The sequence below is a fragment of the Triturus cristatus genome, chromosome 4_1 (genome assembly GCF_964204655.1).
Source record: "Triturus cristatus chromosome 4_1, aTriCri1.1, whole genome shotgun sequence".
NCBI lineage: Eukaryota > Metazoa > Chordata > Amphibia > Caudata > Salamandridae > Triturus > Triturus cristatus.
In genome coordinates, this window is record NC_140585.1 from 403,526,844 (window position 1) to 403,598,932 (window position 72,089).

The following is a 72,089-nucleotide window of genomic DNA, read 5'->3' on the forward strand; positions in this document are numbered from 1 at the left end:
AGTGGGTACTGGATCAGAGGGGTAGAGGTAACACCGGTACACCCAGGGAGGGGCCCCCATCAAGCGGATCAGATGTCAACAAGCCTATCGCCACACGACCCCGAGATGGGGGGGGGGCGCTAGGGTTCAGTGGGATGTGGTCACTGGCATGGCATATCCCAGTAGAAGTTAAAGAGTGTGTGGAAGAGAGAATTCATAGATATTTTCACTTTACTAGAGCATAGATACAGGGGCGTGGATACAATCAAGGGTGCTGAACAAGGCAAGGAGAGCAAAGATAGAAAGAGGGTTAGGCCAGAGGAGAATATTGTGAACTAGTTTGATGCATTTGCTTTGTTAGCAGCCATAATTGTAGAAAAATACCCTGATCAAGGTCCGTTGGAAAGTGGGTTATTGGTAGGGGCAAATGTGGGTCTGCCACTGGCAATAAGGCCACTAACACATGATAGGACCCAGCATAGGTCTTAGAAAATTATTCCGATGCTCAACCCTTGGTAACGTGGCTGCGAGCAGACAGGCTTAACTTCAAAGACAGGTATGTAAAGCATTTAAAAACACCATTTCAGTAAATAATTAAGACACAACACAAAATTCAAACACCAATTTATAAAAATAGGTAATATTTTTTTATCTTTTAAATGACACAAAAACGAAAAAAATCCACTGTAGGGAACCAGAGATATGAATTTTTAAAGATTAGTCACTTTCTAGGGCTTAGAAACCAGCAGTGCCCCTTTTAGTCATTTCGTTTTCTCTGACAAAGACGCACCTTTAGAAACTGTTCTCGAGAATATCTCATCACTGTGTTGTGCCGCCTTCTCCAGCAGGCGGGTCCAGTTAGAAATCCTTCCTGAAGTTCTGCTTGCGGGTCCCAAAGTATCCAACACACAGTCCAAGGTTCTGGAATCTCCAAGAGGGTCCTTGAAAGTGTGAAACTTCAATTCCGCAATCCACTTGAACAAAACCCTTACAAATCCACTGGTACTCCAGGCTGGGAATTCTTTGTGGGGCTGTCCAGGTGAGCTCTGTTAACCTGTAGCTTGCAGGGAGTTCCACTCTTGAGTCCGTTGGCAGCAAGGTAATCCACAGGGCTGCAGTTTCACTTGGTGCAGTCTTCAGAGGTCAGGCCTTAGAGTTCCTTGCACAGCAAAATCTTTTCAGCAGGTCACTTCTAGCTTCATTCAGTTTCAAGCAGCAGATTTGGAGGGCTCTGCCCCTCTCAGATACTTATTCAAAATTCTCTGGGTCAAGCACCAGGTTACTTCTGACCATTGAGAGCAGGGCAACTCCTCATAGTTATGACCACATCCTGTACAGTGTGGCATTATCCCAGCTTGCATCATTCTTCCAAATCCATAATGGCTGATTTTCCAGCAAGGAGGGAAGAGCTGGCTAAACACACCCCCTGGGATGGCTTATTTCCATGGACTCTTCCCCCCTACCATCTGCACATACCTTCCTTAAGCCTAGCCCTGACTCTGGGTCAAGAGTGTAAGAGTGAAACTGAAACCCAGGCCTCCCACCTGCCTTTGATGAGCATGGTTTACAACTCCACCCCCTGGCCTGGCATTCCTATAGACCAGCACACTGCCCTCCCAGCAAAGTGGTTCTTAATCACCTCTTCAAAGCAGCCTGGCTAATCCACTTAACTCTGACCAATCAGGGCTGACCACTGGAAGGCTGAATTTGGACTTACAAACAAGAAAGTCTTATAACTTCTTGTATGTACACTTTAGGAGAAATTTAACAATATAATATTGTTGGATTTACTACTACCATTCTGGGAAGTCTTTGAATGGTCTGGCTAGTCCTCTCCTATCAATATTTATTAATCAATAACTTCCTACCATGTTAACCTATGGGCCATGGGGTTTGCAATGGGGAAAAGGACTTGGGCCAGTTTTCTAGCACTGAGGCTTATAAAAACATATTTTATAAGTATTTCCCTAAAATCTACAGGACCCCCACCCCCTGTGCAACTAAGGGAGACATTAGGGGTTCTGATTCTGCAGAAATATTGCAGATCCTCCTTACCCAGTTCTTCTAGCATCATAGTCGAATTTGAGCAGCTCTTTAATACAATGTGGGGAGTGAAATGTAAGATTTCACTTTACCCAGGCATAAAAAAAACTCATTTTATAAGGGCGTACCTTATAGATAACTGACCCCACACCCCTGGGAAACTGAGGGGTGACCCTGGGGGTCCCTAATATGCAAAAACATTGTAGGCTTTTCATTCTTAAGTGCCCCTGCCCCCAAAGTAGAGTGTGGGCACAATTTAAGGTTTAAAAGCAGTCCTGGCAACCAGTGCTGCTTTTAAACTGACCTCAGGCTTCAGCACTGCACACATGCTGGTGCAGAAAATCTGCTGGCCTCTAAACTGCCATGCCCCAGGATACTGGGGACTTCTAGGTAGTTTCAATCCCCTGCCCTATTATATACTAGGGGCTTATGGGGTAGGTCATGCCAATTACAGGGGTACCCCACCATACCATAGTCTACCCTAGTGTATGCTGGGTGTCTTAACTGTATTCTAATGTGTTCCTTTTAGCTTGGCACTGGGCCTGGTTAAACAGAGGCAAAAACAACAATTGATGGACAGAATGCAGAACAATGTCATACATTCACCCCAGTACAGAGATCTGGGCCTAAATCCATCGTTTTTTTGCTCACCATGCCATTCCAGTTTGAACCCAGCCATATGCAAATCAGTCTTGACCCTGTGCCTCATGGGAACAGTCCAGCCCGAACTGCCAAGCCAGGTCCTCCCTGGACTGGAAACAAGCATCCTAGGACCGGTTTCGGGGTTTCACCCCTCTTCAGCCAGGATAGCTTGATTCCAGTGGCATTGAGAGCACGGGACTCACGTCTGAGCATACCCGTCCCACTCGGGGTGACAAATGCAAAAACAACAATTGATGGACAGAATGCAGAACAATGTCATACATTCACCCCAGTACAGAGATCTGGGCCTAAATCCATCGTTTTGTTGCTCACCATGCCATTCCAGTTTGAACCCAGCCATATGCAAATCAGTCTTGACCCTGTGCCTCATGGGAACAGTCCAGCCCGAACTGCCAAGCCAGGTCCTCCCTGGACTGGAAACAAGCATCCTAGGACCAGTTTCGGGGTTTCACCCCTCTTCAGCCAGGACAGCTTGATTCCAGTGGCATGGAGAGCACGGGACTCGCGTCTGAGCATACCCGTCTCACTCGGGGTGACAAATGCAAAAACAACAATTGATGGACAGAATGCAGAACAATGTCATACATTCACCCCAGTACAGAGATCTGGGCCTAAATCCATCGTTTTTTTGCTCACCATGCCATTCCAGTTTGAACCCAGCCATATGCAAATCAGTCTTGACCCTGTGCCTCATGGGAACAGTCCAGCCCGAACTGCCAAGCCAGGTCCTCCCTGGACTGGAAACAAGCATCCTAGGACCGGTTTCGGTGTTTCACCCCTCTTCAGCCAGGATAGCTTGATTCCAGTGGCATGGAGAGCACGGGACTCACGTCTGAGCATACCCGTCCCACTCGGGGTGACAAATGCAAAAACAACAATTGATGGACAGAATGCAGAACAATGTCATACATTCACCCCAGTACAGAGATCTGGGCCTAAATCCATCGTTTTTTTGCTCACCATGCCATTCCAGTTTGAACCCAGCCATATGCAAATCAGTCTTGACCCTGTGCCTCATGGGAACAGTCCGGCCCGAACTGCCAAGCCGGGTCCTCCCTGGACTGGAAACAAGCATCCTAGGACCGGTTTCGGGGTTTCACCCCTCTTCAGCCAGGATAGCTTGATTCCAGTGGCATGGAGAGCACGGGACTCACGTCTGAGCATACCCAGATCTGTTGACTGGGTGTGAGTGTTTAATTGGTTCTGATGCTCCGTCCATCACCACTTCCTTTTGTACTGCTTGGTTCGCCATAAGTTGGCAGGGTATGCTCAGACGTGAGTCCCTTGCTCACTTTGCCACTGGATTCAAGCAAGCCTGGCTGAAGACGGCTGAAATGCCAGAAACCGGTCCTCGGAAGCTTGTTTCCAGTCCAGGGAAGGCATGGCTTGGCAGTTCGGGCTGGACTGTTCCCATGAGGCACAGGGTCAGACTGATTTGCATATGGCCATGTCTGAACTGGGGTGGCAGAGTGGGCTAAAGAACGGTGATGGATCAAACCCAGATCTGTTGACTGGGTGTGAGTGTTTGATTGGTTCTGATGCTCCGTCCATCACCACTTCCTTTTGTACTGCCTGGTTAAACAGAGCCCAGGGTCAGTCAGTGTCAGTTACCACCAGTACCAGTCAGCAAAAAGTTGGGGGGTGCACAGGATGACTTTGCAACAAGGTCTACCTTTATTTAGGTACAACCAGGCTATTCAATAAAGGTTCAGACGTTTTGGGGAAATGAGTTGGCTGCTATATGATTTAGCCTTCCGCCAACGCATGGAGGAAATACCAGGCGGGTCTTGGGATCAGAGAGAGGCTGATGGATGGATGGAGCATATGGGGTTTGGTGCAGAATATGGATTAGGCTTATCTGGGACAGAACTTGGATTACAGCAGTGGCCCACACCACTATGTTGGCATGCATTGCACATAAAAAGCACGCCGGCGCAGTCTCTGGCAAACATGCAGCCAGGATTGGCCCAACAACTACTGTCTGGAATCCAGCAATCACAGCTGGGGCAGGTTCAAACTCAACCTGCCATCTCCTGGCCATCCACTCAGCAGATGAGGGGTTCTCAGTATAAAGGACCTGGGATTAATAAAAGTTATCAGTCTTCTTCAGTGGGTCAGGGGCACCATCCTGCTTGGGTGGGTTTAGCTCAGCAGTGTACTTTTAGAGGGCAGGCCCAGTGACAACAGTTAAGAATGGCAGGACGTCAGCTGGTGATGGGGGTGACCAGCCAACAGCTAGGTGATGTTTTCCAAATTGTTGCCCTGCAGGATTGGGGACAGTTACCCCCCGTCATCAATGGCCAGCTGAGTCCACAGTCCAGCTGGGGTACGGACTGTTGGCAGGGGTGGGACTGCCTGCAGGCTTAATGCAGGCACCAGCAATGGCGCATAGGAATCAACATCACTGCCAGCTACCTGAGGCTCAGTTACAAGCCATGGACAGCTAATTGGGGGTCCCTTGCAGCCACCTCAGGGGCAAGTGCAGTCATTTCAGACATCAAAGGGGGCAGGCAGGTTTAAGCCGAGACTTCAGCGGAAACCACAGGACAATACCTGCCACCTCTTCAATGCAGGCAACTGCACCTGGAGTGTGGCATGCAGATTCCAGCATGAATGCTCACGGTACAGGGGTGGCCATCCGTTATGTTTCTTGCAAATCCCAGGCCAGGTCTACACTGGGCTCCATATTCAACAAGCATTTACAATGCAATGGTCTCGGCATTGTTAAAGTTAGAGCTATTGGCATTGCTCATGCCATTATTTTGTTTACCATCCACAAGAGGAGAAAGACATCTGGAACATGTCAGACACTCCCCTTAGATTTCAGACAGATCAGAGAGCATCTGGAAGCTGGAACACATCCCCCCCTTAGTACCCTGGCTCATCTGAAAGCACCTAGAAACTGGAAGAACCTGCACTTAAAACTTACTATAGAGCTGAAATAAATGTTAGCTCTCTTGTGCAGTTGTTATAAGTTATACTTATGATTCCAACTTCTAATCTCAAACCCGGATTTATCAGCAGTTGTAAGTAAAGTCCTGGTGATGCTAGGCAGGCACCTGCTGACACCACACCTCCCACATGGCACCTTTTCGTTCATGTCACTGCTTGAGAACAGGCCAGATGTGATTGTTTATTCAGATTCGGGTAACTGTAATCATGTGAATAGGGCATCTGAAGTTCAGCTGATGAAAGGTTGGAAGTATTGATCCCACTTTAAAAAGTAACTTATTCAAAGATTAGAACAATATTGTTTTTGAAACAATATGCTGCACAAAAAGCCCTCAGTCAATAAAAGGGCTTAAGATAGCGCTGTGTGTCCATCGGCGGCCCTCGGCCATGGTACATCAATCACACGACATACATTATGATGCACAGGCTACAGAGAAATGTGTTTCAAGGTCTAGAGCATAACTTCAGGCTCACCATAAAGGTCAAATAATTGCAGTACCTGAACTGCACTTCCTAGAGGATAAAAGTCAAGTACTCACAACACACCACATAGAACAACAATTAGAGACAACAAAACCTTCTTAGCACATCAACAACTAGAGATCAGAAATCACCACAATCAGATAACCACAGTACTGAAACTGACAATCATAGGGGCTTCAACCATGTCAACAAGATTACCCACAGAGCCCCAGAGTTACCAGGTATGAGCCATGAAGACTGTGGATGTAAGAACACCTTAAAAAAAAAAAAAAGAAAATTGTACATAAATGGACAAGCCATGTTTCTTTTTGCGCTTTAAACATCTGTGTACGTGCCCATGCTCTAAATCATGACTCATACACAAAAGCATCAGCAACTGCACAGGATTAAAGCCTTAAGATGCCAAAACTCAGAAGTCGCCATGATCTGGTAATAGAACCTCAGGTACTGCAGGCACATCTCAACACTAAACATAGACACCTACGCATACCACAAAACACACACAAAATCACCATCGCCCAAAACCAGCATCACACTGTACTTACTACATAAATCTCAGACTATTCACTTCATAAGTAACTCAATCACAAGGCTGGTCGTGTAACTCTGAATAGTTTGGGGTCCGGTGCATGGGTCTCCAGAGGGGGGCTAGGGGAGTACAGCGCTTGGAATTTAGAGGGGGCCAAGAGCCCTAAAATACCCTCGTTCCACCAGAGATTAGAAGTGAGGGCACGAAATTTATTTCTCCATCGGCTGCCAGTCACCAGTCTTGAGGGGTGCCGAAGGATATCATTTCAAGGGGACGAGAAAGGTCAAAAATTATGATGCGCTCTCTGGGCGTGATACATCACATGAGAATAGCAGAGGCGGGCCATCTGGAGCTGGCTTTATTCCAATACAAAAACCTATTCGGAATGTCGGCGTGGAGATGAGAAGCAGTGAGCGTCGCGTGCACGCGCCATTTTGTGGTAAAGAAATGTCTCGAGTGCACAGCGCGAGTGTTGGAAACAGCCCCACTCCCACTCCGCAGGGTGGTGGTGGACCTTCCCAACACAATGGGGTAGCTTGGCTCGAGTGGTCAGGAAACAGGCACAGTGCTAAGCATACAATATACCCATACAATAACCATGCGTGCATCCGTTCCAAAAACGACTCTACACCGTAAAAATTATGAAAATATTCTTTCTTTATCTTTCTTCTCTTAGTTGCTGATTGGGAAAATAAATAACAATCACAATATACAAATTCTTAAATAGAGCAGGTCAAATAAATATTTGCTGTTTGATGAAATAAATAGGGGTGATCATAAATAACAGGGCATAAATACAAGTGCAATATATACAGACAATTAAATACTTTGAGGCAATAAATACTGTATCAATAAATATTGTACACCAACCAGTCCTGTGGACCTATAAATATAGTGCAGCAATAAATAGGTAAAAACTCAATAAATACAGTGCCCCCAATAAATAATTAAAAGTATACAGCAACACTCATGTAATCAGACGACTTTTCAACTCCTAAGGGCTGATTTGGCCCAGGCACAGCTTGTAGGGTTGTGGAAGGCTTGAGGGGGGGCTACTCCCTGGCTGGGACAAGGCTGAGGCCTAAACTGAGGTAGATCAAAGGGGGGAATACCAGTGCCCTGGCTTTCCTTCTCCACACAACCTCTCTAGGTTAGTCCCAGTTCACCCCAGGCACAGTCAGGTGGGTTTCAGCACCTCCCTAGCCCCTTAGAGCAGTCTCTCAGGTCTCCACAGGGCCTTAGGCGCCCTCTACTCCACTTACTGCCCTTTTTCTGATGTTCCGACGCCGCTGGAGTCGTGTCGACGCCGTGAGGCGGTTCCGGTTCGGTCTCGGCGGCCTCGGCACAATGTCAGTTCTTTGACGACGCCGATAGGCGGTTCCGGTCCGATGTCGGTGGCCTCGGTTCGATCTCGATCTCGACCTCCGATTCGACGGCGTCGGGCAGTCTCTTCACGATGTCGACTTCGGGCGGCTCCGGTCCGATGGCGCTCTCGGCTCCGATGACGTCGGCCGGCCTGGCCTCGATGTCGACTTCCGGCGACTCCGGGGTGCGATCCTCACCCCGACCTCCGGTGCTCCTCCTCACAGGCTCCGGGCGACTCCGGAGTGCGATCCTCACTCCCGACCTCCGGTGCTCCTCGACCTCGGTCTCCGACGACTCCGGAGGGCGGACTTCACTCCTCCGATGACGCCGCTCGCTCGACCTCGGTTCACTTCCTCCTCGACCTCTGGTATTCCTCACGACCTCCGTCGGCGCCCTCTCACGACCTCTGGCGGCTCCGGGGACGACGTCTGCTACTTCAGTCAGCGCCGCTTCTCCACCTCGGGCTCCAGGTCTCAGGCTACTCGACGCCGGACTCCAGGGAAACCAGTTTCCAGGTCAGGATCTTGCTGCTTTCTGCTTCTAAGGCCTGTTCCTGCTGTTCAGGTCCTTAGGATGAGTTTTTCTGTCTTCTTCCCACACAGGGCTATAGGCTGGGATCCATCAGTAGGGACAAGTATCAAGGGTGGGTTTATGGACCCCACTCCAGGCACAAGTTTCCACCCCTGCTGCTTCACTCCTTCCTCCTTCACTGTAGTGCTCCTCTCTCTTCACCAGTCAGGTGCCAACTGCCAGCTCCAACTGCCAACTGCCTCTCTTATCCTCCCAACATTCTAAACCGCCTCCAACGGTCACAGGGTTCTGGAAGCTCCTGGAATGTTCTGGAAGGTGCTGGTAGGTTCCAGTGGATGCTGGTGATGTCACAGGTGGCCACCATTTTGTGCTCCAGGCCCTCAGACAGAAGTTTCAGGGGTAGCTAAAATGGCTCCCTGAATCTGTAGCAACACGAAAAAGTCTGGTGGTTCCCAAAAAGGAAAAATTCAAACAGGGTTTGAGGCAAAAGTGGGACAAAATAAATAATGATGAGGAGGGACCACCCAAAGGGCTGACAGGTCTAACACGCGTCCCCCCCCAGCTGAAAGTGGGGAGAGCTACCCAACCCCTTGGGAGTTCTCATCACTAAGGCGGAAGTACCTTGAGAGACCGTCTGCATTGGCGTGGTCCACTCCAGGCCGATGTTCCACCTGAAAGTCCATCCCCTGTAGGGAAATAGACCACCTCAACAACTTGGGATTCTCCCCCTTCATTTGCATCAGCCAACGAAGGGGTCGGTGGTCGGTCTGAACTAGGAAGTGCGAGCCAAACAGGTATGGCCGCAACTTCTTCAGAGCCCATACCACTGCAAAGGCTTCACGCTCTATTGCACTCCACTTCTGTTCCCTGGGAAGTAGTCTCCTGGATAGGAAGACCACGGGTTGATCCAGGCCCTCTTCGTTGAGTTGCGATAACACTGCCCCAATGCCATGTTCTGATGCATCTGTCTGGACAATGAACTTCTTGGAAAAGTCTGGGGCCCTTAAGACCGGGGCCTCGCACATGGCTTTCTTCAATTTCTCAAAGGCTTGCTGACAAGCCTCCGTCCAGACTACCCGTCGAGGTTGTTTCTTGGACGTGAGCTCCGTGAGAGGGGCTACGATGGTACCGTACCCCTTCACGAAGCGGCGGTAGTATCCCGTGAGGCCCAAAAATGCTCGGACCTCAGTCTGTGTCTTGGGGGGTTCCCAGGCCATGATGGCCTCGATCTTCGCCTGGAGGGGTTGCACCGTTCCCCTACCCACCAAGTGTCCAAGGTACACTACCGACCCCTGCCCGATCTGGCACTTGCTGGCCTTGATCGTCAATCCAGCTTGTCTCAGGGCCTGGAGAACAGCTTGCAGGTGACGCAAGTGATCCTCCCAGCTGTTACTGAAGACGGCTATGTCATCCAGATACGCAGCAGAGAAACTCTCCATTCCGGTGAGGATCTGGTTTACCAGGCGCTGAAACGTGGCAGGTGCGTTCTTGAGCCCAAAGGGCATCACACAGAACTGGTAGTGGCCATTGGGCGTGGAGAAGGCTGACCTTTCCCTTGCTCCATCAGTCAAAGAGATCTGCCAGTACCCCGAAGTAAGGTCAAAGGTACTTAGATATTGGGCAGCTCCCAGCCGGTCAATCAATTCATCCGCCCTAGGGATCGGATGAGCATCAGTTTTTGTCACTGAATTCAGTCCCCGGTAGTCCACACAGAACCTCAGTTCTGGTTGGGCACCCGGTGGTGCAGCTTTTGGTACTAACACCACCGGACTGGACCAGGGGCTGCTAGAAGGTTCAATCACTCCTAGCTCCAGCATCTTAGTGACTTCACTATGAATGCTGGCCTTCACCTTGTCTGACATCCGGTAGATCTTGGACTTCACAGGTGGGCTGTCTCCTGTGTCCACGTCATGGACGCACAGGTGAGTCCTACCTGGGACAAGGGAGAACAACGAAGAGTACTGCCCCAAGACCTGGCGACAGTCCTCCTGCTGTTCAGGAGTTAGAGATGGGGAGAGAATCACTCCCTCCACCGACCCATCCTTTTCTTGAGACGCAAACAGATCAGGGAGAGGCTCGCTTTCCACGTCCTCTCCTCCGTCAGTCACCATCATCAAGATGACTTCGGGCCTCTCGTGGTGGGGTTTGAGGCGGTTGGCATGCAGCACCCGCAGGGGCTGACGAGGGGTCTTCAGGTCCACCAAGTAGGTAGCCTTACCCTTCTTCTCCAACACCTCAAAGGGTCCTGACCAGCGATCCTGGAGGGCACTAAGCTCTCCTGGTTCGATCACCCACACCTTCTGGCCAGGCTCCAACTCCACCGGGTGAGCGTTGTGGTCATACCACGCCTTCATCACTGCTTGGCTGGCTTCCAAGTTGTCAGAAGCTTGCTTCCACAACTTAGCCATTTGGCTCCGGAAGGCCAGCATGTAGCTCACCACATCCTGGGGGAGCTTTCTGGGAGTTCTTTCCCATCCGTCTCTCACCAGGTTAAGAGGTCCACGTACAGGGTGCCCATACAGAAGCTCGAAGGGGCTGAAGCCCACTCCCTTCTGTGGCACTTCCCTGTAGGAAAAAAGTAAACAGGGTAGGAGGACGTCCCATTTCCTCCGCAGGCTTTCAGGCAGACTTCTGATCATGCCTTTTAAGGTTTTGTTAAACCTTTCCACTAGACCATTGGTCTGGGGGTGGTAAGGAGTTGTGAACCGGTAGGTCACTCCACACTCCTTCCACATTGCCCGCATATATGCTGACATGAAGTTGGTCCCCCTGTCGGACACAACTTCCTTGGGAAAACCCACTCGGGTAAAGATTCCCATCAGGGCCCTAGCCACAACAGGTGCTGTTATGGTCCTCAGAGGTATTGCCTCTGGGTACCGTGTGGCATGATCCACCAGAACCAGGATAAACCTGTGACCAGCTGTAGTTGGTGGATCTAATGGACCCACAATGTCGATGCCCACCCTTTCAAAGGGGGTGCTAACGACAGGAAGTGGTTCCAGGGGAGCTTTCAGCTTCACCCCTGTTTTCCCACTGGCTTGGCAAGACACACATGTCCGGCAGTAGGTATCGGACGACACTTTCATCTGAGGCCAATAAAAGTGTGGGACAAGACGGGCGAAGGTCTTGTCTTGCCCCAGGTGTCCTGCCAATGGTATCTCGTGAGCCAACTCCAGAAGGAAGGCTCGATAACGTTGAGGAACTACCAAGGCTCGTGACGATCCATGTAGGGGTGCCTTGGGTTCACTGTAGAGGAGGCCATCCTCCCAGTAAACACTGTAGTTCCCTTCAACGTTCCCTGCTGCCTGGGCTTCGGCCTGTCGCCTCAGCCCCTCAAGGGTAGGGCACTCCCTCTGGCCCTGGCAGAACTCCTCCCTGGACGGGCCTCCCTCCACGTGCCACTCGGCCGGGATGGGTAGGTCCTCCAGGTTGGTAACGTCCCCCTCCGCAGACTCCTGGTCCACCACCTCCGGTGGCCTATCCGTCCTACGGGGTGGAGACGCCGAGGCAGGCTCCTCCTGTCCTCGGTTCTTCCCTTGACTGGCAGCTGGCTGGGCCTTTGTTCCAGGCTCCAGCCGGAATGAACTCCCTCTTCGGGTAGTCGCGGACCTTGTGCTAACACAGGCCCAGTCAGGTGTACCCAGCATCTCGGTGTGAGTCCGGTATTCCACCTCCTTCCAAGCGTTGTGCTCCATGTCATTGCCCAGCAGACAATCGACTGGCACGGCAGGGCTTACGGCAACTCGAAGTGAACCTGCAACCCCCCCCCATTCAAAGGGAACCTCGGCCACGGGATAGTGACCTGTTCTGCCGTCAGCCATCGCGGCTGGGTGGAGTACATCGGGAATTACCTGCTCTGGAGACACCAGCTGGCTACGCACCATAGTCATACTGGCTCCTGTGTCTCTCAGAGCCTCCCCTCTTTGGCCGTTGATGGTGATCCACTGCCCATACTTTGCGGTATTTGCGGGCACCTGGATCTTAGGAACCATCTCCCGTTCTCCCAGGGACACTAGAGTGACACCCGCCCACTCCCTTCCCTTAGTTAAGGGCATCTCCTCCCCGAGCACTACACTAGCTACTCCGGGGGGCTTTCCTCCAGTGGGAGGGGGTGATCGTTTCTGACACTTCGGATCTCCTTTATAGTGTCCAACGCCACCGCACTCGTAGCAATGGACAACCCTTGGCTGCTGACTCTGGCCAGGATTAGGGTTTCTGGGTGGGTTAGCCTTAGAGGTGAATCCTGTTCCCTTCCCTTGGAAGTTATTTTGGGGGCCTTTGGAGAACTCCTTTTTCTTTTCCCCTCCCTCTTTCTTCTGGGGGGCGCCCTGTCCGGCCTTTTGAGTATCCCCTCCAGTCCCCCTTGTGGACACCCGGGTACTGGCCCAAATGTCCGCCTCCTCAGCAAGCTTCCGGGGGCTGGTCAGCTTGCTATCCACCAGGTGTTGCCGCAGTTCAGGGAAACATTTCTCGAGTAGGTGTTCCTTCAGTACTAGGTCAAACAGCTCCTCGTAGTTCCTTACTTCACTGCCCTGAATCCAACCTTCCAGTGCCTTCTTTGCATAGTCCAGGAAGTCCACCCAATTCTGTGTGCCCAGTTTGTGACTACCCCTGAACTTCTGTCTGTACTTTTCAGGTGTTAGTCCAAACTTTCTGAGGAGCGCCAGTTTCATGGTGGGGTAGTGGGTCTGCTCATCCTCTTCGAGGGCCAATAAAGCATCCCTACCAGCTGGAGGCATGTACTTATACAATCCCCCTCCCCAGTACTTCACTGGAACCCCATGGGCCCTCAACGAGACCTCATAGGCTGCTAGCCACTTGGCGATGTCGTCACCCGCCCCATAGCTAGCTACTATGTCCTTTGGCAGGTAAGGTTTGGGTTCCCTGGTGGACTCTTGGATTTGGCTGCCACCATTAGGAACAGTTGGTGCTCCAATTCTTAGGATCTGAAGCTCTATCTCTTTCAGTCTTATCTCATGAGCCATCCTCTCTTTCTCCGTCTCATGAGCCAACCTCTGTTCCTCCTTCTCCTTCTCCAGCTTTGCTAAATCCCATGTGAGCTGTCTTTTCTCTCTCCGATCTGCTAACTCCACGCTGGATAAGCCCCCGCTAGAGACAGTGCTGCCCTTCCTAGAAAGTGTCCTGGGCCCTGCTGACAGGTTCCCCACCTCCGGTTGGTACATCTCAGCCCCCTCGGGGTTAGGCTCTCCATCCCTGTCTTCCTCCTCAGCCTTGCTTTCTCGGCGTGCCTCCCCCCAAGCCCTTAAGCTGGTTTGGAGTGCACCCTTCTTGGCTCCTGGGGGACAGTACACCCCCTCCCGCTGGCAAAACTCCCTGAGTTGGGCCACAGTGTACGTGTCTAAATCTTCCAGTACAAACTCCATCTTGCCCACTCAGGTTAGAGGACAGGTTTTGTGCAGTAACAATGCAGGGGGGTACCTTTAGTAATACCTCCTCCCACCACCAGAGTAAATTTGGAAAAAACAAAAACCCACAATTAGGAAGGCCGCTTTGAGAAAACTCCCGGTGTAGGCCTATGGACTACCCACAGTTATTGTTGAGTATATGTAGGCACAGCTCTATCCCACCACTGAACACCAATTTATGTTGGAAACAGCCCCACTCCCACTCCGCAGGGTGGTGGTGGACCTTCCCAACACAATGGGGTAGCTTGGCTCGAGTGGTCAGGAAACAGGCACAGTGCTAAGCATACAATATACCCATACAATAACCATGCGTGCATCCGTTCCAAAAACGACTCTACACCGTAAAAATTATGAAAATATTCTTTCTTTATCTTTCTTCTCTTAGTTGCTGATTGGGAAAATAAATAACAATCACAATATACAAATTCTTAAATAGAGCAGGTCAAATAAATATTTGCTGTTTGATGAAATAAATAGGGGTGATCATAAATAACAGGGCATAAATACAAGTGCAATATATACAGACAATTAAATACTTTGAGGCAATAAATACTGTATCAATAAATATTGTACACCAACCAGTCCTGTGGACCTATAAATATAGTGCAGCAATAAATAGGTAAAAACTCAATAAATACAGTGCCCCCAATAAATAATTAAAAGTATACAGCAACACTCATGTAATCAGACGACTTTTCAACTCCTAAGGGCTGATTTGGCCCAGGCACAGCTTGTAGGGTTGTGGAAGGCTTGAGGGGGGGCTACTCCCTGGCTGGGACAAGGCTGAGGCCTAAACTGAGGTAGATCAAAGGGGGGAATACCAGTGCCCTGGCTTTCCTTCTCCACACAACCTCTCTAGGTTAGTCCCAGTTCACCCCAGGCACAGTCAGGTGGGTTTCAGCACCTCCCTAGCCCCTTAGAGCAGTCTCTCAGGTCTCCACAGGGCCTTAGGCGCCCTCTACTCCACTTACTGCCCTTTTTCTGATGTTCCGACGCCGCTGGAGTCGTGTCGACGCCGTGAGGCGGTTCCGGTTCGGTCTCGGCGGCCTCGGCACAATGTCAGTTCTTTGACGACGCCGATAGGCGGTTCCGGTCCGATGTCGGTGGCCTCGGTTCGATCTCGACCTCCGATTCGACGGCGTCGGGCAGTCTCTTCACGATGTCGACTTCGGGCGGCTCCGGTCCGATGGCGCTCTCGGCTCCGATGACGTCGGCCGGCCTGGCCTCGATGTCGACTTCCGGCGACTCCGGGGTGCGATCCTCACCCCCGACCTCCGGTGCTCCTCCTCACAGGCTCCGGGCGACTCCGGAGTGCGATCCTCACTCCCGACCTCCGGTGCTCCTCGACCTCGGTCTCCGACGACTCCGGAGGGCGGACTTCACTCCTCCGATGACGCCGCTCGCTCGACCTCGGTTCACTTCCTCCTCGACCTCTGGTATTCCTCACGACCTCCGTCGGCGCCCTCTCACGACCTCTGGCGGCTCCGGGGACGACGTCTGCTACTTCAGTCAGCGCCGCTTCTCCACCTCGGGCTCCAGGTCTCAGGCTACTCGACGCCGGACTCCAGGGAAACCAGTTTCCAGGTCAGGATCTTGCTGCTTTCTGCTTCTAAGGCCTGTTCCTGCTGTTCAGGTCCTTAGGATGAGTTTTTCTGTCTTCTTCCCACACAGGGCTATAGGCTGGGATCCATCAGTAGGGACAAGTATCAAGGGTGGGTTTATGGACCCCACTCCAGGCACAAGTTTCCACCCCTGCTGCTTCACTCCTTCCTCCTTCACTGTAGTGCTCCTCTCTTCACCAGTCAGGTGCCAACTGCCAGCTCCAACTGCCAACTGCCTCTCTTATCCTCCCAACATTCTAAACCGCCTCCAACGGTCACAGGGTTCTGGAAGCTCCTGGAATGTTCTGGAAGGTGCTGGTAGGTTCCAGTGGATGCTGGTGATGTCACAGGTGGCCACCATTTTGTGCTCCAGGCCCTCAGACAGAAGTTTCAGGGGTAGCTAAAATGGCTCCCTGAATCTGTAGCAACACGAAAAAGTCTGGTGGTTCCCAAAAAGGAAAAATTCAAACAGGGTTTGAGGCAAAAGTGGGACAAAATAAATAATGATGAGGAGGGACCACCCAAAGGGCTGACAGGTCTAACAGCGAGCATACTTACATATTGGAAAAGTGCACTGAAATGCGTAATGATATATAACACTCTCCATGGTATGATAGTTTTTGCGTAGTGTGTTTTTGCATCGCTGTGTAATAGATAATTGATTTTCAGTTTTGTCTTAATCGAATAATGTGAGGGCACGAAATGAGTAGCACACGTGGAAGAAGAACGTTCGGTACTGCGCTCCGTTCCCGCCTAGTCGACAGCCTCGTCGAGGGTACTGTCCGTGCCCTCAGCCACTGGACTCCCCCGAGCCCCTCAGAGACGCCGCCCACCCAGAGGCTCACCTGCAGCCGCTGCCTCCCGCGCCGCCAGCCTGGTAACTCCGGGAGACGAGGACACTGGATCCTGCAGGAGTCCACCGCGGAACACAGGTGTCGCCATGAACACCACCATGTTTCTCCGAGGTCAAGCAGAAATGCCTTGGAGAAACGCAGCGGCATTTTCGGATTCGGGGGCGTGTTTTTCTTTCTCTCCTCTTCCCATTGGCTGGAATGTTTACATTCCAGAGGAAAGAAAGAAAGTAAAAAACACGCCCCTGAATCCGAAAAAGACTGGGCTTAAACGGACAGACGCCCCTCTCCTCCAATGGCTGGCCTCCGTTTAGGAAGCCAGCCAATGGAGAAGAGGGGCGGGTTCAAGCCCCGTAATAGAAAACGTTAAATCTCGCGAGCGAGACTGCGCAAGCGCAGCCTTCGCTTGCCGAGACCTAATAAACCGCCCTAGCTTTGGTCCGTTACAGAAAGGACCATCCCCAATCCAGTTTGACACTCTAGCAACACTTTTAAATGACAATCCGAAAGAAGAGCAGAGGGAGTTACTGTTTTGGCGTTTTAAAGAGGGGTTCGAAATACCTTACTCCGGCCCATTGTTAAGAAGATCTAGGAACCTCCGCTCAGAAGAGGAATTGCCAGGCACAGTGGCAGAAAAAATAGAAAGGGAGTTACAATTCAGGATAATAGTAATCCCGTTTGACACACCTCCCCTTAGCAATTTTATCATCTCTCCACTAGAGATTGTCCCAAAACAGAGGCAGGCAGACATTGAATGATCTGCCACCTCTCTTATCCCAAAGTAAATTCAGTCAACCACTGGCAGGTGCAAGATTTGTGTTCAGTCTCCTATGCTCCATTTCATGAAGCTATGAAATTAGCCTTGGAGGCTGGAGTAGATGGCCTCATGGCTAAAGCTGATGTTGAGTCTGCTTTCAGGATGTTGCCAGTACATCCGGAAAGCTTCCACTTGTTGGGGTTCCAATTTAAAGGAATACTATACTACAACAAGTGCATCCCCATGGGATGTTCAGTATCATGTGCCTATTTCGAGGCATTTTGTTCGTTCTTGGAGTAGACAACAAGCAGATCACAACTGGTGGGTGGCAAACTCCATTACCTAGATGATTTTATGTTTGTTGGTAAAGTGAACACTTCTGACTGTGCCCTGGCATTGGCGGCCTTCCAGGTTGCTGCTTATGGATTAGGGATGCCCTTGGCGGCAGGGAAGATAGAGGTTCCCACAACAAGGTTGACATTTTTAGGTATCGAGCTGAACTCCACAGAAGGGGTGTCATGGCTTCCAGATGAAAAAATTCAGGATTTTGCAGCAGCAATTAAGAAGGCACTAGTGAGGGACAAAGCAGCATTAAAAGATATTCAAGAGCTGCTTGGTAAGCTCAATTTTGAATCAAGGGTCATTCAAGTGGGGAGAGACTTTTCCAGAAGGTTTGCATGTGTAACAGTAGGCATTACTGAAAAGCATCATTTGGTAAGATTAGGGGCAGGGCTGAAACAGGACCTGCGGATGTGGCTGCCTGTACGGTCAGACAACATGGCAGCTGTCCACGCCATTAGTGTACAAGCGGTGTCATGCCCCACTGTATTGAGCTTGTTAAGGCATCTGGTGCGCACATGTCTCCACTGCAATATCGAAGTTAGGATAAAGCATGCACAACGGATTCAGAATAAGGCCGCTGATGCTCTTTCTCATCTGCAGTGGGAAAGGTTCTGCGCAGTGTGGCTGGAGGCAGAAGAGAAGATGCAATTCAAGGAGGAGTTCTGGAAGCTATTGTGCTGGAACTGCAACTACAGAGCATGGCGAAGAAGGCTCTGGCGGTTGGAACATGGCAACGGTACCGGCATTGCATGGATACTTTTGCGGACATTGCAGGTGGGGTGCCTGGGGGCAGCAGAGGATTTTGAGACATTGCACGTCAAGCTATTTGTGGTGTTGGCCGGGGGTGCAAGGAAATCAGGTTTTGGGTCTCAGCGTATTTGGCGGCAAAAGCTTACAATGCAAAGCAAAAGGGTTTGGAGGACCCTGCAAAAGGATTTGTTCTCAGGGAAGGCTTGAAAGGATGGGCCAAATCTAAAATTAAGAAACAGGATACCAGGTCACCAATAGATTTTCCAGCGCTTCAAGTACTGATTGACCACCCGCTTATAGCCTGCCACTCACAGTTTGAGACGAACTGTTTAATACAGCTTTTTCACTTGTCTTAATTTTTAGGTCTTTCCGGGTTAACAAGCTTGTAGCCAGTGCTGAAAGTGACAAAAGCAGCAGGGCTCTGTTGGTTAAGGACATACACTTGGGCCCACACAACGTGGCCTTATGAGCCAGGCACTCTAAAACAGATCATATGGGCAGAGGACAGACTAGTACACTGAGTAGGATGGAAGGGTACATCCCTTATTGTCAAAGTTAGGCTTCTGGCACAGTACCTCAAGGAGTGGACAGGGGCTGAAGGTGCGATTTATGTCCTCACCCACAAAGATGGTACACCTTTAACAGTATATCAGTTTCAAAAGGTATTGGCGGCAGCTGTTGAGATAGCAGGACTCCGGGTTCAACACTTTGCCACACATTCCTTTCGCATTGGAGCAGCCACAACAGCATTCCAGGAAGGACTGTCTTCCAAAGCAATAAAAAAAATAGATGGGGATCTGATAGGTTACAGGTATACATACACCCTAACAATGGTTAGGGAATGGGCAACTAAGGCACACGTTCGTGGAAGGATATTTATGCTGACTTTGCGCGATGATGTATATGAAAGGTCATACTTAACAGTGTAATAAAGTCATTATGGTGGGCTCTTTCTTCACTTTTTAGTGTGTTTTTTTGTTCTATTACACAGAGTGCAACACTGTGTGGGTCATCGGGCACTCTTGTGTGTCTAGGGCAGCAGAAAGAGCATGAAACAATGGGGGAACCCAGCATTCCTGTTTCAACGCATAAGTGTAGAATGGTTTGGAAAACAAAAGTTGCGGTAGAGCGAATTTGGAAAGGGTCATTCAGGCATGCCGGATATAGACGAAAAATCCAGATATTTTGATCCTACACCTGGGTGGAAATGACCACCCAGGTATGGATAGGAGCGACTTGTTTCAGATTATGAAGGAAAGCCTCACTCACTTGGCCAGGGCTTTGGATGCCATGGAAGTCGTATGGTCGGAAATCATTCCCAGGAGGTCCTGGCCAGGGGCTTGATCCCAAGGGGGTATAGAGTAATCAAGAAGGAGACTAAACAGCCTTAAGGCTAAATTCCTGTTGGGGGCGGGTTTAGGTGGGTTTCAGTATAGCTTAAATAATTTGCGAAAACCAGACTACCACCGCCAGATAGGGTGCACCTGTCGGATAGTGGTGTGGATGTATTTTACAGACCAAAAAGGCATCATTGAATGCAAGTGGTTGTTGGTAGATTTGAAGAATTGAGGCGCACCTAGGGCGGGGGGCCTTGCTGGCAGTGGAAGCTCCCAGCAAGGATTCGCTGTCCTTGCAATGTGATCCTAAAGAAAAATGGCAGGTAGTTGAAGAGGGACAGGCCGCAAAGAGGTGACAGTTAGGACCCAGGGGTACTGGCAGGCTACCACAAGGGCCTTATAGGTTGAACTGGAAGGAAATAATCAGGGGCAGAGCCTGTGGCCCAGAAGAGGAAGTGGACAGGTGACCAGGCCACCTTGTAAGGAAGGGTAGAGACTTTCGCCCAGGATATTGATCCATTCATGGGCTGAAAGCAGATACTTGCCCCGAGGGAAACTAATATTTATACCAGAAGTGAATTGTCACCCGGCAGGATGGAAGCAGATGCTTGCTCGAAAAGAAAAGGTTGGTTACGCTGGAAGTGAAAAGTCACCTGGCTGGGTTTGAAGGGGACGCCTACCTGGATGGAAATGTAGTTGCACCGGAAGTGAAAGGTCACGTAGTTAGGCTGGAAGCAGAAGCTTGGCCAAAAGGAAAGTGAGAGTTATGCCGGAAGGGGAGGGTCATCCAGCTAGGCTGGAAGCAGACGCTTGCTCAGAACCGGCGGGAATGGTTACACCCAAAGGGATAGGTCACACAGGCTGATTGGCTGGCACTAGATGTAGGTCACAGTGGAAGGCACTATGGGAAGGCAGGCACATTGGATAAAGAAAGACATGGTGGTTAAATGATTGCTTGTAAGTTAATACATGCCTAATAAACTACTGTCTCAATACTTCCACAAATGTGAAACTGAGTGGTCTGAGTTTGTGGGATCCAGGAGGGCGAACTGGTGGGGGGTGCCGCTGCTAAGGGGTGGCCATGGCAATCTAGGATGGAGAGTGGAAGGAGAAGGGAGTAGAGAGAAAGGGATGGAGGGAAGGGTCATCAAGGAAGTGTTGGGGAAGCGGAAGTAGAGAGGTGATGTAGGGGAAAAGAGGAAAGGACAGGAGGACAAAGCACCTATATCATATATCTGTTTTCCTACTGTTTCATAATTTGCTCATCTTAAAACATAGAAAGATTTGTATAACAAAAGCTCATTGCTTTGAAGTCATCTAAATGTATATACTGCGGCATAATTATTTCAAATGTAAATATTATTAAAATCAAATTGATATTAAAACGGATACCAGGTTTGAAATGACCGATTTGATTTTTTTTTTGTTGATTTCATATTAACCGTTCGATTAGTTAAAATCGTTACAGTAAAAAGCTAAAATTAGAACCCCACTCCCCTTACCCACCCCCTTTCTGGAGTCTCCTGTGAGATTAAAAAACCCCGTTCCAACAGTCAATCTTGTGTTGCAGGGACCTTTCCGCTTTCTATCCAGGTACTTAATATTAATGCGGCAGGGTTCCAGACAGAGCACTTGAGGTAGCGGGCGAGGTCTTCTTTGCTCATTGGTGTTTGCGGAAACCATTTTTTGACGCGTTTATCAACTCTGATTTTGAGAGCTTATGGAGAGTCCTTTTTACTCTAGCGTCTAGAGCACAGCTTTCCAAACTTTTCATGTTGGTGACACACCTTTTAGACAATCTCCACCTAGTGACACAGTAATGTGAGCAAGCGAGCGAGCCCGAACCACTTAAGAGGGGTTCGGGGGGGTCTCCCCCAGAGACAAGTTTGAAAAAATAATGGGCAAATGGTACATTTTCAAGCAAATTTGAGAAAGCAGGAAGGTTAATAAAGCAATTGTGAATCTGTTCTAACAAAGACAGTGACTGGCAAAACTGGGTGTAAGGTTAAGTTTGTGCCTGAAACAAGAATATAATCATGCACACATTGACACATGCCCCAGTGATTTACGGCACAAAAAGGGCGGGTGCACGCACTGCCAACCCTTTAAACAAGTTGGATGAGAAATGTACACTACCAGATCTAGAACCAAAATAAGCCTTTGGAAAACAATCTGCCAGGCCAACATTGGGGCTAGTGACGATGATCACACCCTAGCCAGTTCACACTAGAAGTGGGAAAGCCCATTTTGGAAAACTGAGACCAATTTATAAGATAGTTTGCTCTCATATATCAAAAATGACATATGAGAGAAAATTAGTGAAAGGAAAGGTTGAAAAAAGAGAAAAAAGTGTCAGAAAAAGGAAGGGAGATCAGAATGAGCAAAGGAGATAGTGAAGAACCAGAAATAAGGATGGCAGGGAAAGAACAAAGAAGTGGAAGATGGTGGAAGATGGAGAGAAACAAGAAGGCTAGTGATGGATATGAGAGGAAGGATATAGAATGAACAGAAAGAGAAACAAAGAAGAGAGTTTAGGTTTAGGACGAACGAGGATGGAAAAATGAGAGGGAGGGAGGCGAAAAGAATGAGTGAAAGGCACGAGGGGAAGAGACATGAAGCGATAGAAAGGAGACCAGGTGAAAGAAGGACAGATGAGTGAGGATGGAGATAGGGAGAACAGCAGTGCTTAATTTAGACCGGTGGTTTCCGCCCCTTCCCCCCCCCCCCCCCCCCCCACCCGCCCCACTGCTGCTTCCAGGCAGCAGCCACGACTGCTTTTTTTTGGTTACAGAGCCCTAAAATGCGATAAAAAGCAGAAATATAAAATTACGATTTCTCATATCCCAGAAATGAAACAGCTGTTTTCTTTTTATCAAGGCAAATTGCGGAGCGCACATTCCACATTTGGCAACCCCATTCTTAAAAAAAAACAAACACCTAACCGCCCTTTGCCTGTCTGTGTTTCTAAGAATGAGCAAACAACAGACCGCTGTGCAGCAGGCAGGTTATTAACATTTAACACTTGAACGCTGAGCTACCACCTGTGGCTTGTTTAAAATGTAAACATGATTACAGACTACTTCGAAGAAAGCTTTCTGAAGGTCGGATACCCCTATCGATCCCTAAACCATTTTAAAACCCCTAAATACCCCTTACCCTCATCCACCCATGAACCCTAAACACCCCTTATAACCCTTACCACACTGAAACCTTACTCGTCCCACCACCTGAACCCTTAAACCGCACCCTTTTTAATGGCATAAATATGACATTGAAAAAATACCTGCTTGGTAAAGTACTGTCTGGTAAAGTACCAAAAAATGTCCCTCGTGTTACTTTACCCTAGTAATTACGTCCTGCTGGTTAAAGACTTCAGGCTGCCTACTGACTGCCCCACTGTCGCCCTATGCATAATTGCATTCATTCTGCCACGTAATGCTCTTGTGCAGTCAGTGTTGACTGACTGCCTGCTTTACTCAGGCCCATAGTACTATGAAGGGGCTTTAGGGACGGGGCATACAAAATTTGATACTCCTAAAATTAGTAAGTCTGAAGTTCCTTTTTCAAGCCTATAAAGGATTAGCTAAAATGCAATTTGTAAAATAGTAGGTTCCAAAATTAGAGGAGGGGGGGGGGGCTAAATAGAGAAGGCCCTGCCCGTTTAAAATGAAAGTCACAGTATTAATCAAGTTTCGTTTTTAAAGGGACAGCATGTCAGACATCTTCATCATTTTTATCGGGAGGAAATGGGGTTTCACTGGCATGCACTATCGCCGCTACTTACTCTTCTGACGTGGCGTCTTCATGTATCTTCCTTTTATCTATTCTAGGCTATTTTGCAGTGAACACAATGCATTCAATGCAGCACTCTCTTCACCCATGATCAGCTCCATGTATTAAGTCCCAATTTTGTATGTATTTGTCCCATCTCGTCAACGTCACGGTGCTCGATTATTGTGGGCTGCAGCAGAGTCAGAAACATATTAGACTTGTTCCGCCATAAGGCCAGTGGGACAGGGACAAATGCAATCATTTGTCATCCTTGTGCCTTGGAATTATTGCTATTAATAGGGAAAAGATTGCAGCATAGTTGCTTGTAATAACATCTGTAAAGAATACACAAATTACCAAAACCATTCAGGGACTATTCACTCCCCCATTACATTTTTGTGAGCCATACGTGTCTGTCTAGCATTCCACCCTTTCAGCTACACTCACGTTTATGATATTCCCAGAATTCTGAAAGCTGCTCCTATTATTATAAATGCACATCTATTACCATTCTAATCTGCAACAGCACTATCGCGGTCCTCCTGCACAGTACCAGTGTTTACGAGTGCAAAGTTTCCAGCCCAACTATACTGCGCAATGTGTTATCAGGGAATATTTGATATATACATTCACACCACCCCTCTATTTAGCACACATTGGAAGTTTACATAATACCCAAATGAGCATATTCTCCGTGGATCCTTAATGCTCCATAACACTAGGTTTTTTGGTAAGCAAAGTGTTAAAACAAAGCTGTATTCTCTTAGAATGTAGGTTTGTGAATGTGAAGTGTATGTGACTGGTATTTGTCTTTTGCATTTGGTGAAACTGGAATGGGTATGAGTAAAGGGGATGGGGTCAGTGCGTGTCTGGTTTTAGTGCTCTAAAATCAATGATTGACGAGAGCTGTTGAGAGGTGAGCATGAGAATCGTGGATGAATGAGTTTGTGTAGTGTTGGGTTGTGCAGAGTAATTATAATTGTGAGAGGTGAGGGTAGGAAGGTCTGATCTTTCCTGTTGGTAAGGCTGGTTATGGTGTTAGATGAGGATTGTTGGTGAGTGCTAGTATGTGTGGAATGTCTCGGCGAGTGGGAAACTGTGTGTTGTGGATGAGGGAATAGGAAGGGTTCAGGTAGTATTCTGTATCAGATCACACGTTTCCAGGGGCGTAACAAACACCCCCGCAGCCCCCGCGGTGCGGGGGGCCCCCACTCTTCAGTAAATGAAGGGGGCCCCCTCAGCTCTTCGGTAGAGAGCTGTGAGAGAGAGGCTTGCTCTAAATCAAGCCTCTCTCTCTAACTAAAGCAGCCTGCACGGAGCTACTGCGCTGACCCAGGACTGAAGAGAAACAATGTAGCAAGTTACATTGTTTCTCTTCAGTCAGAGCCACCAGCCAGTCCGGGAACAGGGATGGGGGTGGGGGCCCCAGAGAGAGCAGGAGGCAGCACAGCATTCCCCACAGGGCACTGCCTCTGAGAAGGGAGAGGACAAGGATGGGGGTGGGGGCCCCAGAGACAGCAGGCAGGAGGCAGCACAGAGGAGAGCTGACAGGGGAATGGATGGGGGTGGGGGCCCCAGAGTCAGCATTCACCACAGGGCACTGCTCCTCTGAGGCAGCACAGAGCTGACTTCAGCCAGCAAGTTTGCAGCTCCAGAAACAGGATCTGCTGGGACACATCAGAAGGTGAGAGTTAGAGCTATTGATGTTGTAATGGACAATGTATTTTACCTATGCGTGTTCTGTTTGGAGTGGAGGGAATGTGTGTGGTGTCAATTGGACATGTATGGTTTGGATTGGAATTGTTGGTTGTGGAATTGTGTTGCGTGGATTGGATCTGTGTAGTGAAATAATGTGGCATGGTGTGCAGTGCAATTATGTGGTATTGAGTGGAGTGGGATTGTGTGTCTTGGAGTGGGATTATCTGGAATGGTGTTTTGTGTTGTGGAGTGGTATGTAGTGGAGTTTCCTTATGTGGTGTGCTGTTAAATATTATAGCATGATGTGGAATTTGTGGTGTAGATTGGATGTATTGGGTGTGTTGTGCATTTGTGGTGTTAGTCTGAATTATGTAGTTTGTTGTGAATTATGTGGTGTGGAATGGAAATGTGTAGAGTAGAATTGGGTGACGTGGAAGTTGCGGTGTTGAGTGAAATTATGTTGAGTGGTATTATGAGGCATGGTGTGAAGTGTAGCTATGTGGAGTGTTGCTACGTGGCATAGACTGGATTTATGTGGAGTGTATGTTGCAGTATGGAGTAGAGCATAATTATGTGGAGGTTAATTATGTGGAGCTGAGTGGTATTATGTGGAGTGTTATTATGCTGTGTGATAAATTGTGTGGGGATGAATTGTGGAATTGTGTGACGTGTGGAATTATGTGGCATGGTGTGGTGTATAATTGTGCGCAGTGGAATTATGCAACATGTTGCAGAGTTGTATTTTGTGGAGGGTAATTATGTGTTTTAGAGTTGCGTGTAAATATGTTGTGCGGAGTGTAATTATGTGGTTGGGAGTGGTATTAAGTTGTGTGGAATGTGATTCTGTGATGTGGAATTATGTAGTATGTAGTGAAGAGGAAATATGTGTATTTTTTGGATTGTAATTATGTGGTATGCAATGTTGTAGGGTTAAATTATTTATAGTTGAATTGTGCAGTGTGGATTTATAAGCAGGGGCGTAACACAGGCCCCAGAGGCGTAACACAGGCCCCCACAGCTCCCGTGTTGCGGGGGGGGCCACAGCGCTCCAGAGGCCCCCTCAGCGGTGCCAGCAAGCACTACAAATCCGTGACTGTCTGGGATAGGTAATTAATTAATTAATATAGGAAGGTTATGTAACTTACGCTTGCCCTAGACTTTTCTTTATAAATTAAATGGTAACATTTAAAAAATGGTAATGGTGCACACTGCGCAGCGTGCAGATGTCTCCGTCGCCGCGTCTGCGCGGTCTTACTCTTCACCCTTAGGGTGGGGCTGGTGACCAATTGTCATGCGCATTGCTGACTGGTGAAGCGAGGAGGCATCCCAGAGGCCAGAGTGTAGACAATTGAGAGGTAACGTGCGGCGGCGACTACCTGCCATAATTTAATTATTTATCTGGCTAGCCTTGTTTGCCTTCTCTTCTGCGGCTCGCGCAGGTGAGTCTGTCTGTTCGCCCAGTCTATGCCACCCCCCCGCAGACAAGTGCACCCCACCCAAAATTAATTGCGACAACCACTTGTGTGCGTAAGGTCTCCAGTTTAGTGTGAAGGCATTTAGTAAAAGAAAGGCACCTTTGGTACATGAAGGTTGTTTGGAAAATATGGGGGGGTTATGTTGCACATTAAAGATTAAAAGTGCGTGTCATCAGTTTCACCTGCGATTTATATTGATTTGCGGATTTTACAGAAAACACCAAAATTGTCATTGAAGTTTGTGGGCGCAAGAAAATATACCCTTCACCTATGAATTTACACCTTAGTCTGTGACTTTGGGAGAAGTTTCCCGGTTTCGCCCGACTTTGTCACGGCAAAGTGATACCCACTTCCCCCCAAAACTGACCCGATTTCTTGTCGCTGATTTCTAGTTGTCAAGTGATGTCGGTTCTGAAGGGGCAGGTCCACCTGAACTGGACATCAGGGTGTGAGTGGGGCAGAGAGGGGGAGGATTGGGGCTGTGGTGGCAGTGGTGCTACATAAATTGCAGCTTGCAGATAAAATGGTTTCTAGCTGAAACAGTTAAAAGTTACTAAAATACAGCAATATGCATTGCTGCACAGTCGAATGCCCTTCGCTAAAATTGACAGGCCACCTTTCAGTTACTCTTTGTTGTTTGGTTGTTAAACTGAGACTGAGGTGAAACATTTGCCAGAACAGTCTTAAAAGGTGCAAAAATTACAAAAAATTAAGTATAAGTATCACAAAATGTGCGGCATTAGACCGCATAATTTGCCTTTTCCTGCTGCATAATTGAGTACCTGCAGCATAATTCTCATGGCACTGCAAACCATGTACTTCCCCTCTGTTTACTGCTGTCGCAAACAGCCACCAATCCTACCCCATTGATATGAAAGGAAAAAAATAACATTTACAGCCTTTCTATGTTACGAAGCATGTTCTACCAGAGGTTACACGTGACTTTCGTGGAAACAGGCACCAGCGTGTGTAACTCTCTTCTCTTTCTGGACTTTTTTTCTAACACCAGCACAACCTACCTCACTTGCGACCTTTGAACTGTGGGGCGCTCCATGCACTTTCCCGCCCTGAAGCCGTCGTACTCCACTCAGTAGCAGTAAAAGGATCAATGTTTCTGGTCCATAAATGGCTCCAAATCCCTGACTCTGTGGGTGTGACAAGATCACCCAGCATCCTGCCCCAAACACCTGCCAGCCCCACAGACCTCTACAGGCAAAGAAACCTGCCAGCCCCACAGACCTCTCCGGCCACAGAAACCTGCCAGCCCCACAGACCTCTCCGGGCACAGAAACCTGCCAGCCCCACGGACCTCTCCGGGCACAGAAACCTGCCAGACTCAGAGACCTCCCCAAGCAGAGCAACCAGCCAGCCCCACAGACCTCCCCAGGCACAGAGACCTGCCAGTCCCACAGACCTCTCCGGGCACAGAAACCTGCCAGACTCACAGACCTCCCCAAGCAGAGCAACCAGCCAGCCCCACAGACCTCCCCAGGCACAGAGACCTGCCAGTCGCACAGACCTCTCCGGGCACAGAAACCTGCCAGCCCCACTGACCTCTCCAGGCACAGAATGTGTCATCCCCACAGACCACTCCAGGCAGAGAAACCTGCCAGCCCCACAGACCTCCCCAAACACAGAAACCTGCCAGCTTCACAGACCTCCCCAAGCACAGAAACCTGCCAGTCCCACAGAACTCAAGCAGAGAAACATGCAAGTCCCACAGACCCCCCCCAGGCAGAGAATCCTGCCAGTCCCACATACCTCTACAGGCATAGAATCCTGCCAAACCCACAAACCTCCCCGGGCAGAGAAACCTGCCAGCACCACTGACCTCTCCAGGCACAGAATCTGCCATCCCCACAGACCACTCCAGGCAGAGAAACCTGTCAGCACCACAGACCTCCCCGGAGACAGAATCCAGCCAGTCCCACACATCTCCCCAGGCACAGAAACTTGCTAGCCCTACAGACCTCCCCGGGCACAGAAACCTGCCAGTCTCACAGACCTCCCCGGGCATAGAAACCTGCCAGCCCCACAGACCTCCCCAAGCACAGAAACCAGCCAGTCCCACAGACCTAAACAGGCACAGAAACCTGCCATCCCCACAGACCTCCCCAGATAGAGAAACCTGCCAGCCCCACAGACCTCTCCAGGCAGAGAATCCTGCCAATCCCACAGACCTCCCCAGGCAGAGAAACCTGCCAGTCCCACAGATCTACCCAGGCAGAGAATCCTGCCAGTGCCATAGATCTCACCATGCACAAAAACCAGTCAGTCCCACAGACCTCCCCAGGCACAGAAACCTGTTAGCCCCACAGACCTCCCAGGGTACAGAAACCTGCCAGTCCCACAGACATCCCCGGGCACAGAAACCTGCAAGCCCCAGAGACCTCCCCGAGCACAGAAACCTGCCAGTCCAACAGACCTCCTAGGGCACAGAAACCAGCCCGTCCCACTGACCTCCCCAAGCACAGAATCCTGCCAGTCCCACTGACCTCTCCAGGCAGAGAAACCTGTTAGCCCTACAGACCTCCCAGGGCACAGAACCCATTGACCTCCCCAGGCACAGACACCTGTTAGCCCCTAGACCTCCCAGGGCACAGAAACCTGCTAGTCCCACAGACCTCCCCGGGCACAGAAACCTACCAGCCCCACAGACCTCCACAGGCTCAGAATCTGCCAGCCCCACAGACCTCACCAAGCATACAAACCTGCCACCCCCACAGACCTCCCCAGGCCCAGAAACCTGCAGCCCCACAGACTTCACCTAGCACAGAAACCTGCCAGCCCCACAGACCTCCCCAAGCACAGAATCCTGCCAGCCCCACAGGCCTCCCCAGGCAGAGAAACCTGCCAGTCCCACAGACCTACCCAGGCAGAGAATCCTGCCAGTGCCATAGATCTCACCATGCACAAAAACCAGTCAGTCCCACAGACCTCCCCAGGCACAGAAACCTGTTAGCCCCACAGACCTCCCAGGGTACAGAAACCTGCCAGTCCCACAGACATCCCCGGGCACAGAAACCTGCAAGCCCCAGAGACCTCCCCGAGCACAGAAACCTGCCAGTCCCACAGACCTCCACAGGCACAGAATCTTCCATCTCCACAGACCACTCCAGGCAGAGAAACCTGCCAGCCCCACAGACCTCCCCAAGCACAGAATCTTGCCAGCCCCACAGACCTCCCCAGGCAGAGAAACCTGCCAGTCTCACAGACCTCCACAGGCAGAGAAACCTGCCAGCCACACAGACCTCCCCAGGCACAGAATCCTGCCAGTCCCACGACCTCCCCAAGCACAGAAACCTGCCAGTTCCATTGACCTCCCCGTGCACAGAAACCTGCCAGCCCCACAGACCTCCACGGGCACAGAAACCTGCCAGCCTCACAGACCTCCCCGGGCACAGAAACCTGCCAGCCTCACAGACCTCCCCAAGCACAGAAATTGGCCAGTCCCACAGACCTCCCCAGGCAGAGAAACCTGCCAGCCCCACAGACCTCCCCAGGCAGAGAAACCTGCTAGACCCACAGACCTCCCCAGGCAGAGAAACCTGCCAGTCCCACAGGCAGAGAAACCAGCCAGCCACACAGACCTCCCCACGCACAGAATCCTGCCAGTCCCACAGACCTCCCCAAGCACAGAAACCTGCCAGTTCCATTGACCTCCCCGGGCATAGAAACCTGCCAGCCCCACAGACCTCCCCGGGCACAGAAACATGCCAGCCCCATAGACCTCCCCAAGCACAGAAACCTGCCAGTCCCACAGACCTCCCCAGGCCGAGAAACCTGCCAGCCCCACAGACCTCCCCAGGCAGAGAAAACCTGCTAGACCCACAGACCTCCCCAGGCACAGAAACCTGCCAGTCCCACAGACCTCTCTGGGCACAGATACCTGCCAGTCCTACAGACCTCTCTGGGCACAGATACCTGCCAGTCCCACAAACCTCCACGGGCACAGAAACATGCCAGTCTCACAGACCTCTCTGGGCACAGAAACCTGCCAGTCCCAAAGACCTCCCCAGGCAGAGAAACCTGCCAGTCCCCACAGACCTCCCCGGGCACAGAAACCAGCCAGTCCCACTGACCTCCCCAAGCACAGAATCCTGCCAGTCCCACGGACCTCTCCAGGCAGAGAAACCTGTTAGCCCCACAGACCTCCCAGGGCACAGAAACCTGCCAGTCCCACTGACCTCCCCAGGCACAGAAACCTGTTAGCCCCACAGACCTCCCAGGGCACAGAAACCTGCCAGTCCCACAGACCTCCCCGGGCACAGAAACCTACCAGCCCCACAGACCACACCAAGCAGAAAAACCTGCCAGCCCCACAGACATCCCCAAGCACAGACACCTGCCAGTCCCACAGACCTCCACAGGCACAGAATCTGCCAGCCCCACAGACCTCCCCAGGCAGAGAAACCTGCCAGTCCCACAGACCTACCCAGGCAGAGAATCCTGCCAGTGCCTTAGATCTCACCATGCACAAAAACCAGTCAGTCCCACAGACCTCCCCGGGCACAGAAACCTGCGAGCCCCAGAGACCTCCCCGAGCACAGAAACCTGCCAGTCCCACAGACCTCCACAGGCACAGAATCTGCCATCTCCACCGACCACTCCAGGCAGAGAAACCTGCCAGCCCCACAGACCTCCACAGGCAGAGAAACCTGCCAGCCACACAGACCTCCCCAGGCACAGAATCCTGCCAGTGCCACAGACCTCCCCAAGCACAGAAACCTGCCAGTTCCATTGACCTCCCCGTGCACAGAAACCTGCCAGCCCCACAGACCTCCCCGGGCACAGAAACCTGCCAGCCTCACAGACCTCCCCGGGCACAGAAACCTGCCAGCCTCACAGACCTCCCCAAGCACAGAAACCTGCCAGCCCCACAGACCTCCCCAGGCAGAGAAACCTGCCAGCCCCACAGACCTCCCCAGGCAGAGAAACCTGCTAGACCCACAGACCTCCCCAGGCAGAGAAACCTGACAGTCCCACAGGCCTCCACAGGCAGAGAAACCAGCCAGCCACACAGACCTCCCCAGGCACAGAATCCTGCCAGTCCCACAGACCTCCCCAAGCACAGAAACCTGCCAGTTCCATTGACCTCCCCGGGCATAGAAACCTGCGAGCCCCACAGACCTCCCCGGGCACAGAAACCTGCCAGCCCCACAGACCTCCCCAAGCACAGAAACCTGCCAGTCCCACAGACCTCCCCAGGCAGAGAAACCTGCCAGCCCCACAGACCTCCCCAGGCAGAGAAACCTGCTAGACCCACAGACCTCCCCAGGCAGAGAAACCTGCCAGTCCCACAGACCTCTCCGGGCACAGAAACCTGCCAGTCCCACAGACCTCTCTGGGCACAGAAACCTGCCAGTCCCACTGACCTCCCCAGGCACAGAAACTTGTTGGCCCCACAGACCTCCCAGGGCACAGAAACCTGCCAGTCCCACAGACCTCCCCGGGCACAGAAACCTACCAGCCCCACAGACCACACCAAGCAGAAAAACCTGCCAGCCCCACAGACATCCCCAAGCACAGACACCTGCCAGTCCCACAGACCTCCACAGGCACAGAATCTGCCAGCCCCACAGACCTCCCCAGGCAGAGAAACCTGCCAGTCCCACAGACCTACCCAGGCAGAGAATCCTGCCAGTGCCATAGATCTCACCATGCACAAAAACCAGTCAGTCCCACAGACCTCCCCAGGCACAGAAACCTGTTAGCCCCACAGACCTCCCAGGGTACAGAAACCTGCCAGTCCCACAGACCTCCCCGGGCACAGAAACCTGCCAGCCCCAGAGACCTCCCAGAGCACAGAAACCTGCCAGTCCCGCAGACCTCCACAGGCACAGAATCTGCCATCTCCACAGACCACTCCAGGCAGAGAACCTGCCAGCCCCACAGACCTCCACAGGCAGAGAAACCTGCCAGCCACACAGACCTCCCCAGGCACAGAATCCTGCCAGTCCCACAGACCTGCCCAAGCACAGAAACCTGCCAGTTCCATTGACCTCCCCGTGCACAGAAACCTGCCAGCCCCACAGACCTCCCCAAGCACAGAAACCTGCCAGTTCCATTGACCTCCCCGTGCACAGAAACCTGCCAGCCCCACAGACCTCCCCAAGCACAGAAACCTGCCAGTCCCACAGACCTCCCCAGGCAGAGAAACCTGCCAGCCCCACAGACCTCCCCAGGCAGAGAAACCTGCTAGACCCACAGACCTCCCCAGGCAGAGAAACCTGCCAGTCCCACAGGTCTCCACAGGCAGAGAAACCAGCCAGCCACACAGACCTCCCCAGGCACAGAATCCTGCCAGTCCCACAGACCTCCCCAAGCACAGAAACCTGCCAGTTCCATTGACCTCCCCGGGCATAGAAACCTGCCAGCCCCACAGACCACCCCGGGCACAGAAACCTGCCAGCCCCACATACCTCCCCAAGCACAGAAACCTGCCAGTCCCACAGACCTCCCCAGGCAGAGAAACCTGCCAGCCCCACAGACCTCCCCAGGCAGAGAAACCTGCCAGCCCCACAGACCTCCCCAGGCAGAGAAACCTGCTAGACCCACAGACCTCCCCAGGCAGAGAAACCTGCCAGTCCCACAGACCTCTCCGGGCACAGATACCTGCCAGTCCCACAGACCTCTCTGGGCACAGATACCTGCCAGTCCCACAAACCTCCCCGGGCACAGAAACATGCCAGTCTCACAGACCTCTCTGGGCACAGAAACCTGCCAGCCCCACAGACCTCCCCAGGCAGAGAAACCTGCCAGTCCCACAGACCTACCCAGGCAGAGAATCCTGCCAGTCCCACAGACCTACCCAGGCAGAGAATCCTGCCAGTGCCATAGATCTCACCATGCACAAAAACCAGTCAGTGCCACAGACCTCCCCAGGCACAGAAACCTGTTAGCCCCACCGACCTCCCAGGGTACAGAAACCTGCCAGTCCCACAGACCTCCCCGGGCACAGAAACGTGCCAGCCCCAGAGACCTCCCCGAGCACAGAAACCTGCCAGTCCAACAGACCTCCTCGGGCACAGAAACCAGCCCGTCCCACTGACCTCCCCAAGCACAGAATCCTGCCAGTCCCACTGACCTCTCCAGGCAGAGAAACCTGTTAGCCCCACAGACCTCCCAGGGCACAGAAACCTGTCAGTCCCACTGACCTCCCCAGGGCACAGAAACCTGTTAGCCCCACAGACCTCCCAGGGCACAGAAACCTGCCAGTCCCACAGACCTCCCCGGGCACAGAAACCTACCAGCCCCACAGACCACGCCAAGCAGAAACACCTGCCAGCCCCACAGACATCCCCAAGCACAGACACCTGCCAGTCCCACAGACCTCCACAGGCACAGAATCTGCCAGCCCCACAGACCTCCCCCAGCACAGAAACCTGGCAGTCCCACAGACCTCCACAGGCACAGAATCTGACATCCCCACAGACCTCACCAAGCATAGAAACCTGCCAGCCCCACAGACCTCCCCAGGCACAGAAACCTGCAGCCCCACAGACCTCACCTAGCACAGATACCTGCCAGCCACACAGACCTCTCCAGGCAGAGAAACCTGCCAGCCCCATAGACCTCCCCAGGCAGAGAAACCTGCCAGTCCCACAGACCTCCCCAGGCAGAGAAACCTGCCAGTGCCATAGACCTCCCCAGGCACAAAAACCAGCCAGTCCCACAGACCTCCCCAGGCACAAAAACCTGTTAGCCCCACAGACTCCCAGGGTACAGAAACCTGCCAGTCCCACAGACCTCCCCGGGCACAGAAACCTGCCAGCCCCAGAGACCTCCCCAGGCAGAGAAACCTGCCAGCCCCACAGACCTCCCCAGGCACAGAATCCTGCCAGCCCCACAGACCTCCCCAGGCAGATAAACCTGCCAGTCCCACAGACCTCCCCAGGCAGAGAAACCTGCCAGTGCCATAGACCTCCCCAGGCACAAAAACCAGCCAGTCCCACAGACCTCCACAGGCACAGAATCTGCCATCTCCACAGACCACTCCAGGCAGAGAAACCTGCCAGCCCCACAGACCTCCCCAAGCACAGAATCTTGCCAGCCCCACAGACCTCCCCAGGCAGAGAAACCTGCCAGTCCCACAGACCTCCACAGGCAGAGAAACCTGCCAGTCCCACAGACCTCCCCAGGCAGAGAAACCTGCCAGTGCCATAGACCTCCCCAGGCACAAAAACCAGCCAGTCCCACAGACCTCCACAGGCACATAATCTGCCATCTCCACAGACCACTCCAGGCAGAGAAACCTGCCAGCCCCACAGACCTCCCCAAGCACAGAATCTTGCCAGCCCCACAGACCTCCCCAGGCAGAGAAACCTGCCAGTCCCACAGACCTCCACAGGCAGAGAAACCTGCCAGCCACACAGACCTCCCCAGGCACAGAATCCTACCAGTCCCACATACCTCCCCAAGCACAGAAACCTGCCAGTTCCATTGACCTCCCCGTGCACAGAAACCTGCCAGTTCCATTGACCTCCCCGTGCACAGAAACCTGCCAGTTCCATTGACCTCCCCGTGCACAGAAACCTGCCAGCCCCACAGACCTCCCCGGGCACAGAAACCTGTCAGCCTCACAGACCTCCCCAAGCACAGAAACCTGCCAGTCCCACAGACCTCCCCAGGCAGAGAAACCTGCCAGTCCCACAGGCCTCCACAGGCAGAGAAACCTGCCAGCCACACAGACCTCCCCAGGCACAGACACCTGCCAGCCCCACAGACCTCCCCAAGCACAGAAACCTGCCAGTCCCACAGACCTCCCCAGGCAGAGAAACCTGCCAGCCCCACAGACCTCCCCAGGCAGAGAAACCTGCTAGACCCACAGACCTCCCCAGGCAGAGAAACCTGCCAGTCCCACAGACCTCTCCGGGCACAGAAACCTGCCAGTCCCACAGACCTCCCCGGGCACAGAAACCTGCTAGTCCCACAGACCTCACTGCCGGGGCATATGAGAACGTTTTTCTATTTTTGGGCTGTGGCCAAAATAGAATAATCTGACTATGGGCTAATTATTGTTGCTATATCAGTGCAAAATGAATTTGTTCTGTTTTTTTACCTGGTGTTAAAGTGGATGTCTTATGGCCCGAAGTTGTAGGTCTGTTGTTTTTCTAATGAGATAGGTCCATAACTGAAATAAGAGGCATGTCTGGCATCTTCACAGTGGCGTAAGATAAGCCCCCGCAGCCCCCTCGGTGCAGGGTAGGCCCTCAAGCTCCAGGGGATCTCCTTTGCAAAAGTGGTAGGTGGTGGCCCGGGGAGGGGGCCCCCTCCGTGTACTTTGCAGGGGGGCCCCCTCAACTTTCGTTACGCCACTGCACGTTTCACCTCCTGTTCAACTCTGCAGGTAAGCCCTAATTTAAACAACCTGAAATGCTATCACACACTTTAGAATTCTTCTCTAAACACGCCAAAAACTAGCGCTAAGCAGGCTCAAAAATAATTGAACACAAACGAAACAAATGAAGCAGCCTCAACACTTAAACTAGGCTTGCGTTTAACCCTTTCATCCTTTTGTCACTTTACTACAGTGCTGAAAGGAAGCCCGAATCATGCGCGCACAAACAGCAAATTCATAGAAGAGGATTGCACAGCAAAAAAGCTACCTGCTTTTACCAACGTTGCTCTGGCCTTACTCTCTGCGCTGCTCAGTGCGCAGAGGCATTGTAGGGAAACCGAAAGAAAATGGCTATCTTAGTTTCTCTTTCTGAAACTTAAGGGGCTGTGCATGCTGGGAGGGAAAGAGGTGTCAAGTGAGGTTATGATAAGCCATACATCTGTTTCAAGAAGGCGGCTGCTGAAATAACACTTTTCCACTATCTTTGATGTTTTAATACATTTCTGATTCTCAACTTTGCTCCCATGGGTTTCAAATTAGAATTCCAATATCAGTCTTAATGTTTTTTTACTTCGCTACAATAAATCTGGCATCTCAGAAGCTTTTTGGAGGACCCAGGTTACATAGGTTCTACAGGGCCCCTCTGTTTTTACGGCAGCATACAGACCTCGTTCAAAGTAAAAAATGTAATTGGGCACATTTTGAGGCAGCTGCAGCAGATGACACAACCTTACCATCTACTCCCCGCCGTTCTTCCGGGCTACCACTCGTGTGAAAAACGTACCGAGCGCCGGGAATTGGGAGCGGACTGGACTGCGCATTTGACACGCGCGGCAAAGGGAACAAAGCCGCGCGAACACGCCTAATGGTCTCCCGTATCCACGTACTGCGTCACTGACAGGCGCAGTACCGTCCTGCTCAATCAAAGAATAGAGCGCGTCTCCTCGTCGTTGCGCGACACACCCAAGCACGGCAGGCGACACAGTACTGTGTCGCGACACAGTTTGGAAAGCTCTGCTCTAGAGCTTGATCAATCTGGTAAATACATTTTGCCGCTCTTGCAAGGTGGTGTGTTTTTGTTTCCGAGAAGCACCAATCTGATGCCTCCTTGCAAGTTCTAATGCCAAGGGCTCTTAAAATGGGACGATGCAGCCTCTGTCGTTCGTTGATGAGTTTTGGACAACAGCACAGTAAATGAAGCCAAGATTCCCGTTGGTAGTTGCATAGGCGACATGAAACGGCTCCATCTGTTCGTGTCCATGCTGGATTGAAGTCCCAAATTCTTAGGACCTTTAGCCTCATAAAAAGGCTTTTCTTACGGGCCTGGGCCTCTAATGCTTCCATTAGGTATGGTTGGACTTTCCCTTGGATGTAAGATTCGTCCAGTGCCTTCGTATAGGGGTTGTGTCGGAGTGGAGTTAGATCCTTTTCATAAGAAATGGAGCGGACCTGCTATCTCATGGTGTTCAGCCAGGCCTTATGCGGGATTTCTGTTAGGGGCAGACTGTTTCGATCTATTTTTAGGGTCTCTATTGCTTTACCCAGCTTGGTGTGCCAGGGGGAGACCTCTTCTCTGAAGATTGTTGCCAAATGATGTTTTAGAGAGTTATTCGGTGCTTTAAGGACTCCAATATAACACTTTGTTAGGTCTCCCTGGAGGGCCAGGTCTGGCCTGGCGAGACCTTGTTCCAGTTGTAGTCTCTTGTTCCTAGCATTCCTGGGCACTTGCAGTACGATCTTGTGGGCTTTGACCTGCGCTGCAGCTATAAGTTTGTCTAAAGCTCCTGGAAATGCCAGGTGCCCGTAGTTGATGGCTGGAATTAATTTTGCCCTGAGGACCTTCATCATGGGTTCGGCTGTGGGGCTGGTCAGGCATTGGCTTAGTCGTCTTACTGAAAAAATTACTCTGTTGATTTTGGCAGTTAGATGTTTTGTATGAGCTGCCGATGTTGCCCTCTCGTTTAGCCGAACTCCTAGATAGTTATAGGCTGCAGTGGTCCCAATTTGGTGGTCTCCCATCTTCCAGACCGCTTGTTTTTTGTGCGGGTATCTGCCAAATATCGTTATCTTTGTTTTACCTTGATTAACTGTCAGGTGATTTTCCTTGTTGTACTTTCCCAGCTCTGTATGGTCCATCACTATGGTGTCATCTGCGTACTGTAGGATTGCCATTCTCGCCTTGCCCAGTGTCAGTGGAACTAGACTTGCCTCTTTCAGTGCTCCCCCATATCTGCTGTATAGAGGTTGAATAGTAGGGGGGCTAAGACGCAACCCTGCTTCAATCCGTTGCTGCTTTCAACTTTTGCTGATAGAGCTGTGGGCTTATCTTGACTTGTACCCAGGTTTCCTCATGGAGGGATATGATGGCCATCAGTAGCTTAGGAGGTACCACCCAGGATGACAATTTTCTCTGGAGTTTGCCCCTGTCGACTATCAAAAGCCGTTCTGTAGTCAATGAAACAGCAGAACAGCGGCGGGTGCCTGACTTTCACACCACGTTTTGAGAGGTAGGCCAGGGCCATGATGTTATCTGTTGTTGCGCTATTTTTCCTGAAGCCGGTCTGGTAGAATGGGAGTATGTCGTTGTTGTTACCCCAATTCTCTAGATCTCTCAGTAGTAGTTTGGCAAAAGCTTTGGCTTCTACATCCAACAGGGCTACTAGCCTATAGTTTGACGGGTCGGAGTGGTCGCCTTTCTTGTGAATAGGGAAGAGAATAGATCCGTTCCATAAGAGTGGAATTACTGCCGTTGCATATGAGAAGTTGTATAGGGGGGTGAGGACTGTGGAGAAGAGTGTTTGAGCTGTTTTAAAGACCATGGCCGTTTGGGCCTGGTGCCCCGTCATTCCTCATTTTCCTAATCTCTGACGTTATTTCAGCTTTCATAAAGCCTGCTCCCTCCAGCTTCATTTGTCCTGCTTCGTCTGGGTACTTGGGAAGAGTGGCTGTCTGAGTGCCTGCTCCCCAGATGTTCTTCAGTGGTGCTTGCTCTGTAGCTGTTGTACCTCTGGTATATAGTCCCCTTATGTATTATTCCCACTTGTTGCTTGCTATGTTGTTGTCCTTGCTCCTGGGTTGGGATATCAGACGGTTGTTGTACCTCCATAATTTAGCGTTGTTCTTTTCCTTTAGCAGGGCAAATACCGTGATTCATTTTTGTTCCAACTCTTTCCTCTTTTGCTCACCTACTTTCCTCCTAAGGGTGGCTCTCAATGCAGCTATAGAGGCCCCCTCTGCCGATGTTCCTCCTTTCTTCCTACTTGTGAGTGCCTTCAGTAGCGCTCCTTTGCATTGTCTCAGGCACTTCGGTGGCTGTGGATTCTTTAGTGAATTGGCCTTGTGACAGAACGTTTTCTTGCAATGGTTTTTACCCAGCTTCCGCCATAGGTCTTCGTTCAGTTCTTCCCAGAGACTGATCACCTCTGATTTGGTCTCCCCTGGTCCACGGGCCTGCCACATTGATGCCCACTCCTGCATTTTCCCTTCGAGAGAGGTTGTCCATTTTATTCTTCTAATGGCTCTGAAACATTCGTCCCCTGTGGTTTCTCCCAACATTTTCAGAAGCTTTGCAGCTTCCGTTCCTAAGTTAAATCTTGCGCATAGAGGCCTGTGGTCACTTTCTCCTCTATCATCAACCTGGAAATCTTCCAGCCTGTCCGCTGTTTTTTCGTTGATTAAGATATAATCTATTGTAGATATATTCCGAAACTATGGTTTAGAGCACCACGAGGGTGATCGTAGTTTAATCAGGAAGTGGGTAGAGTGGCGTTTGGCATTTTTAAGAAGACAGAGCAGTGGGCCTGCCTGGTGTCCTTTAATTTGTGTTCCCGGGGCACTTTCCAAACCTCTCAAATTAAAATCTGCTGCGATTATTACATTGAAGTGCTCGTATTTTATTAATCTATCTTCCAGCGTGTTGGTGAGAGATTCCATGCTGGCAGTGGTCAGTGATGGTTTGATGTCACAGTTTATGAGCAGCAGGTTGAACGGCAAGTGGCCCTCCCTTAGTCCAGCGATTGTCATTGCTTGCAGATCAGGGGAGTTTACTGTTATTTCTGTGGGCTTGAGTTTTCTTGCGTGGCTTATGAAGATAGAGAGACACCCCCGATGGATGACCGAAGGTGTTTCTTTTTGTTGCATTAATCCGATGTTCATGAAATCCTGCTATGGGTGTTGATGTCATTGACCAAGTTTCTTGACAGCAAATAATGTCCCCTTTTGCAAAGTAGTCCTGTACTTCCTTGACCCCTACTTTTTTATTTAACCCTGCGATGTTCCATGATATGAGGGTTAGTTCTTGGGGGAGGTCTGTGTTTTGGCCTTGGTATTGATCTTCCTGCACCACGGTTGCCCTTCCTTCTTTAGCGAGTGCTTGATTTTGGCTAGGGGTGCAGTTGCCAGCTGTCGCCTCTTGTTGCCTGTTTCGGTTGACCCGTTAGCACTCTTTGCAGGTTGTCACTTTGAAATATAGAAACGTTAATTGGAGTTTTAGAGCTACCATTTGTATGTTCTCCTCGTTTCCTGTATAGGGAGGTGCCTTTCAGGATTGATGTAGTCCCCGACCTCTCTTTTTGAGGTATGAGGACAAATGGATGTTTAGATCTGATGGGTTCTGTTGCTTCTATGGCCCAATTTGCGAGTTGTTGGGCTTCGCCAAGGACTGCCCGTTGGAGGAAACGTTCGCAAAAGCCCAGGACGGTTGAATCATCATGGCTGTCTCCCTGTGTCCCTCTTAACTTTACCCACTCTATATTTTCCGATGTGATCTGAGACAGTGATTTGACCATGGCCAAAGAGTCGGAGGATGTTAGTTCTGTTTAAGATGTCGTGAGGCCCTTCCATATGGTACCTGGGGGTAAACACTACCTCGTGTAGTGTTGGTGGTTCTACAGAATTTGTTGAGTGAAATGACTGAGCTGTGATAGGGATGTGCACAGCTGTATATTTAGTTTAAAACCCCACTCTTACTGCCCTAAGACCTCTAGGTCGCATCCTCTAATCTAAAACCTCTAGCATTTATTTTCCATTAATAAAAAATACATTCAATAAAAGCAAAACATGGAATAACATTTAAATTCATATCCTAGGCGAACACTTAAAGATAAGTATCTGTTTTATGATTGAATGCATTTACATTGTAAGACTAACTATGCGAGTAGGAGCTCTCTGGCTTACTGGATGGAGTTCAACTGAACGTCACTCCTTTCACAGCTCCTCCATATATGAATCGCTGCTCAACACAACTTGATTCTAGATGCTATTTTAGGGATTATGTTTTCTGGAATTTGTGATTCTAGAAAATAATATAGAACAAACAGTTAAATTTACGTTAAAGAACATCACAAATATTGTTGATGAAACAAGCTACTGTAAATGCCTGAAAATGGAAGATTGTCATAATCAACAAATGAGTCCTCCTATCAGTGCCAGCTCGTTAGTGTGCTTTATTGAGTTTTAGTCCAGTGGGATGTACAATGCAATACAAACTTATGCAAGGTGTTGTAGGAAAGTAGGATCTGCTTTTATGGTTCCCTACACTTTTTGCTTGATGTAATGCTGTTTCTGACTAGTCTGACTGGGATCCTGCTAGTCAGGAGCCCAGTCTATGTGCTTTCTCCCCTAAATTGGTTTGGTAAGTACTTAGGTACATCACAGGTTGGACACTGGTGTAACCATATCCGTCCCTAGTATATGGTACTAAGGTACCTAGGGCATAGGTACACCAGGGATCCCCCATGGGCTGAAGCATGTATTATGCCACCCATGGGATACAACTCAATTTTTAATTACAGGCCTACCATTGCAGCCTGTGTAAGTTAGTGCTAGCACCACTTACGAAAGATATAGGTTTTCCTATATCTAAGGTCACTGAACTTAAACCCTAAGTCACTCCTAAGGCAGGACTTTCAATCCTGAAGGCAGGGTGCTCGGTTCCAAGTGTGAGGAGGACACCCCTACAGCCTACGGAGTCCATTCTCCTGGGTCATAAGTGAGACAGCCCCATAACATATAGAGGGGCACCGCATCATTACGCGAAAAACATCTCTAAATTGGCTGTAACGAACCCTGTCATGTTTGGTATCAAACATGTTGGAATCATACCCCCACACCTTAAACTGTGTATGAGGTATCATTCCATGCACCGTAAAGCTTCTGTGGGAGGCCCTCGGTGCTTCCGGTACCAGACTTCCAGACACGGACAGGAAGCTAGGGCAGCTGCCAGCCAGAGACACGGTTCTGCACTCCTGCTGCTGAGCCAAGCTCGGGCAGGGGAAGGCAGAAAAATAGGTATCCTATCACAGGGAGGTGTGACCACCTCCCATATAGGGTTTAGTGTATTGGGGCAGGGTGGGGGCACTAGCCAGCACCACATAGTCTTAGAGCAGGGCACACTTGGAGCCCTCAATGCATAGTCCAGTCTAAACAAGTTCAGGGAGCCGTTGGCTCCCGCCCTGGTACAAAACTGGACAAGCCCAGCCCCTTCTTAGGGAGTGACCCCTGAATTGTCCCAACCCTATCCTTAGGGTATTTAAGGGCTTACCTGTGGGTGGGTCCCTAGATTCGTCGTGGGACACGATTAATTTCAGACACCACTTCAACCCTCTGGACTACGCTCTGGGCGTCAAGGCTGCTACTGGGAAGAATCTTGCTGCTCCTGATCTCATCGCCCTGCTCGTCTGCTGCAACGTCCATGCCGGTGCACCATACAGGGACCTCGGAAGGCCTGTGGGCATCCAAGACACCCGAAGGAATCTACCTTGAAGTGAAGGAGTCACTTCCCTGCATCTGCAGGCACCGCAACTAAGCTGACCGGTCTGCTGATCTGGGCTCCTACGGCCTCTGAAAGGCCCAGCAACATCTTCACATCCTTTGAGACCGGCACTGTCTTCTCACCAAGTTTGAGACCAGTATGCCTCGTCGAATGCGCAGGGACTGAACCCCTGTGCACAGCATCGACTTGCAGTTGCAAAGGATTGTTGGCTTCCTTCCACCAAGATCTTCGGGCTCCAAGTAGCCCCAACCTCAAGCATCTCCAGTGACCTAGATCTTTGTCTTCACTGCATCACTTGCACCGTGGTCCTGCATCTTTGGTGAACTGCTTGAGGTCCTCTTGTGACTCGAGTGCTTTCAGCCTGTGGGTCCTTTTCAGAGTCATCTTTTAATGCTTTTGGGCTCCCCTGATTGCTCAGGACCTGCCCTGACTCCCCTGTTGTTGGTGAGTCTCCTGGACCTTGCTGTTCCCGACATTGTATCTTCTTAGACTTCCACGCTGGTTGCAGTTGCCAAGGCTTGTTGGTGCTTTCGACGGACACCGACCCCTCTACTCTTGACTTCCAAATGGGAAAATTCCTATCCGGCTCCTGGTCATCCACAGTGTCACCTGGTCCGCACAGCTGCAGTTTCAAGGTCCTCGTCGGCTTCCCTGCAACACTTGACATCGGTGGGCATTTGTCTTCCATGGCTCCTGGTCACTCCTGAGTGGCATAGACTCTGTCTGCTCTGCTTGCAGGTAATTGTTTTTCCTGAATCCACCTTTGGTTTCCACCAGACACTTTTACCTTTTTCAGCAGCGACATCTTCCTGAAGTCTTCCATTGGGTTCGCCGGCGGTTTCTGACACCACTTCACACCAATACACCCTGCTTTCCTGGTGTAGGGATCCTGGGTCCTAGTGTATCCACGAGTAGGGTGGCTCTCCAACCTTCTGTCTTCCACGTGTTTTTTGCAGGGTCCACTTTGAAGGGTCCTTCTTCTTTAAAATTGCAACTGCAACTTACTCATTGATTTGCATTGATACCACGGTCATGTTCCCACTCTGCACACGGCCTCTGTGGGGCTCCTGGTTACTTACCTCGGGTGGTTCCTTGGATCCCCGGCACTTCTATGTCTTCTGGGTATAGTCTTGACTTGAGTCGTGGTTCGCATACCACTATTTTAGTATATGGGTTGGTCTCCCCCTGGTGACCACTGTGTATTGTAAGCTACTTACCTTTTTCTATTGAAAAGTATTGTGTGCAGTGTGTATATCTCTGGCTAGAAGATAACTGTACATTTTGATGAGTGTCTTATAATAAATACATATTTTTTATGAGTACTCTGTGTTGTTCTTTTTCACTTAATCTATATCTATAAGATTATGTGCTGGTAAAACAAGCTGCTTTACACTCCTTCTGGACTAAGCATGAAGGCTGCTCTCCACAGCTACCAGTTATAGTTACTAAGGTTGTCTAAGACCACTAAAATCACCATAAGGGTTGTCTGGATTGGTGCAAGGTGCCCACTTACATAAGTGTACACCATACACCAAGCCAGCTTTTTCACAGGTGCATTTATTTTATTTTTTGCAAATGAGCTAGAATATATTGCCTGTGCCATGTAATGTAAGGAGAACGTAATTTGTCTCTCGGTGTGTGTGATTTGCAAAGAAACTAGTGATCTATGAGTTCTGGGCCTTCGCTGAGGATTTATTTATAAAGTTACCATGCCATTCACAAAAATAACCCTCCATAAACACCAACTTTTTAAGATTCTTATGTGTATGCCAAAACCTAAATCAGTGGGAATTACACAGGTGGTAAAATCCACAGGTTTGCAGCTTTTGCTACCATATCTCCTTTCTCCACCTTGTAAAATATTATTCAAAGTGGATAAATCCTACCCCAGTAGCTGGGAAAATACGGGGATAGTTTGGTGCTTTTTACAGCCAATTTTTACACGTACTTGGGCGTTTGAAAAAAAAACCATGGTGTATAAATTGGGTGGTAAAGCCATTGGTAATATCAATAGACACCTGAAAAGTTACATTTTCGTAGGTTTTGCCCAAATTCCCATGGCCAACATACCCGTCGAGCTTTTTTTCACAAAGGCTGGTGCAGTGCTGGGCGTCATGTGTCACATACTCAGGGCCAGCATTAGGCATGGACAGTGTGTGCAGCTGCCAGTCCAGCTCCAGCCATTGTCCAGACTCCTCCCTGCCAGGACCAGGGAAAGAGGTCCTGCACACCAGGTTTAGCTGCCAAGGTCCAGTCATGGTGCAGACTCCACCCTGCGAGGCCCAGTGAAGGGTCTACCACCTTTGGGCCTGGCAGCGATGATCCGGATTCTAGTGCTGCGTCCACATTGGTTAGCCAACCATCCGGTCCTCTGTGGGATTGACTCTCAGTTCAGATTCTGTCCATTGACAACCACCAAGCTGGTGCGGGAAGCCAAAGATCCCACTTTTTCCCGGTGGTCGAAATGGGCACAATCCGATGGGCATGATGTGCCCATTCTTTTTTAAATTAAGAAAATCAGTTCCCCCTTACTTTTTGGAAGGAAGTCTCCTGTGCTATGAAATGGAGTAAGGGACAGACAGCTAAACAAGCTTCTTGCCAGAGTGCCTGTTGGAAATGGCCCTTTTTGCAGGGTTATCCCCAAACATTTTGCTTTTTCCTCCTATTTTTTCCTGACCTGTCTTTGTTGGTTTTTGGACTCTGGGCACTTTATCACTGCTGATCAGTGCTAAAGTGCATATGCTCTCTGTGAAATTTGTATTATGGATTGGTGTTTCCATGATTGGCATATTTATTTTACTCGTCAGTCCCTAGTAAAGCGCACTTAGTGTGCCAGGGCCTGTAAATCAAATGCTAGTAGTGGGCCTGCAGCACCGATTGTGCCACCCACATGAGTAGCCCTGAAAAGGCAACTCAGACCTGCCATTGCAGAGTCTGCATGCAGTTTGTAACTGCCATGTCGACTTGGCAAGTGCACCCACTTGCCAAGCCCTAACCTTCCCTTTTCTTACATGTGAGTCACCCCTAAGGTAGGCTCAAGGTACCCCTGTGGGCAGGGTGCAGTGTATATGAAAGGTAGGACATGCACTGATGTGTGTGACATGTCCTGGTAGTGAATGACAGTGCATTTCGTTTTTCACTATTGAAAGGCTATCTGGCCGATAGTAAAGCATGGGAGTTAATTTATAACATCTTATAAATATAACTTCCCATTGGGACCAGATAGGAAAATAAAGTTTAGTATGGCTGAACTCAGACTGTTAAAATGCATCTTTTAGTGAGGGTGATTTTTACATTCTGTGTTTGAAAATACCACTTTTAGAAAGTAGGTATTTTCTTGCTTAGCCATCCAGTGTGCCTCTGCTGCTAGGATGTGTATTGGCTGTCTGGCTTTGGTGTGACAGGGGCTGGGGATGTGCAGTGGCTCTAGAGAGTCTGGATGAGGAAGGGCTGGGCTGAATAGGCCTGGGATGCATTCAGAGAAGTGAGATGAGTTGTCATCAGCACCTGAATTGGCCCGGTCTGCATTTAGAGTGGTGGTAGGAGATTTCCCTTGCACCTGAATGGGCTTAGTCTGCCTTGCACAATGCCGTCTCCACCCCCTGCCAGGAAGCTGCACCAGTGAGGACAGAACTGGTTTGGGCTGGGTTCTCTGCCTTCAGAGAACAAAGGATTTGGTACTATAAATAGTGGAGCCCAGAACTTTAGAACTCCTTTGGAACCAAGAAGCCTGTCAAGAAGAAGAGCTGAGAAGCTGTGAGGAGAGACTGCCACTTTGCTGTGTGCTTTGCTGTGTTGGCCTGCAGTGGCTGCTTCTGTCTTGGGCAGTGAAAGGACTGGACTGAGTTTCTCCACAGGCTTGAGGTAGAGCTTGGCCCCTGTTCAAGTCTCAGGAACAGCAGAGACTTCAAGCTCTTCTGCCCTCAGCACTTGGTACTGTGTGTTTTGTGCTGCAACAGAAGAAAAACAACCCACCGCTGTCTACGACGCAGGTGCTGACTCCGTGTGATGAAGGCACCACAGAGAGCACCGCCGCACCGCAATCCTGGTCTCAGCGACGACACCATCTGACGCTGCCACCGAGCCGCTGCTTGCACCGCGACCTGTGGGCACCGCACTTCGCACCACCTCTCTTCATGACGCCGCCTTGGTATTGCCGACGCTCCACGCCGACATCAATGGCACTGCCTGCACCGTGGTCTGAGGACATCGCTCGTAAGCTACACGATGCACCGTTGTAGGAGAGTAGGATCTGCACTTATGTTGCCCCCACTTTTTTTCTGATGTTAACACTGGTTTCTGTCTATAGTCTGGCTGGGTCCCTGCTAATCAGGGCCCCAGTCTCTCTGTTCTCTCTAAACAACTTTGAGTGCATACTAGATGCACTAGTGATTGCATACTGTGGTACCTTATGAGCCCCTAGTATATGGTACCCTAGGTACCAAGGGCATAGGTACTTCACAGGCCTACCAGGGGCTGAAGCATGTATTATGCCACCCCTGGGAAGCAGACTAAATCTGACACCACATGCCTGCTACTGCAGCCTGGGTGAGGTAGTGTTAGTACTCCTCACTGAGGTATAGGTTCCTATATCTCACCATACACACACATATAAACCTATCAGTCACCCCTAAGGCAGGTCCTATCAATCCTGAGGGCAGGGTGCTTGGTTTACAATGTGAGGGGGTGCCTCTGCCTGAGCAGGGCCCCTCTGCAGCTGGCAGGGCCTATTCCCCGTGGCTGTTTGTGGATGCGGTTAAACCATATACTCTTAAGTGCATTATAACCTACCGGTAAATGCTAACTTTGGAATGACTGCATCAAAACATGTCGTGTTTGGTGTCAAACAACTTGGAATCATACCCCCACAACAGTGACTGGTGTGGGAGTAGGATCCCACCCTTCTAGAGGGGACGACATGTACCCACTGTGGAAACACAGTAGAAATCTGAAAGAGCCCTGGCATCACAAAATGGATGCCACCAGCACAGACATTGGACTGCCCTCCTGCTGCTGACTGAAACTCGCAGTGGAGGAGGCCCAACAATAGGCATCCTGTCACAGAGAGGTGTCACCACCTTCCAGACAGGATTTAGTGTATTGGGGCTGGGTGGGTGCACTCCTAGAGTGCTTTGAAGTCCTGCACTGGGGGAGCAGTAGGCTCCTCTGTGCATATGCCAGCTCAAACCGGTTCAGGGGCTACCTGTCCCGGCACGAAACTGGACAAAGGGAAGTGGGTGTAACCACCCCCTACCCTGACCCTCCCAGAGGAGTGGTCATAGAGCTAGTCCCTCCCTGTCTTTTAGTATAAGATAGGGAAACCTAACCATTGCAAGTTAGATATCCCTGGACAACGCTTTAAAAGGAGAATCCTGGTCCTTCGACGTCCCACTACCTTTGGAAGACGGAAGAATCTCCCTTGGAGTCAAGGAGTGACTCCCCTGCTTGGCAGGCACCAAAACTTTGAATCAACGGTCGCAAACTTTCCCGCTCCCGCTGGAGCCCGAAGTCCCTGCAACCCCGGAAGTGGATCTCCTGACTTCTCGACGGCCATTGTGAGTCCCCAGCAGAGCTGAGGCGAGTGGAACCTACGAGTGATGAGGAACAGGTACCGTGCACTATTGTCGAGTGCAACCCCTTCACGATGTTCTACGAACTTGTGCTTTGGACCATTTGTGGCCCAAGCCTCCAGCAGGTTGTGCACTGAAAACCAGAGGCCTATCCCATCCCGAGTGACCGTGGGCTCCTCTGAAGCATTTCCTCAAGAGGAGTCTTTGCGATCCCTTGCCCGTTGGCTTGTGGGTCCCCTGAAGACTTTCTGATCAAACCAAAGGGCTCCCCTGGTTGCTCCAGGCCTGCCCTCACTTACCTTCGCTGGGTGAGTCCCTCAGACCTTGCTGGTCTGCACCATTGACTAAATTCATTTACCAACTAAATTCATTTTCCACACAACTTGCTGTTGCCAAGGCTTGTTGGGTCCAATCCGGTTGCCGACCCCGCAGTCAGCTGCAGACGTTGTGGGACACTCCGAATCCAGTTGCTGGTCATTGTCGACCCCTCCTGGTCCTCGTGAGCGAAGAGTCAAAACACCCTTGATCGCCTGAAATCACCCGACATCCGTGGGCATCCATCTTCCTGGCCCCGGGTCACTGGCAAGTGACTGTGAACACTGTCCCTTCTGCTTTCAGGTCATCTTCATCTTGAATCCAGCCTTGGATTCCAGTCTTCGCAAGCAGCAAATCTTCTCTGGCTTCCATAGAAAACAGCGATGCGACCCAACACCAAAAGACACCTATGCACCCGGCTTCCCTGGGTGAGGTAACTCCTGCACTCCGGTGCCCTAGTGTGTGTTGGCCCTCGAATTACTTACCTTGTAAGTGGCTTGCTTGTAGACTTCCTCGAAGTACCCTAAAACTTTAAAAATCCAACCGCGACTTGCTCCATTGAAATCAATAGGGAACCCGTGGCTGTGTTCTCACACTGCACGCGTCTCCCGTGGGTCTGTTACTTACCTGCTTTTGCTGCATTAGTGAAGCCCCAGTGATTCTACAGGCCCTAGGCCTTGTCCCATTGCAAGTCGACTTTCCTAAACCTCTTTTTTAGTATATGGTCTGGTACGCCCCTAGGGCCCCAGCCATATTTGTGCTTAACTTATTGTGAAACGTTGATATTTGAATGTGTTCCTGACTTCTAATCTCATAAAGAGATTAGTAGAGTGTGTCTAGAAATAAATACATATATATTTGATATATATACCTGTCCTTTCATTTGGTAATTCAAGAGATTATAAGGTAAAACAAGCTGCTTTACATTCCTCAGAGACTTAGTCTGAAGGCTGCTCTCCACAGCTACCACTAGGATAGCTTTCTTTAAAAGGTTGTCTTAAACCTATCTACCATAAGTGTAGAATTGGACTGGTGCAAGAACATTGGTGGGCAGCGTGTGGGATTCCAGCTTGCCATTGTTTTACCAGAAAATCTCTATTTGAATTACTAACTGAAAACCACTAAAGGTACTCAAGGTACATATAAAAGTCAAGCTTAGTATCAATAAGTTCTACTGAACTTAGAGTTGTTTGTGAAGGGATAGCACACCCTTGCTAAAGCTCAAGCTAGGATCAGTAGGCCACAAACTAGTGTAGGTAGTGCAACACTGCATAACACTAGAATGTCCTCAAGGGCTGGAGCCAGTGGGTCCACCCAACCTCAGTATAAGGACATGACCTTCTTTGATTTGAAGGCCATGTGTGTTGCAAGACACCTGGGGTTAGGATAGAGTTCCTCCACACTACACCTGATAAATCTACTGGTAGCAGATGATCTTAGACTGGCTCTAGGAGCTAGTGGATCTGGATCAGGGGGTGGGTCAGCCATAGTCTCTGGGTCAGATGATGAAAATGAAGATGACCTGGAGTCTGTGATTGACGGGCCAGACCCACAAGGGTCTGCACAGGACAGAGGAATTCTCCCTAAGAGAGCTGACCTAGTGGAAGAGAGGCCTAGGTCCCCTTCAAGAGAATCTAACCACTCATATCACTCTGACAGGGAATCTGTCCATCAGAGGAACTCATACTCTAATAGAAGAGAGACCTCCTCTGAAAGAAGGTACAAGATGCTCCAGTATGAGGAAGCCAGGCTTGCCCTCAGACCCAAGCAATTGCCTTTAGATAGAGAAGCCTTTGAGCTCCAGAGAGCTTCTAAAAAGGAGGGGTTAGGCCCCCCTGGTGGCAGCAACAGTGTCCCTAGAGGCAGAGATTACTTTCCAGACCATAGGAACCTGTCCAAGGTTGTTCCTCCCTACCAGAGTGGGGATGACATCCACAAGTGGATAACTGCTATGGAGAGGGCCTGTAAAGTTCAACAGGTCCCCTAGAAACAGTGGGCAGCAATCTTGTGGCTCTCCTTTTCAGATGAAGGTAGAGACACGCTCCTCACTGTTGGAGAAGAGGATGCTGATGATTATGATGTCCTGAAAAGTGCATTAATAGATGGGTTTGGCTTAACCACTGAACAGTACAGGTTGAAGTTCAGAGATACCCAGAAAGCACAGAATCAGGACTGGACAGACGTTGTAGATTGTGCAACCAAGGCTCTGGAGGGTTGGCTGGTTGGTAGTAGAGTTACTGATTTTAAGGGATTGTATAATCTTATGATGAGAGAACAGATCCTTAATAATTGCCAACACCAGTTGTTGCATCAGTACCTGGTGGACTCTGATCTGACCTCTCCCCAAGAATTGGTAAAGTAGGCAGACAAATGGGTCAGAACCAGGGTGAGGCAGAAAACCCAGAACCAAGGGGGTGACACAAAGAAGCAAGATCCTAAAGGTTCAGAGAAAGGTAGGGATAAGGCGAAAGACCAGAAGTCTTCACAAGGGCCCCAAAAATCTGCATCTGGTGGGGATTCACAGTCTACAAAGGGAAAAGGCCAAAAGAAGCCCTGGTGCAAATTCTGTAAACAGAAAGGGCACTGGACTTCTGATTGTACCAAGCCCAAAGACCAAACCACCACCACTCCTGCCCCGAAGGCAACTGTTCCCCCTAGTGCAGCTACTAGTAGAGGTGGTAATTAGAATAGGAGTGTAGTAGGGTTGACCCTGGGTTCTGATGTGGACTCTGGCCTAGTCAGAGTACCCACTCAGGCATTGCTGGTTTGTGAGGGAGACCTTGACATGTCCTTCCTAGTGAGCCCCAGTAATCTGGGAAAATACAAACAGCAGCCTATAATAAATGGCAAACAGGCTTTGGCATTCAGGGACACAGGTGCTAGTGTCACAATGGTGGCAGAGGATCTGGTGGACCCTGCACAGATCATCCTGGGCGAAATGTACCAGGTTACCAATGCAAGCAATGTCAGGACCAACCATAGTCTAGCAGTTGTACATTTCTCCTGGGGAGGGGTAACTGGCCTCAAAGTAGTAGTCAGTGCAGACCTCCCTGTCGAATGTCTATTGGGCAATGATCTAAAGACTTCAGCCTGGTCTGAAGTGGAGTTATGGACTCATGCTGAGATGTTGGGCATACCTGCAGAGGTATTAGCTGTGACCAGGTCACAGGCCAAAATGCATAAAGCTGAACCAGCTCTGGATCCTGAAACTATGGACCAGATGCTACTCAAGAGGAGGAGCAGTAGGGTTAAGGCAGTGCCTTCCCCTCTGTCTCAGAACTCAGATTCCCCTCCTGAGGGAGGAGAAGCAGATCCTGAAGAAGAAACTGCCCCAGAGGAACTTGAGCCTGGTCAGGTTGAGTTCTTGGGGGCAGGGGGACCTTCCAGGGAAGATCTGAGTAAGGAGCAACAGTGCTACCCCTCAGACAGCAGGCTGCTGCTGAGGCTGCTGGGAGTGCTCGTGGGTCCCAGAAAGTTTATTGGGATGAGGGACTCCTATATTCTGAGGCTAGAGATCCTACCCCTGGAGCCACCAGGAGGTTGGTAATACCTCCGACGTTTAGGGGGTTCCTCTTGACCCTAGCAAATTATATCCCATTGGCAGGACTCTTGGGCAAAAACAAGACCTGGGACAGGCTTGTTCCACATTTTCATTGGCCACACATGTCAGAGGACACCAAGGAGTTTTGTCCCTCCTGTGTCACTTGCCAAGCCAGTGGCTAGTCAGGTGGCACAACAAAGGCCCCCCTGATACCACTACCTGTGGTGGGGGTTCCCTTTAAAAGGGTAGGGATTGACATTGTTGGTCCCCTTGACCCTCCTAACAACAGGGAGCTACAGGGGAAAGAAACAGATTGGGTCATCCCCCACTCAAAGAAGTTTTATAACACAACAGACCCAATCTATTAAGTACAGACATTTTTAAGAACTGTGTAACAGGGATTGAGAGGTATCAAATTAACCTCTTCACACTCACCCCCAAATACCTAATTTCGTGGGGTGGATTCCTGATTTACCAGGATCTGTACTGATTTATAAAAAGATTGCAAGAACCCTAAACCAGTAAAGCAATAAATGTGTTCAAAAAATTGTCAATAAGTGAAAAAAATCTTTTAATCACAAAGGTATAGCACCCCACACCGTGGCAAATCAGTGAGGAAAAATATGTGCAGAACAAGGTAGCACCTCACGTGCGCAACACCTTAGCGGGCTGAAACTGGTTAGATCATCACCAGTACTGCCACGTTTCGCATCATAGGTTGCCACCTTGTTCAAAGAAAACTGGATAACCGAACCAGAGAAAATCATGAAAAACATGAAAAACAAAAGGTGAAAATATGTGAATGTCACACACCAAAGTCCTGACTTAAAATTGATAAAGAACCATGACTACCACAATTTTATTCTCTACTCATGGGTCAATTCAAAAATAATAAGTGCTGTATTTTAACAGACACGAAGCCAATGAGCCGACATGTTTCATTGCCTTACTTTTACGGCAATTTCTTCAGGGCAACAGGACTTCATTCACCTTGTCAGCACATTTTGTACTGAACTATTTGTGACCGTTGTCAGCCAATGTTTCTCATACCGGCTCGACAGCGTCTAAAACAGGTACTGTAAATGTTTGCAGTGATCCTATGTTTCACAAGCCCTCTTGTACTTTGGGCATTCGCGATAAATTGGCATCCCGAGCTTCGTCGGCTGAGACGAGGATCTTCCCTGGACCTGCATCCTAGCCGTGAGGGGAACGGACGTATCCGAACTTCACTACCCAGAATTCCCTGATCCGGGCGCCTGCCGTAGTGTCGTCAGGCAGCGCCCGGGCTTTACTTAAGGGCTGACAACTAAACGCTGCGCGGGACGCGCTTGTCAAACCTGGTGCCACTCTTGCTATCGACACTGCCGTGAGGGGAACGGCGTATTGCTGAGGATCTTCCCTGGACCTGCATCCTAGCCGTGAGGGGAACGGACATATCCGAACTTCACTACCCAGAATTCCTTCATCCGGGTGCCTGCCGTAGTGTCATCAGGCAGTGCCCGGGCTTTACTTAAGGGCTGACAACTAAACGCTGCGCGGGACGTGCGCGTGCCGCGCCCGGGCAAAGCCCGGGCCAAGGGAGGGCCCGTCCTTGTCCGTCATCGCCATGAAGAGGCAGGGCTGGGCCCCCTCTCCAACGTCGTCGGTGTGCAGGTGCCCTCAAGATATTGCTGATTAGCTGTTGTTGGCAAAAAGGCCACTTGCTTTAATACTTACCATGGGGAAAAGGATACCAGCTGCGACCAGAAGAAATGGTAAGCAGAAACTACCTGTATCAACTCCCACTACCCCACTGCCTAGCCTGACAGCCATAGACAAAATGTTACAGAAGACTATCGGCGTTGTCGCCACGGCTATTCAGAACACTGAAAGGCGCCTATCGCTTCCACCAAGTCTGCCCCTATTTATGCACCAAGAAAACTCATTGGACTCCCTGCTTGCCACATCTTATGCGGGGCTCCCGGGTGCAGACATTAATGAGAACTGTATAATTGTAGATACAGCTTCTCATGGACATTTGTCTATAGACACCAGGCTTTCGTCAACTCCTACCATGTTAAGGCCAAGCATGAATAGGGACTCTGACTTTTTGTCACCCCCAGTTAACGACCAGACACACTTAGAGGGGATAGGATTATGCCCCGACTCTGATGTATTGGCCATAGATGGGGATAAAAGCACCAGTGTATCGATGCTAACCAGGGGGCAGAAAGCTAAGAGGCAAAAAGCCAAGAGAAAACGGAAAAAATACAGAGCCAGCACCGATTAAACACAAGGGCGGGTATAATCAATCACGGAGGACTGCTGCCCCCGTAGAGCAAAATAAGGAGAAGGGGGATGGTCAACCTGGTGATATGGATTCCCCAATCACAGAAGCCAACACAGTGTTAGGGAATGAGGGATTTTGGGGGAGATTGGAGACATTGATAACCACCCTTTTAGGGCCAATAAATCAACAAGTCCTGAACATAGAAAAGAGGCTGAGAGCATTAGATGATCATGTAATAAAACTGGGTATAAGGCGTAATCAAAAAACTACACCAAATCTGGGGGCAACTATTGTAGATAAACCCCAAACAATTGCGGCTAATACGAACAATAAAGCCCATACTAACGCCCCTTTGCCGTCACCAAAACCCAGCACAAGCAAACATTCATCAAATGCGGAATCCTCACCTAAATGGGTACTTAAATCGAAAACAACCAAGGCTGCCATCCTTGAAAGTACGGATCAAATTGTTCCCAAAAGTAAAAAGGCACAATTTAGACAAGATAATACCGATGCCCGAAATTGCCCAGCTTCCCCTTTAGCTAAGCTGGATCAATCTATACCAATTAATACGAGACAGATCCCGGCTCGTATCAGTCTACCCCCAGAGTGTGGAGCCTATGTATTGGTCTTAGTTAATGTGCCTAAATTAAGGAAGGTCCAAGAGGAAAATTTTACAACTCTTAAAAATAGAACTCGCCACTGGCTATCTAGAAATTGCCACTTTCCAATGGAAGGTGCAGGGGAGATCATTCATACCCAAAGAGTGAGGTGGGTGGGCCCGTTGAGAAAAAAGTTTGAGGGGGACTGTATAATTATAAATTTTAGGTCCCCGCAATGGGCACAATCTACGCTTGCAAAATCCCCACAGCCCTCACCATGGGAATACAACACCACTCTCCTTCCTCTTGGATACTTCTATAGGCACTTAATAGACTCTAATCTTAATTTCGGGATCAATTCTTCAGGATATCGATCGGACCCAAATTTTAATATTAGAAATAACAGTCGACGGTACCACCAGGACCAAAATCCTAACTTTAGGACTGGCCATCCATTTCTTCCCAGTGTGCCCCAGCATATCCCAAGGGAGAGGCCCCATGCAGGGATTAACCAAAACTTTAACATGACCCAGAATGAGTTGAGGTACATGTATAACATCCCAATTTACAACCGGTTTGAATACGCCTTCTCAAACCTAGAAGATCAGGATTGACTGGGAAAGAGTGTAAGCAATACTGAATGTATAGAGATAGTTGATGCCACTGGGGAACATCCACACCCAATACAAATTAACACAACCCAGCCAATGGTAGCACAGGATGTTATTGCTCTATCCTCAGTTATATGCGAGGATACAACAACTTTGCTAACCCAACCCAAGCAGAGCGCAAGGGATAAGTCTTTAGGTTCCCCTAGCGGTTCTGATCTGTCAATCCTTAGCTGGAGCGTTGCTGGTTTAGAATCAAGACTGTCTGACCCCCAATGGGTCCAGCTATTGGATGGCAAAGACATTATTATGTTTCAAGAGACATCGGCTGTGGGGAACCTGTACTTAGAGGGCTACCATTGCTTTAGTGTGATTGCATCCAAGTCTGCTTTTGGTCGTGCAGTGGGAGGACTTTTTACTGGAATCAGGATATTGGCGGGTGGTACTATTAAGGATTTGTCAGAAGGGATCCCAAATATTCAGGTTCTTGAATATAAGCGAAAGACTAAGATTTATTTAATTAATTTTTATAATAATGATTTTTATTCTGTACCGAATAGGAACTATACAGCACTTTCCAACACCTTACTACACCTTGAAACAAATATAGGTCTAGAAGAGAAGTCAGGGATTTTAATCGGGGGAGATTTTAATGCGAAAATCATAAAAAAGTACCGGCATGAGGATAAAAATCACTTGGATCAAGCTGAACGAAGGGGTATTGAATTAACTAATATGCTAAGTGAACATATTCTTAGCAATGCCATGGAAGCAAGCCAAACCTCTAGGATGGCTTGCGCCCCCACGTTTAGAGGGAGGGACTCCCGTTCAACCATTGATTTTATTTTTATATCCCCCTATCTAACATACCGTGTAATAGATTCTAAAGTGATAGAGACACTATTTGGTGACCATAATCCCCTTACAATTACTTTACATTTAGGCCCCAGTCCGGTATATGTTAATTCAAACGGAGCAAGAGATATTATACCATCTGGTGATGGCCTTCGTTTAAAATGGAGGGGAATTGACTGTGGAGCTATACTCGATAGTGTAAAAAATGATCACTTTGATTTAATTAATTCCTGTTTAATGTTTGACGGGAATTGTCATAGAATAATCACCGACTTTGGCAAACTGTGCTTGGCAATAAAAACTTCTTTGTCAGTCCCACTACCTACAAAAGGGAGGGACCCAAGGTGGTTTGACTCTGCCTGTTCTACAGCAAATAGAGAATTACGTAGGGCACTAACCACCAAGCCAAGGAACCCAGTAGAGGTACAGTCAGCTAGGAAACAGTATAAATTAAAAATAGCTGAAAGGAAGGCTGCACTATTGATGGAACAGTGGGAACTGTTGGTCGGAAGTGCCAACCTGAAGAGTAGTGGCCCATTTTGGTCTGCCATAAGGAAAATGCGCGATTTGGGTAAACATTTATCCCCAACTAGCTGTAATATAACCAGCAGCACCTGAGAGGCCCATTTTTCTAAAATATATGCTGCCCCGACCGAGGATGTAATTACCTCAGACTTGGGACAGCTGCGCAATTTGCAGATTGATCTTCATGAGGTAGAAGCAGCCATTAGAGAGAGCCTTGGCAACAAGGCCCCAGGCCCAGATGGGTTCCCTATAGATGTCATTAAGCATAGTCCGGACTTATGGGCACCAATTCTTCTTAATGTCTTTAATAGCCTGTGAAAAGCGCCCATTCCTAAGACGTGGACCTCCAGTATCATAGTCCCCATTTACAAAAAGGGTGACAGATCAGATCCAGCTAACTACCGCCCAATCTCGCTCTTGGATAATACTCTAAAAATACTCGGGCGAGTTATTTATAACAGGGTGGTAGAGTGGACTGAAGACTCAGATTTACTGGACCCGTGTCAGATGGGATTCAGGAGCAGGGTGGGCACGGTCGAGCAATGTCTGAATTTAAAACTGACAATTGACAAGTACAACGTTGCTCGATCGTCTCCCATTTACCTTGCTTTTATGGATCTTTCATCTGCTTTTGATTTAGTCAACAGATCTACATTGTGGACCATGCTTCTTAACTATGGCCTGGATGAGGCCCTCGTACATTTCCTGGCTTACCTTCATACCGATCTTAAGGCACAAGTAAGGATTGGGATGGGCGGCGAAGTATCCGGAGCCATAAAGATTGGTAGGGGGGTCAGACAGGGGTGCGTTTTAGCACCCCTGTTGTTTATCATCTATATTAATGGTATAGCAAAAGCTTTAAAACAAGTGACTAAAGATGTGCCAATTATTCAGGGGCACCCATTGCCAGTTTCACTATACGCAGACGATGCGGTCCTTATGGGCCGTACCCCAAATGCCCTCCGTTTGCTTGTGGAAACTTTCACCCACCACATGGAGGGCCTAGATCTGCGTGTAAATTTAAAAAAAATCTTTTATCATGTCATGTGGGCCTGGGAAACGGAAGCTCAATACTATACACATAGGATCAGACAAACTAGAGTCTGTAAATTCTTTTCCATATTTAGGGTTGGTTTTCGCTGCGAACGGCTCATGGAGTGGGCATTTTGCCCATGCCATGGGCAAGTTCTCGAAAGCCACCAATTCAATATTGAGCCTCTCACGCCCAAAGAAATTAGGTGCTATAAGAGCCAGTTTAAATTGTTTTAGATTACAGTGCATTCCCGTTGCTACTTATGGGGCTGAGGTTTGGGAAAAAGTCCCGGTATTCAGCGCGAAGAAAGTCGTTTTTGCAGGAAACTATTGGGCGCCCCAATCTCATCCTCCGAATTTATAAAGAGCTAAACCTCCCCATGTCTGTGATTTTATTAGATCTAGACCAGCTCTATTCTGGCTGAGGATTTGGAGGAACAACTCAGCTACCTTAACACAAGATATAATTAAAGACTGTCTCAAATGTGATCACGGCTTATTAAACCCCTGGCTCGCTGGAGTCCTAAAAACATTGTGTGCCGTGAATAGAGGCGATCTTTTCTCCGACCCATCCAGAATTGAGCCTAAAGATAAGGTAGAGGTCAAACAAGCATTATATGCACTTTTTGATACAGAAAGAATGGAAAGGGAAATATCTAAACCTACCATTGTCAGATATATGGAGAACGATTTGCGTAAGCAACCGTTTCCACTTTATCTTACCCTCCCCATGTCTAATTGGGAAAGGTCCTTGTTATTCCGCCTAAGGGCAGGTTCTGTGAAATTTTTATTGGGTTTTCCGTTGGGTTACCATCACTCAACAGAATATAATCCTTGTCCGTGTGACGGTATTAGTACACAGAATGACTTGCATTTCCTATTCTTCTGTAAATTTTATTTAAAATATATTAATTGGTTCTTAACACCCTATTTTAGGAAACAAAGACCCCTTTCATTGGGGGAATCTCATTTAATGTTATTCTCCCTGGATACGGATGAACTAATTTTTCGCACCAGCACTTTCTTGAGACTTATAACACATGTACGTAAAATGATGGAAAATCCCTGAATGACAGCTGTATTGGATTTTAATAATTATGGAATTGTATTTTGAAATATTGTGATAATGAATTGTTCTTATGTGTGTACTTCTATGGATTTTATGAAATTCGAATAAAGGTCTTTTGAATTGAATTGAAAGTATATATGTATGTACTTTTCATTTATGTTTTTTTATTACACAAGTCCAGCCAAACAGCTAAAGCAGCCCCTAGGTAAAACCTAAAAAAAGTTTTACTTTTTTAAAATATATTTAGTTTGAGCCTATCAGACAACTCAAGCTGTCTGGTTGGAAAACACTTGTTGTCAGCTTGCCAGACTGTTTATTGCTCATCATTGGTTGACATTAATGTCACTCTTGTTTGCTCGTTTCTTATTTGATAGCTTGCCTTGTCCATCTTGTGTCTATGCCTCAACACCATCTTCTCTCAGTGGATAAAGAAGAAATGCAAATGGAACCTGCATCCTTTCACTGGCACCTGCATATGTTCTAAACATGCACAAATCAGTTAAATGCGGCGGTGCTGTATAGCACCACCAAAAGCAACAGGGAAAGCTAACCAGTCCCAAAGGTGAGACCTATCAGCTTTGCCAAAGCTCGCTTTTCATTTGCTGCTAATCTTTTAATTTGGAGCCAGGCTACATGAGAAATATACCAACACACACCCTAATATGTTGGCCATTCATGTGCCCATCATTACTCATTCTCCTAACAGAATTCACGTGGGTGTAACTTACCTAGAAGGAAATACTTTAATAACATAACAATTTCGCATTGGGTGATCACCAGTTGTCATCTCTGCCCACTGCTGGTCCACAGATTATACTTCAGTGACTAAATATATTCAAATCTGCGTGTACGCTGTGTCAAGTATTTATATCATACAAACAATTTGTGGAGAGAATAAGAATATTAATATCCTGTTCTCAAATTCTACTGCACACTGCACTTCTGCTTTCTCTAAATTAACACTTTGAAGTATTAATGGATGAACCCATACAGCGCTTGATGTAACTGGAACCAGCTTTCAGCTCCAGCAGACCAAGAACATAGCCACCACCCAAGAGCCAGATAAACATGCACACAGCTAAGACAGGTGCAATACAAACATTTTTATTTAGATCCTTGAAAACGCTTGATACTAGCCAGGGCGGGAAATATAGAGGCAAAACATTTCATAATCAATGTCCTTTTATTGGCCCCCCAGCGCCCTCAGACCCTTAGGGGTGATTAGGTCGCGCTTTACAAATACCAGGTTATTATGTGGGTGATTTTGCATGGGGGTTGCGGGGGTGAGGGAGGAATGAGCTTATGAGCTTCCAACACGAAAATGTGGCTAGTGTAGACACCAAACTTGGCATGGACATGCACCTTAAATTGCATTTGCAGGAAAGGGGAAGCGGATACCAAAGGATTTTCGTGTGTTAATTGGCCTGCAACTACAACCGCACCTGCCGACAGGTGCATGTGTCACAGAAAGCAATGCGAGTTTTGGGGAAAAAAAGCATTCCATCATTACACGACCCACCTAACCGGGGTTATTTCCGTAAAAGAGGAACTCAATAACAGATGCTGTAGGGGCCTGAGAGACGGGGACCACGTGGGGGACTAAGACAGTAATCAGAGACACATGAGGCAGTTGTACAGGTACGGGCAGGAAGTCACGAGCGACCTCCGCCCTTTTATTTATACTCTCTCTGGCCACGCCTGGCCAGAGAGTGATACATAGTGTGCGTGCTCTTCCGGCTGCTAGCTGTCCGAATAACAACTAGACCGTTACATCCCATTTCAAATCAGTTCTTTTTATTTTCCTCTGTCCGACTTGCGCTCCCCATGCGAATTCAGTTAGTTGGCTATTTTGTCGCGGGTTTGGACGCAGGTTGTATTGATGTCGCCCTGTGCTCAATCCTCTGGTGGGACTGGCAGTTCCTGCTTCGCAGTTTCTCTCTGGCGAATCAGACTCTGCTTCCTCTCTTGCTGGTGTCGGATTCTGTTGTGACCCATCGGTGTGAACAGGTCTCGATTCCGGGAGGGTCACATCTAGGCATGTGTCTTCCCCAAAGTTCTGAGTCCCGTTTCCAAACTCAGGAATTTCTTTAAACCATGAGATGTTTCTGGTTATCACCTCTCCATTCCGCTCCACCGTTATTGCAGTTCCTCGGGCCTTCCGTACCAACCATGGACCATCTTCATAGGGTGTTCGGAACTTTCCTCCACTTCGTCTGTTCCGTATTAATACTCTACATCCTGGCCTGAGTGTGCGGACTCTGGCTCGCCTGCGTTGGCTTGCTCTTTCACTGGTTGTTGTTCGTCTGCGCTGTGTTGCTGATGCGTCATATGGTTCTGGTTCCCACATGTCCACTACCGGGAACTGGTCACGCCTAGGGCCAGCCAGCATTAGCGACCATGGTGATCTCTGAGTAGTGCAGTGTGGTGTGCTGCGGTATTCACGCAGAAACTTTTGCAGTTCTATTTCAGGATCTGTCTGTTCCGCTACTGCTATGCATAGAATCTTATTGATGGTTCGCATGAACCTTTCTACTTCGCCGTTAGCTTGCGGCCATTGTGGCGTAATGCGGTGATGCTTTATCCCTAGCCTCGATAGGAACTCCTTAAACTCGCTCCCCTGGAACGGAGGTCCATTATCAGTCTTGATGGCGTGTGGCAGACCAAAAAGTGCAAATATTTTCATGAGTGCCGGGGCCAAATGATTGAAGGCCATGGATGGTAAGATCTCGACACAGGGGTATCGTGTGTAGCTGTCTACCAGCACTGCTGTTACTCTCCCATCGGGGAAACTCCCGAAGTCCAGGCTCACCCACGACCAGGGTGTTGGGGCATGGTCTTCAGTTATCACTGGGGCCAGTCACTCGGTACTTCCTGTTAGTTGACACGCTCGACAATTTTTGACTGCCCTATCTGCTGCTTCTTCCAGCCCTGGGAACCATAGTTTTTCCCTTATCCGGGATTTCATTCTTCCAGCGCCCTGGTGACATTCATGTGCAAGAGCAATTATTCGATCTTGCAGACTCTGAGGGATGACGATTCGTGATCCTCTTAGTAGGATGCCGCATTCTGCAGTGCTTAGCTCGTCTCGGACTCGCCACATTTTCCCTAGTAGTGCTCTTTCTGTTTCGTTCCACCGCTGGATGTTGTGAAGGAAACCATCACATGATCCTCTTCGTATCGCGTCCGTCGTTCTCCTGAGGACCATGTCTGACTCCATGTGGGCTGTTATTTCTTCTTTGGAGAGTGTCGGTGGGCATGCCCATTGAGATACCATGTTGACAAACTCCTCGGTTTTCCGTTCTTGGCCCGCATCTGAGTCTTCTTGTTGCGCCGGATGTCGCCGGGTTTTTGGCGCCAGGACGATACACCAGTTCCATCTGGTAGTGCTGGAGTTGTATTGCCCATCGTTCAATTCTAGGTGGGGGATGTGGCGCCGACCCCCGGAACAGAGGCAGTTGTGGTTGGTGATCTGTCACTACTCGGAATGGATGCCCACTGACATATAAGTGGAAGTGGCTGCAGGCCCACTTGAAAGCGAGTGCTTCTCGCTCTATATGGGAATATCGAGCTTCTGTTGCCGTCAGCGCCTTGCTGGCGAACGCCAATGGCGCCCAGGTCCCTGGTTCCGTTTCTTGGGTCAATACAGCCCGAGTCCTACAGGACTGGCATCCACTATCAGTTCTGTCTGGCGGTTGATGTCAAAGTACGCCATCGTCGTGCTGTCCAGTAAAGCTGACTTTACTTTCTGGAATGCTTCCTCCTCTTTTTGAGTCCATTACCACGCCGCGTCTTTTTTCGTCAACTGGCGCAGGGGTTCCGCAATGGTGGCCTAGTTCGGAATGAACCGCCCACAGTACGTTGTCATACCCATGAAACTCCTGACTTCTGAGGCCGTGTTGGGTGCAGGTGCCAGTTGGATCGCCTTCGACTTCTTAGGATCAACCTTCACTCCGTCAGGACTGAACACGTATCCGAAAAATTCAATTGAGCGCCGAAAGAACTGGCATTTTTCTTTATGGAGTGTCACTCCATGTTCGACTAGTCGTTTCAAAGTTGCCTTGAGCCTGCGGTGATGTTCTTCCAACGTCGCCGAGTGTATCAGGATATCATCACTTACGTTTATCACTCCTTGTAGTCCTGTCAACAGTTCCTTTACTGCATTCTGGAATATCTCGGCGGCCGAAGATATTCCAAAATTCAGACGCTTGTACCGCCGCAGACCCAGGTGTGTTGAGAAGGTTGTGATGTATCTACTGTCTTTATCCAGCTTCAGTTGGTGGTATCCCGCGTTCAAATCTAGCTTGGAAAACCATTGTGATCCGTTCAGCTCTGCTAGGATGTCATCAACGGAAGGCGTCAGATGCCGTTCCCTCTTGATTGCTTGGTTGGGCATCCTCATGTCGATACATATCCGGATTTTCCCTGGTTGGCGGGGTTTTTCGGCAATCACCATCGGGGACAGCCACGGGGTTGGACCTGATACTTTTTCAATGACGCCTTGTTGTTCGAGTTTCAGCAGTTCTTGTTCCACTAGCGGTCTGAGGTGGAATGGTATCCGTCGGTGCCGTAATGCTACTGGCGTTACCGCTGTGTCAATTTGTAGCTTTATGGGAGGCCTTCTTATACTCCCTAGTCCTTGAAATAGTTGTGGGAATGACTCTAGGATGTCTTCCGTCTGTATGGTTTTCACTGTATTGGCAAACGTGACCAGGTTGAGATCTTCAGCTGTGTGGCTCCCAAGTAGAATGTCATCTTCCTTGTCTACGACATGGAATGTCGTGGTGACTTCATGGTCTTCTGATTGAACGGCCACTACCATTTTCCCCTTCAACAGGAGTGGTACCTGGCTCTCGTATGTGAGGATCTTCACTTTGGATGGTGCTAGCTGCGGTTTGACTGTGAGCACCTGCTAGTGTTGGTATCCCATGACGTTGACGGACGCTCCTGTGTCTATCAGGGCAGTGACTGGCGTTCCGGCTATCTTGATATCGCAGGTTGGTTGTGGGCGACGTCTCTGTTTTAAGTCATTCACGAATGACACGAAGTGGCATTCCTCCTCTTCTTCCTCTGTGGACGAGTCCTCCAGGTATTGCCGCCTCACCGGCCCTGAGTTGGGTGCTCTTGACTGTGCTGGTTCGTCTAGCGACAGTTGTTTCACCTGTCTGTACGGTACTTTCCTCCCTGATGCTCCTCTCGGCCTTGCGCCGCCTCTGCACACGCTTGCAAAGTGATTGGGGATGCCACACTTGGTACATGTCTTCCCTCTCGCCGGGCAGTTTTCTTGTGGGTGTTCCTCTTTTCAGACAGTACCCACATTGCGACCTTCGTGTTGTTCTGGTGGGCCACCTCCCTCGAGTTCCATGTGACATTGTGCGCACCGCATCAGCTCGCTCCGTCTTAACGGTCACTGTCTGTTCGTTTGCCGTGTGCAGGGCCGCTTCCATCGCTGACGCACGGACGTCTGAAAGTTTGTGTGATCTTGCCAAAATTAAGATGTCTTCCAGTGAGATGCGAGGTTGACGGAGGATGAGTGTTCTCATAGTCTTGTTGCGGCATCCTTGAATTAACTGCGCACAGGCTTCCTTGACTGGGTCGTCCTCCGTACACGTGCTGGCCAGTTCTCGCAGGCGGGCATGAAATGCTCCCATGGATTCACCGTCACGCTGGCGCGCTTGTCGCAGTTTGAATCGCTCATAATCTGGGTTAAGCTGTGGATCAAAATGCGCATTTAGTGCCCCGACTGCTGCATCATAGTCTGTTGCTGGCCCTGTGTTCGGTAGGTGTGCAAATAGTTTGTATATTTCGTCCCCCGCAAAATGCAACAGGAGTGACCTCTTGACTTTGTCGTCGGTTTCCCTCGTTGCTATGAAATAGTTATCGAGACGGCCCAGCCATACCTTCCATCTGGGTGATGCCGATGCAGGGTCAATTAGTTCACTGAAAGGGGGTAGCGCGCTTACTTGTGAGTGTATGGGGGCCGCTGGTGATACTGGTGCTACTGGTTGTTGGCTTGTTCCTGCCGTCGCTTGGTCAACCATGTTGAGCGCTTAGTCGACGTTGTTTCAGAGCATCTGCACCTCTACAGGTCTGCACTAGCGTGAGGTAGCGCGGGCTTTGCTGTCTCGTTTGGTCTTATGTGCGTGCCTTGCCACCAGCTGTGTTAGCATTTGTCTTGCCAGTTGCAATCGCCAATGCTTGTTTTGCTCCTACCAATACTTGTTTTGCCCAGCCAGCCAGCTGCTGTCTTTACTGCTGCCCCGGGTGTGGCTTTGGGTATGCGTCTTCTCCCTGCTGCTGGGGTGCCCTGGGGTGGTTTGTACTGGGGTTACCCTTTGTATTCGCCAATGCTTGATTACATCTGCTGTTTCTTTTCATTCAGGCACATAGCACCTCGGGACTGCATGTATAACGGTGGCTGCCGTTTATGCCCCACAGTTTATTGGTTAGGCCGTGTCCTATGATTGGCTCACAGAGCTCTTCCCCCTGAGGTTAGCGGCTGCAGCGCTCCTTCGCGCACGTGGCTTTCACCCGGCTTACCGGCACTTAGTCGGGAAGATGAGATACGCGCTGGACGCGCGCGCACTGCTTTTCCGATGTTCCTCCCAGCGGCACACGCTTCGGTACATGCTGGGTCCGGGCGGCTTCAGTTCGCGTTGCTACGCGATCCGGACACATCAGACGGGCCGTTCCACTGCAATGGGACTCTTCCCTCTCCGGTGTACCATGTAAGTGTTGGGAGCGCGTCCTCGCTCCGTGGGGCATGAAGTCAAGGGCTCGGGTCACACCCTCGTCGCCAGTGTAGGGGCCTGAGAGACGGGGACCACAGAGACGGGGACCACATGGGGGACTAAGACAGTAATCAGAGACACATGAGGCAGTTGTACAGGTACGGGCAGGAAGTCACGAGCGACCTCCGCCCTTTTATTTATACTCTCTCTGGCCACGCCTGGCCAGAGAGTGATACATAGTGTGCGTGCTCTTCCGGCTGCTAGCTGTCCGAATAACAACTAGACTGTTACAGATGCCACTCCCAGTCTTTGGTAATGTGAAGGCTACGTCTGGCTCTCACGCTAACACCGGCGGTGAGGTATTTTTGTGGGCGGACATCATTGCTCGGGTGTGTAAGGCCTCCACGTCTGTGTATTTGAATGGCAGATTATTCGAGGTTTGCTCCTCTGCTGGGGGAGAAGGGTTCCCCTTGAACGTGGCTGACATCCTCAGGATCCAGATCAGCAGCGAAGCCTCGGACGCGGGTGGCGCTCTGCTCCGCTGCTCTGCACCCGGCTGGGGCTGCCCCTGTCCTGCATGGTGTCAGGCTCTGTGCGCTGGCATGCACAGCTCCACTTGCAGGCTGCGCCGGTGCCCGGGCTGCTGGCGGCGGACACTGTGCCTGCGTCACTTGAATCTGCTGGAGCGGGAGTGTCGATAGGAGCGGGATGCAGGGGGCGCCGGCGGTAGAGGTGACCACGAGCTCAGGGCATCTGGGCGGCTTCCCGCATGGGGCAGAACGCCTCGCAAAGTTGGAGGGAGAGAAAAAACACAAGTGCGGCCGAAATGCAAACAGCTGCGTGTTTATTTTAGCATCGTGCTTTAAAGTGAAAGCGGGATTCAACAAGCACGTGCGCAATGGGGTTTGCTTCCGAAGATTTCATAAAAAAATTCCATTTACAACGTGACGTAACCTGGTTGGAACACGTCGCCTCCCCCCGCACGCATTCGTCTGTTGACTTATTAAAAAGGAATTACGGCGAGTAGTATTATTAATGTCTGACGTGTGGTTTGGGGTTGCAGTATTCCCGGTGAATTTGGCCATTAGCAGCTGTAGGACTGTGTTTGGGGCCAGTGCGTATTTGCTTGGGTTTTTCTGCCGTCCCACTTGGACGGCTGCGCCTGCTAAAAGGTTTCTTGTCTTTCTGGGGCCATGTGTTTAAACACATGGCCCCATAAAGATAAGAAACCTTTTGCGACGCAAAGAAGGCAGACGAGCCCGTCCAAATGGGACGGTTCAGAAAGCCGAGCAAATACGTCACCAACAGCTCTTTTCCAATGGCTGGCCACAGTTTAGCATAAACGGTGACGCCGGCCAATGGAAAAGAGGGGCGGGCTTAATGCCCCTTACAAAAAAATACCCCATGTCATTAAATCTCGCCAGCGTGACTGCACATGTGCGCAGCCTACGCTAGCGAGACCTAAAAAGAAATCTGCCGCAGCAGCCAGACGAGAGAGGGTTCAGGGCATATGCAAGGCAGCAACATGGGTGTCCATTCACACCTTGACACTACAGCTTGGACTCTGATCTGAGGAAGGAGGGGGTTTTCTCCTGTTAAGTACTTCAGGGTTTCCTTGTATAGCCTTCTTTTCAGACACACATCTTTCTCGAATTGCTTGGGAATCTATTCAAATGTGAGGCATATACAGGTAGACTTATCCATCGGAAGGAAAAGTTGCTTACCTTCTGTAACGATCCTTCTGGTGTACACTGGATCTACCTGCAGATTTCTCACTGATCCACCTCCTCGTCTAAAGGAAGGACATTATCCATAATTATAGATTTTTATGTCTATCTTAATTTCTATATAACTAGATGTATTTTTATTTATTTATGGACGTAAAAAGTTTCCTAGTTAGTTTTGCACTGCACCTACAAAATGCTGATTTCGTTCAAAAGACCGCTGCTAACAAAAAAACTGAAAATTGACAAAGAGGTGCTTAAGTGGGCGCTTTATCACTCCAGTGACGTCATCACCTTTCCTGTTGTGGTGTCGATGCTAGGGCCAGCGCCACCTACCGGTGCCTGAGAACTATGGCAGAAGATTCCAGATGCAGTCGTCGCCCGGGACATTCAAAGGCGAGTCTTCTGCAGGTAGATCGAGCCTCCAGCAGACAGATTGTCACTGAAGGTATGTTACTGGCCAGGTGGCAAACTTACACAGCATTGACAATGTGTCTTAAACTGAGCAGTATTGGTAACCATGATTTCAATCTTTAAGTGAATGGACTCAAGAGTATAGAAGAAAATAAATGAATGTGGGAGCCCCGAATTTCAAGAACTGATGTTGGGCATTTCTCAGACAGTGCTGACAGGCATATTTTGCAGGTAAGGATTGAAAGACATTATCTTAGTCTCATACAGTCAGGTCAGTGTTTAATTTGCGCCTGTGGCTGCAGGTGGTGGTCGTCAGTGGCACTCATTTTTGAAGACCAGTACAAATGTTTTCATGGTAAGACATTGACCCAGAGTAAGAAAAAACAGGCATAAAAGGAAGAAAGGAGGAGGATAAGAAAACATGACAGAGGGAGCTAAAAACACGAAGTATAGGATGGCGAGCAAAAAGATGCAAGGGAGGGAATCTAGATGCGCCAGCCATGGCTTTCTGTACCCAAGCATTCATCAGTACCCCTGTTGGGATCCTAATAAAATATTTTACTAATTAAGCAGTGTTTCAGGCCCATACGCCAAGTGAAAGAAGGTGCGTTTTCAGACATCTGCACGATTTTAGGGAATCCTTTTGGAGCGTTAAGTGTGTGGGTCGGGCCGGGGTCTTCCTATAGCATACATCATTGACATGTGATCCAGCGGGTTACCAACCTCAGGTACTCCAACACCATATACTCACCTGAGACTATAAACACACACACTATCACATAGGCTAGTAAATACAGCTGGGGTCAATTTTATAATATTTATGAGATTAGTTACCTGTCAAAATTTAACTAATCTTCACTGATCAAAAAGTTCTTTCCTCTGGTCAATGGACCATATAGTTGGAACTAGCTGATGGTGAAATGACATTAGGGTTATTTGTTTTTTTTTTTTTTTTTTTAAATTATTTTTATTGCAGAAATCAGTAAATCGTTACATGATCGGCCAACATTATATCTCAAACCAAAGCATTGAAACACAGCCCTCCATCCCCCTCCGGATGTTGCTTACACAGCCATTCAGCCCACAACCCTGGGGTCGGGCGGCGAAATTCAATGGGGGCTCTGGAGGATGTCTAGGTTGGCCCGGAAGATCCATTGTCCTTCATCTGCTTTTCTAAACAAGCCTATAACTCCAAAAGAACCCCCCACCCTCAAAACACCCCAATCCCAGGAAAACCCCTCCCCCCCCCCCCGCCATCAGCGCGCGGCATCAACATCAACCGCAACTGGATCTTCTAGAGGACCCATAGGGAAAACCAATAAAGCTGAGAAGTGCAACCATCTAATGGGCGGACATTAGGGTTATTTATATATAATCCTTACCATTCTGAAATAACCACAGACTCGGGAGAAGTATTAAATGTTTATCTAGTTAATTCATGTGAGCCAAACAAGAATACAGTATAAATTCAGTTTCTCCAGGGAAGAAAAGTCAATTAATTCTTTACTCTGTCACCTATATTAAATTGATAATTCACAATGACGGTGCTTCAGAAAGGAGAAGATTGAGAGAGCAGCACAGTGACATACTACCCAGAGTTATAGTTACCTAGGATGGTGTGGAAACCAACCCCTTGGCCAAGGAGCTGGGAGGGTCCCCTGGGAAAGATCAGGTGACAAAGACTTCAGGACAGGTTTTCAGGACAGGATTCAGGCCAGGATAGATGACCTCTTCTAGATACGAGGCCTACATCGCACCCCTCTCTGACACTATCTTTCTCCTCCATTCTTCCGCGATCTTCTTCTTTTATGTGCCTCCTCGATTCTTTCGCTATCTTCTTCTATTTAATTGGCTCAAATTCTAAGTCTGGAAATCGATTCTTCTTCAGCATTTATTCAGTTCTCGGACAGCATCCCGGTCTCTCAGCATCTCGGCAACACGAGCATTTGTGTACATCTAACTAACTAAACTATCTCAATTGTACCTTTCTAATGGCATGTACCACCCCTTGATGTTTCAGGTTCATGGAAGCCCTAATTCTGATTAGACAGGCAAGGTGGGGATGATTATCACACCATGCTAAGTTCAATCGTTTTCTTTAGTCCTTTGTTCAATGTTCCCGCCCATTAATTTATTTTTCCTAAGCTTTATTTCCCACCTGCATTCACATCTTTATCAACAATTTGTATACATGTGGCTTTATTCTTGTTCAAATTTCAGGATGGCCACCAGGTTCCCAGGACATGTTGCGAATGTGGCCATGGATGAGATTCATGTACACAATAATGTTTTCCCGGCTTGTTGTTACTGCGCATGCGTGAGGAGTCAAGTGCTGTACAAACATTAGCATCTCTCGGAGGCCCAATTAGAAACTAGTAGAGAGGTCACAAGAAAACTTATTAAATTCAAAATAAAATGATTTCACTGTATTCCACCTATCTCTACTCTAACCCCATTTACTTAAAATAGCTCTCCCCCCATTAGCATTTAGTACATAGCATGTTTTAGTTTCAGCAAAGCAGATGCTTAGCATGTGAGCTTTCAAGCAGCCATTTTAAAAGCGTTTGCGCAGGTGCAGGAAATTCCCTCCAAGCAAAGACTCATCATACTGCGTAGATGCAGTTGACACATGCGCAGTACAGTTTCATGTGTTAGCAGCCATTTTAAGTTTCACTCAGGTTACTTGTTAGTAAAACACATAAGCAATCGTCATTCTAGCTAAGATATGGAATGTGGTGTATATTAGTTATGAGTTATATTTCATACGAGCCCTTGCTCCATCACATGGAGAAGTCTACCAAATCAAATGAGCCTGTGTCAGCAGGTGGCCACTACATTTGTCGAGGCTGGTCTCACATTGGAGGGTTAACGAGCCTAAGTGCTTGCTTAGCTAGTCTGTGGCATGACTGGAGTGACTTCTGGATGGTTAAATGGGTCTTGCACACACTTCTCTCTTTACCAGGAACCAATGGATGTACTTGAGGGCAGGCACAATTTAATTATTATATCTTTGGTAAATTGGAGTCGAGCAACGTGGATCTGGACCATTGGCTGGAATCGCTCGAGGCATTAGGGCCTGTGACTTAAAAAAAGTTAAGCTTTAAATCTTGAGATTTTGGTAGTTTTATTTTGCAAGTCAACACCCCTCCCCCCATTGACCTTTTCCACGTTGCTGGATTTCCTTTCCTCATAGTTGTTTATTGCCGAGAGGTTCCTTCCATAATTATCACTTGTTTTGGCACTTTAGTTTACTACTTGACTATTATGTGAATGGCACAGTGTATATTTTGGCACGTATTTCAGCTAGTCACAAATGGTTGCCACTTTTCAGTCATCTATCCTTTATGTATTTTGCTTAGATCACTGCTTTGCACTTGTTAAAAATGGAGTAAGCTATTACTTGCCATATTTAGGGACTCACTGTATGTGTGTGGTCAAGCCTCAGTTCCTTCCGTATGCCAGTAATTTAGCTACCCCACCTGTGCATGATGTCTGTGCCATCTCCTTTTAACGTTTGTAATCTGTACTTTCAGTTCTTTGCTGCAGCACTTGCAGCTCAGTCACCAGATCTAGCATGTATGCCTTTGTTTTGATCCACCATGCCTGCTTCAGAACAAATGTCTTATCTCTGGTCTGAAAGGAGGTTAGGGAGCCACTTGAAGAGCTGTTAGATTGCTCATGGACAATCTATTTTGGAATATCTGATCGAGACTTCTTGCTGCAGATTCCTTGCCGTAGAATTTTCCCAGGCATCAGACTGGATCTGGTAGATTTTTTGTGAGCAGTACCCCTGCACGCTGGTTGGTGGTTTTGTTCAGCACTGCGTGCATTGTCTGCACCGGAAGTGACATCCGATGCACCTAATTAGGTGCCACCCATGTGAGCTGAAGTTTGTTCTTTTCTTTCTGCGCCAGCCAATGCTGATCCGGGGAAAGAGCTATCCCAAGTCACTTTTTGACTGTATTTTTTGGATATTTTGTCAACTTCTTTTGAGGTCTTTTCCTCCTGGTGTGGCAGCCATGTCCTCCAAGAAGGCCGGCTTTCAGTCCTGCAGCGTCTCATCGACCGATGTCTGTGATGGACCTGTATCTAGTATGCCTGTGGTGCCTTGTGCTTGACCAAGACCCGAAGTCATTCTTCGACGACCGCACCATGAATCCCAAGACCTTGTG